Raw genomic sequence first — 70671 nt, forward strand, 5'->3', positions numbered from 1 at the left:
TTTCCTGTTGTTACACATCAATGTGCTGGGAGGGGGACGTGCCCGATTCCACAAGAGGGTGGGAAGCTCTGCATTTCCCCTCATGCGGTGACCTCGCCCTGCGCATCCCTTCCATCGGGCTGTGCCTGAGTTGTATCTCTGATAAAACCGTGATTGTAAGCAGAGCGCTCGCTGAGTTCTGTGACTCATCTTAGCAAATCATGAACCTGAGGGGTTGTGGGAACCCCCAAGTTTATAGCCGGTCTGGCGGAAGTGGGGTGGCCCCGAGTCTTGCGACTACCTTCCGAAGTGGGGGCGGTCTTGTGGGACTGAGCCCTTAACCTGTGGGGTCTGCATGAACTCTGGGGAGGGCGGGTCAGGCTTGAATTGGACTGCAGGATGCCCAGCGGGTGTCAGAGAGTTGGCGTGGGTACAGCTCCCTCTGGGAGCCCACAGCTTTGGGACCACAGGAAGCTGAGCCCCCAGCAGGGGCCTCCAAAAATGTCCTGATTGCCATTGGTATCGCTCACCCCGCTTCTGCTCCCCCATGTAACCCAACAATCTCGTAAACACACATTGCACTGTACCGGATGGTTTTATGCTTGAAAGCTAGAGAGTGGTTGATTATTTCACTGAATCTGAAAGGAGCTGTCTCTTCACAGAGCCTTCCAAGCCCGAGGTGAGGGATGACGAGGCCAAGGCTGGGCCTCCATCGATGCCCACTCTTGCTCCGCTGCCTCCTTCTGACAAAGCCTTAGTGTCTCTCATCCTTGCATCCACATAGGATGTTCCTAGCTCTGCTCATTTGGTCGTTAGCGACGCCCTCAGTGTTGGTGGTTGTTTCACATGACTAGTGGAGTGGAAGGAAATGACGATGTGCGTGAACCAGAGAGAGACTGTGGGGATGAGAGTGAGCTGCCACAGGAACTACTAGGCAAAACGTGCAAGATCTGAACCTGCGGGCTCGCGATGACTGAGGCATCTGATAGTCCATAGGGAAGGATGGACTAGGTCTGGTTCCTGTCCCCGATAACTTTTCACTGAGAACCAATACAACACAGCCTGGCACCCATGAACCGAAATGGTGATGAATAATATCGATTAACACTGAAAGTAACAATCAACATTACAGCACCTCATCTGGTTTAGGTGATCCTGTAAACAAATTACTTCTGTAAGTGTGATACGTCATGACTTAATGTAGAGGAGATAGATGGTCACAGAAGTCAAAGACGAAACTGATGCATTGGCAATCATAGCAGATTTTAATACACCGTGTTTAGAAACCAATAGATCAGACACACAAAAATAAATGAATTTGTAGAAGTATGGATGACACAACTGGAAACATTTATGTGTGGACAGAAAGATAGACAGGCCGTACTTTCTGGCCACTGTGAAATGACATTGGTAATCATCAATGAAAGTACAAACAACAAGTTATAGCTAGCCACTTGGGAGTTTCAGAAACCATCCTAAATAATTTCCACATTAAATGCGAAAACAGAAATGATAATGAATTGTAAAGAGGCAGCCTTGGAGGAGACGTGGAGGTCAGCAGCAAAGGACTTCCTTCACCCCAACTCTAGGAATTCTTAGGTGAATGCTGGGGAAAATCATTCATTCTTGTCGTATTCAGGTTCTCTTTGCTAAAACAGGGATGGGATTACTGCAGAACATAGAACATCAAAACAAATTTAAGTTTTCATTTTATCACACTATACAAACTGCTGTTACCACATGGTACCTTGGAAACAAATAGCATTCAGAATATAGACACTTGGGGTTTCTTTCAAGACCCTGTGTTCTGCAACAGAGGGTCAACGTGCCTTCAACACAAGTGTCCCTTGCACGTGGGGCTGCTGATCTCTTAGGCAGCTTGGCCAACAGATATGATAGCTAGCTAGATGATAGATATTTAGATAAGATAGATCCAATAGATATATAGATCCATGGATGTGATAGATATATGATAGAAGAGAGAATGATAAACAGAGAGAGTGAGAGAGAGATGAGATGGATAAACGGATGGCTGGATGGCTGGATGGGATATATAGATGATAGACAGATTAGATAGGTAGATATGATAGACAGATGATAGATGAAGAGATTATAGATAGAAAGATAGGTAGATGATAGATTAGATCAATCAATCAACAGACTAGATAGACAGATTAGGTTGATTGGTCCATAGATATTCTGAAAACTCCTTCTGAATCAGAACACTGAAACCCTGAAGCAAATTACAGCAGGCACACTCTATCACAGCAGAATTCCCAAGAAAGTCAGAGGATTCCCAGGGCAGAAGCAAAGACAGACCAGGGCTGGACACAGCAGCTGGACATCTGTGTTTCAACAGTGGTCACAGCTCAGGGCAGGGCAGGTGGGCGAGTAGACAGAGGTCCCCACTGACACGGGACACTCAGTTTTTCCCTGTCTGCACAGGGCTGGGCAGCCACGAACCGAGATCAGGCAAACAGGAGTGTGGAATCTGACACCACGGGGCCCAAAAGGAAGCCAGCCGCAGGGAGGAAGGACAGAAGCCAAAAAACCAGTGGACTCCTGATGTGGGGATTCTGAGTGTGCCAACAGATAAAGACTGGAACAAAAGATGAAGCCAAACTCACATGGAGAGAAAGACACCATAAAGCTGGCCAGACAGTTTGGGAAATAGCTAGAAAGAAGTTCTGAAATGGAAAACTGTGATAACCGAGATTAAAGCCAAAGTGTGGTGTGGATTAAACACTAAATTAGCCTCCGCTGTGAAAAAGCACCAGTGACCTGGGAAGTTGAGGTGCAGTCGACTGCAGAGAAGATGCCGGATCTGACAGCGTTTCCAGAAACAGAGAGGAGAGGTTTTAAAAAACAATCGTGAATAAAATAACGAACCGTAAATTTTCTAAAAGTGAAAATACTTCTCAGATTCAGAAAACACAAAAAGAGGTCGAACTAGCTATATACGTAAGCCGAGTGAAGTATCTTTAATGACTAAGGACAAAGTAAAAATATTTTCAGAAGCACAAAAACTGAGAACTTTTATGACCAGCAGGAACTTCTGGAAGATACATGGTTAGAGGGGTGAGAAGAACGATAATTCTAAGAGAATTGTCATGACTCCTGAAGGACTGGCAGCCGACCGGAACGGGAAGAACCGGCAAGCACGACGCGGACATCGGGAAAATGACCCACGGAGGCACCGAGTTAAGACGGGTGATGCTGTGCTGCATGAATAATTGATGTGAACCGGGGGATTCATTTAAAACAAATGTCATCACTAATTTGTTTGAAATGGATGGCTCTTCCTCAACATATTTTCCAAACCGTGGTTAGCTTTTTGTCAGCTCTGATTAGCACCAAAGCACTGACAGTGGTGTAGCCGTTGGCACAAGCCTCTGGACACCCAGGGCAACCATGTCGTTCGTCTGTAATGCGGTTGAGGAGAAAGAGATGATGAAGACCTCCCAGTCCACAACCTCAGAGAAGCTCGCCAGCAGCAGCACAGGCTGGGGTCCTTCTCTCCGGGAAGGTTCTTGGGCAGATGCTGGGGCTGTGAAGGTGCAGGGACCATCTCTTGTGTCTGAGCCAGAGACTGACCACAGATGCACTTGAGGGCAGCACGATTCCTGCAAAGGAGACGTCCCTGGACGGTGACAGCATCAAGAGCAGGCCCCTGATGACGTACCTCATGAGGGAGGATGAACGCTATTCACTGATAAATGTGTGGCTCAGCGAGGACAGGCTGGGTGAAGACACAGAGTAAATGACCAGGTTGCTACAGAAGGGCAGATTTGGGAACCACAAGAAGAGAAAGTGGAAGACGTAATTTGTGGAGGTGAATTTGACCAGCCTGGAGCTGCGGGGCTGAAGGTGATGGCCCGGAGCAAGGTCAGGAGACAGGCGGTGCAGACGCAGAGGCCCCCCAGGACCCAGTTCAGGGAGACCAAGGCCTTCGTGGGAATCACTTCGGAAATTCCGTATCCCAAACACGTCCGTCAGTATTAGGAGCGCGATGGTGACGAGCATCACTATGTGGGGGAGCGCCAAGTGGGCCAAGTGACAGATGGGCAGGTGGGGGGCTTAGGCCTGTGACCCAGGAGTCTGACAACGTGGAAGGAAGGAGGAGGGTGTTGGCTGAGACTCCAATGCCAGTTTGGGAAACGAGGCATTTTTTTACGGTAATGTAATTGGAAAGTTTGCTCATCTTAACGGAGAGGATAAAACGTCATGTGTGTATATGGAGAAAAAGAGAGCGAGAGCTCAGACCACCAGCGTTATGTCCATCATCGCAATCTCTCTCTCCACCATCACCACTCTCCATTGTCATCATTAGTTCACCAAAATGTCTTCGTTGATCCTGCTTTGCTCTTACGTATTAATAAAGATTCTTCGGAAACTTTGCTCTCCCCATCCAACGGTCCTTATGGGGCAACCCTTGTGCATAGTGAGATCTCCTGGGACTCCTCCATCCTGGTTCCTTCCCACCTAAACAGTAGTTTGGGGGAGACAATGAGCCCTGTTAAGATTTCCCAGGAATAGTATCTTGTCATGCAGAACGGAGAAACAACTCCTTGAATGTCAGTACCTTTTAGCAATATTGGAACTTGACAATGTCTGAGTGCTTTTCATCTGGACGCCCACAAGACGGCCCCACCAACACATGCTCTCACACCCATCACAGAGAACCCCAATATAAGCACCTGTCCACACTGGAGAGAGTCGCTGCGCCTGGTTCTCAACGATTAACGATGCCCCACATTTCTCTCCTTGGTGACATCCCTGGAGCTCACGTGATCACAGCCCGGCTGTTCACCGCAGTGCTTTCCAGAACACGCATGCAGCCTGAGAGTGTCTGGTCATGCCAGGAAGGTTCTTTGCTCCCTTAATTGTAAGGATGCTTTGCCTTTCAGTTGCCTTCTCTGATTCTGACACCAATTCTGATGCAATTTGTTCCACACCACCAAGAATTAGCTCAATTCGGACACCGTCTGCTTGGAGGCGGCGTCAGACCCCACAGGTACAGGGCACAGTCCCACAAGACCACCCCACTTCAGACGCCAATCACAAGTCCAAGTGTCCCCTGTCCTTGTGACCGACTGGCTCTAGATCAGGAGGTTCCCAGGGCCCCTCCTCAGGTGGATTAATTCGCTGGAGCGGCTCACAGAACTCAGGAAACATTTCACTTACTGGATCCCTGGTTTAGCAGGAAAGGATATAACTCAGGAACAGCCAGATGAAGAGACGCAGAGGGCAGGTCTGGGGAAAGGGCAGGAGCTTCCACGCCCTCTCCAGGGGAGCCACCCCTCCCAGCACCTCCACGCGTCCACCAGCCCAGAAGCTCTCAGAACCCCGTCCTTTTGGGTTTTCTGGAGGCCTCATTACACAGGGGTGATGGATGAAATCACTGGCCACTGGTGATTGATTGACCCTCCAGCCCTCTCCCCTCCCCGGAGGTCAGGGGTGGGACTGGACATTCTAGCCCTCTAATCACAGGGTCAGTTCCCCTGGTGACCAGCCCCATCCTTAGGGGCTTTCCAGAGTCACCTCATTAACATAAATCGGGTGTGGTTGACAAGGGCTTGTTGTGAATATCAAGACACCTTTATTGCTCTCATCACAGGAAATTCCAAGGGCTTTGGGAGCTCTGTGCCAGGAAGGGGACGAGACCGAATATGTATTTTTTATTATAAATCACCTTCAAATGTCACACCTTCAAAATATCTCCAGGATGTCATTAGACTCACGGACGTCTGTGAAAGCCACAGCGGAGAGCAGGCGACTGTTCCTCACTGGCCCTGGGTGCAGGAGAACTTGCTTAGGGCCTGAGGATAAATAAAGGAAAAGCAATGGGATATATTGGAGTATAGGAGGAAGCCATTTGGTATAAAACTAATTCAGCCTGACCTTCTTTTTCCAAAAGGGCCTGACGTGGCCTGTTGAGCACGCATTGCACATCTGCTTTAACATTTACTATGTCCCAAAGACCAGAGTGATGCCCTTAAAGATAGGGATGTAGCTTCCCCTTATGTCAGTATTTCTTTAAGGATAGCATCTCTGCCTGGGAACTAAGGGTTAATTACTGACCTGCTGTGCCCACCTTGTGACCACTGACCCGCTGACCACCAGCCTGCTGTGCCAGCTAAGCATCACGTGACAGCAGTAAAAGAGACATTCCTGCCGTCTGTGATGCAGGCTCTCTGTTCCCCATAACCGTTAACTCCACACCCTGCTTCTTTGCGTGTCCTTCCTTCCGGGGGGGAAGCAAGGCCCTAGGCTATAATCCTCAGACCGGGCTCATAATAAACTCACCCCAATTTTGACTTATAGATTGATCATGGATTACTCGTGTCCACACTGAGTGTCCAGACCTTACAACAGCCGGGCTGCCTCACCCTGAAACACTGGCCCACCAGGACGACTCCTCAGTAACAAATGAAGAGTCTCAGATCTCCCCATGTTCAGGGCGCCGCAGCGCTGTACACTGAGGCAAATGTGCATTTCTAAGGGAACCTCCTGTGAGGTTTACAAGCGTGGCTTAAGACCCAGGTATTTATGGCCTGGGGAAATCACTGGCCTAAAACCAATTGAAATGTTCTTAAGAAAAAAAGGACCGTTGATAGTTAATGGCTTCCTTCTCTTTATCCATGAGAAGGAAGACAGAAGAAATGACAACATGGAACTCACATATAGAGAGACGAAATAGGAATCAGAAGTGGGCTTTTTCCCGACACATGGACCCATAAGAAGGAGGCGTGTGTCAGTGCTCGCCGGGAGGGTGCTGACCAGGCCTCTGGCTGGCGGGCCCTGAGACATGCGGGTCCAGATCACCCTCCACGCAGCAAAGACACCTGCTCCCGCCACTTCCAGGCCCCAAAACACATACGTACTCCTGGGTACTCCCGTCAGAATGATCCCATCCTGACCAGGATTACCAATCTTGTGGGCTCAAACCGTGTATCCAGAAAAGAAAAGGAAAAGAAAGCAGATGAAGAACGCTGTACTGGAACCACTACAAGCTTTGAGAAGTTGAACATCTGTTTTATTACCAGTGGAGGAAAGAAGTTTGGTGACATTACCTCCTCACCGGTAAGGGCAGCACGACGATGAGTTGTTTTATATAACTAGCATGTATCTGATAAGGGTATAGGTCCTGATGATTTCATCATATTTCCTCTAAAAGTTTTATGTTTTACATTGAAGCCCATGATCCATTTTGAGTTGATTTTCACAGAAGGGGTGAGCCTTGGCTCGAGGTCCATTTTCCCTGGACGTCTCGCTGCTCCAGCACCGCTTGTTAAAGGTTCTCCTTCCTCCGCTGAGTCTTTGCTCCCGTCACAGATCAGTTGAGCAGGTTTGTGTGGGTCTGTTCCTGGGTCTCTGCTCTGTTCATCCATGAGTCTGTCCCTCTGCGATACCCACTGCCCTGATTGCTGATGCTGTAGAGCAAGTCTTGAGTGTGGGACACTGGTTCTGCCCACTCTATTCCTCCCTCTCAGAATTCTTCTAGATATTCTAGTTCCTTTGCTTTCCCATATAAATTTTAGAATAATCTTGTTTGTGCAAAAAAAAACCTTGCCGGGATTTTGATAGGAATTGCGTTAAATCTGTATATCAATCCATGGACCGTGTGTCTCCATATGTTTCGATCTTTGAATTCTTTCACTGTTTGTGTGTAGTTTGCAACATACTAGCTCTCATATATTAACTATGGCCATTGCTACGTCTTTTGTCATTTACAGTTATTGTTTCACTCTGATGTTTTGCAAAGTGCTTGTTTCCCGGAGCTTCATGGAAAGGACTCTGACAAGGGCAGGTTTCTGATAACTCTCAGATCATACCACTGACCTGGGTGAGAATTTGCAGAATCCAAATGGAGAAACTAATGGCTTCATAAATCTGCTAACAAAAGATCAAGATAATCAAGAATTAATTACATGGGACCAAATGAATGATGAGGATGATGATAATTTTTATTTAAAACATTGCTGGTTCTTTAATGTTTTATTTTCCCAGATTTAAGGAACTTTTTTCTCTTAAGCTATAACTTACAGCAATTTGGTAAATTATACCTTTGTAAACAGAATTGAAACATTTATCCTTTTCTCCCTCTCTGATCTCTCCGGAATTAAGGAACAAAGTATTCTTTTCATGGCAATATACTTATTCACAAAAGTTCAATAAGAATCTGTTCTCCTTGTAACAGGACACAATTGGAAACATTGGTTATATTACCAAGGCTTTGACTGGAATGTCATATTTGAGAATATGCATAAAATCAGATATGGCCAGACAGTTTCAAGGAACTAAGGCTGACTTTATGGAGCCAATAAATCTCCTTGGAAAAATCAGCCTGGTGCCTTGCTTACAGGGTTCCTGGCATCATTACCAGGTGAATAAGGAAGGTCATTTCCTGGCAGGCCCAGGAATCTCAGGATAGCTTAGGGATCTCAAGAAGAGAGGGGTTAACCCAAATCTACAGATATTGCAAGTGAAATATGATGTTGAGTCAGACTTGGCTTGTCTTCCTAGCCTCAAGAGGCTTTTAAAAGTCTAATCTGAGATTCCTTATGAAAAGTTCCAGCAAAGCAGATTTAAAAGAGCCTACACAGTCATTAGTATTCTTGCTGCACTTATGTAAATAATCAGGCTAAGTTTGCAACTAGACAAATTAGTCTTACTTTGGTTACGTATGGTGGAAGTGGGGTGATTATAGAGAGGAAAATGGTTTCCGTAGGAACTATAACACATTCTTGTGGATATCAGATCCTAGTCCTGTTCATCGCCTTTGAGATTTTGTTACCTACCTGTAAACCAGACTGGATACAGTTTCTTCCAACATCTGGCTACAACTCTCCAAACTAGTGTTTCCAATGTACTTGGGCCGTTTTGACTTGGAACTGCTAAGAACAAGCACTGCCCTTGCCCTGCAGGCTGCAGCTGGACGACTTGATATGCGCTCCAGAGGAATCACCACAGCAGCTCACGTACGGACAACGTCATGCCCGTCACTGGGGGCCGCTCAGAGAGTTCACTAGAACGTCCAATGATGTTCAAACTGCAAAACATCCGGAAATCTTCTGACTGGCTGTCCTCAGAACTCAGAAGCTGGGTTTATAATTTGCTCCAACCATTAACTTTTTTATATTGTTTCCATATAAATGCCTCTTATTAAATACCCGATTACTCATACCATACAGGCCTAACTTGGTGACCCCACATGCATCACCCCCTCCTGAAATGAGACACACTGTTGAACTGAACTGACCTGTTCTTAGGACTAAGAGACCCGTTCATTGAGATGGAGCAATCTACCACCTCAGCTTCTGGACTGGGATGCTTCTCGGGGAAGTTTCAAAGGCAGGAACAAAGGGGAGCTTGGGAGGTTTTGGATTAATGATTCAATCTCCTTACCAGCTGTAGGTCTGTTCAGATTTTCTGTTTCTTGGCCGGCCCTGTGGCTTAGCGTTAAGTGCGCACACTCCGCAACTGGCGGCCTGGGTTCGGATCCGGGCGCACACCTAGGCACTGCTTCTCCAGCCATGCTGAGGCCGCGTCCCACATACAGCAACTAGAAGGATGTGCAACTATGACATACAACTGTCTACTGGGGCTTTGGGGAAAAAAAAAGGAGGAGGATTGGCAATAGATGTTAGCTCAGAGCCGGTCTTCCTCAGCAAAAAAAAAAAGAGGAGGATTAGCGTGGATGTTAGCTCAGGGCTAATCTTCCTCAAAAAAAAAAAAAAGATTTTCTGTTTCTTCCTGATTTAGTCTTTGTAGGTTGTATGTTTCTAGAAATTTACCCATTTCTTCTAAGTTATCCAATTTGTTGGCGTACAATTGCCAATAGTATGCTCTCATAATCTTTCTTATTTCTGTAGAATCAATTGTAATGTCCCCTCTTTCGTTTCTGGTTTTAATTATCTGAGTTTTCTCTTTTTTCATAGTTAATTTAGCTAAATGTTAGTCAATTTTATTGCCCTTTTCAAAGAACAAACTCTTGGTTTGTTGTTTTTCTCTATTGCTTTTCTTTTCTTTATTTCATTTATCACTGTTCTTTATTTCTTTCCTTCTGCTAGATTTGGGTTTAGTTTGTCTTCTTTTTCTAGTTCCTTGAGGTGTAATGCTAGGTTGTTGATTTGAGGTTTCTCCTCTAGGTAAACATTTACAGCTACAATTTTCCTCTTAAAACTGCTTTCACTGCATCCTGTAAGTTTTGGTATTTTGTGTTTTCATTTATCTCCAGATACTTACTGATTTCTCTTGTCATTTCTTTTTTGACCCATTGGCTGCTGTCAATCATCTACCGGTAGTGTAGGAGACCACCACTGCTAGTGTAGGCGCTCACCCACTGCTAGTATAGGAGATCACTCACTGCTAGTGTAGGAGATCACCCACTACTAGTGTAGAAGATCACCCACTGCTAGTATAGGAGCTCACCCACTGCTAGTGTAGGAACTCATCCACTGCTAGTGTAGGAGATCACCCACTGCTAGTGTAGACCACCCACTTTTAGTGTAGGAGATCACCCACTGCTAGTGTAGAAGATCACCCACTGCTAGTGTAGGAGATCACCTACTGCTAGTGTAGATCACTGCTAGTGTAGATCACCCACTGCTAGTGTAGATCACCCACTGCTAGTGTAGGAGCTCACCCACTGCTATGGTAGATCATCCACTGCTAGTATAGGGGCTCACCCACTGCTAGTGTAGGAGATCACCACTGCTAGTATATATCACCCACTGCTAGTGTAGATCTTCTACTGCTAGTGTAGGAGCTCACCCACTGCTAGCATAGATCACCCATTGCTGGGGCCAGCCTGGTGGCGCAAGCGGTTAAGTGCACGCGCTCTGCTGCGGAGGCCCAGGGTTCGCCGGTTTGGATCCCGGCCGCGCACCGACGCACCACTTGTCAGGCCACGCTGTGGCAGCGTCCCATATAAAGTAGGGGAAGATGGGCATGCATGTTGGCCCGGGGCCAGTCTTCCTCAGCAAAAAGAGAGGAGGATTGGCACATGTTAGGTCAGGGCCAATCTTCCTCACACACACACACAAAAAAGATCACCCATCGCTAGTGTAGATCACCACTGTTAGTGTAGGTGATCACCCACTGCTAGTGTAGGAGACCACCCGCTGCTAGTGTAGATCACCCACTGCTAGTATAGGAGATCACCCACTGCTAGTGTAGGAGATCATCACTGCTAGTACAGATCACCCACTGCTAGTGTAGTACAGATCACCCACTGCTAGTGTAGATCTTCCACTGCTAGTGTAGGACCTCACCCACAGCTAGTATAGATCACCCGCTGCTATTGTAGATCACCACTGCTAGTGCAGATCACCCACTGCTAGTGTAAGGCTCACCCACTGCTAGTGGAGATCACCCACTGCTGGTGTAGGGCTCAGCCACTGCTGACATGAGTCACAGGTCGTTTCCTGTCTCTCTCCGGGCTGTCTGCCCACGTGCAGGAGCCTTGTGTTTCCTGTAGTCCCTTCACGCCTAGAATTGTGGGGGCTGGTTTCAGCAGTAGAACACCTAGAAAGGTGATTCAGGTGTGTGCTTGTCTGTGAGCACCACTGAAGCTCATCCCCTAATTGGTGGACAGCAGAATACTCTGCCCCAAAACATCCCATGTGGCATAAGGATTATTTTGAGCTGGAGGCAGTTGAGAAGAGCAGATACAAGACAAGCACCTGCCTGCACCACCTGCCTACAAGCCAGACAGACACTGACAGAGGTGTCCCTGTCCCTCTGCACAGGAAGGGCTACGGCAGTCACAGGAGACAACTCTAGACCTTCCAGCCTGGAGACAGCACCAGGGAATCCACCTAACACACCTACTAACTAGCCTTATCTACCACTCGTTTACCTGCCCACGGTTGGCCGGCCTTGCAAGTCTATACCTGCCTTCTCGTCCAGTCATTTATCCATTGATAAACATGGATAACAGAAGTTATCCATGAACTTCTGTTCTTTGTGGAAGATGCTGTATGAGCAGGAGTTCTAAGCTGCTACTCTGAGGGGCTCACCCACTGCTAGCGTTGATCGCTAGCACTAGATCACTCTGAGTAGCAGCTTAGAACTCATCCTCCCTGGGGGTCTCCCATGTGTACATGAGGTGTACATGTTCATAAACTTGTTTTTCTCTTCTTAATCTGTTGCAGGGTCTCTGCCAAGAGCTCAGAATGGTGGAGACAAATGGTTCTCCCTGACACTGGTGTCCAGCGTTCTGCCGTCCAATGCTGTGGCTGGAGGCATCTGTCCTGGTGTCCTGGGTGCGGCTGTGTGCTCGTCTGTGCTGTCACCTGCGAGGCTGTCCCACCGGCAGGGTTTCTGTGGCCATGGTGGAAGTCCCAAGCCTTCAAGTACAAATCTTGCTCCAGGCAGGAACCAGTGGGTATGTTCAGGTTGTCAACAGGAAGCAACAGAGTGGGCACAGTTGCTCGGGAAAAGGAGACGGGGACAAGTCCCCAGCCAGGAGAAGGCCCAGACCCCTCGCTTGAAAATCCTTCCTCTGTGCACATAATTAGAAGGAATTGGTGAAGATATTCAAAGGGGAACACACAATAACAAAAAAGTCCAAGAATGGGAAAATGAGTAAATAAATGACCCATAAATGGAAAACTACATGGCTACTGAACACAGTGGGAAATGGAGTGTTTATCAGGTTATCTGGAAAAAGAAAAAGAATCCCACAGCAGGCGCATGAAATGAACATGCACGTTCAGCAAAGACCAGGAAGACCACGTCTGGGAGTTGCTGTGTTTGTGAGGGCAGCAGCTGCATCTCTGACTTTGCCTGGGAGCATCCTGCCTCCACATCACCCTCCCGGGGCCAGCCCTCCTCCCAGTGGGTTTTCCCACGCCCCCACGTAAACAGTGGGATTGCAGACAATGGTGAATTTATTTACTGTGAGAACGGGCCCTTACAATAAATAAATCCTAGGGGTGCAGAGATGCTGCATCTTTGTGAGAAGGGCGAAGACACGCAGAACTTAGAAGCAAAACAAATCCCGGATTCTATAAGGAGAGGCCCTTTGCAGCCTTGCCCCCAGCCCCAGGCAGACTTGGGGATGGCCCCCCAGGGCAGAGGTGGTGTCAACACCAGCCTGCAGTTCTCAGCCCAGCTCAGATGGAACCTGGAGCTTGTCAGCCCTGTGCTCACGTCCAAGCCCATAGGTCCCCTGCATTCCGGCCTCTACACTGGCGGTCAGGGAAGGAGCATTTTCTAGAACCCCTGAATGGTCGGCCCTCTGTGGGTCCTGGTTACTCGGTCCCTTTATCAGCGCCTTTTCCTCCCAGCTCCCCTCCTCTGGCCTTTCCCCGACCACCTCTCCAGAGGACTCTGCTGCACCCTAACTAACCGGGGACAACCACGTCCAGCCCGTGTTATAGGACCAGACCCTGAGCCGGGCCGGCAGGCTTGGAGCTCCTCCCACCAGCAGCCACACAGAAACGGCAGCTTTCTCAGGGTGCAGCCTCAGGGTCGTCAGGCCCCGGAGCCCCACCCCAGACCATGGCCAGACTGGGTGGGCTCCTGGAACCAGAGCTGCCGGGGTCCCGGGCTTGGGGTTCTGCAAAGGGCTGTTGGCAACGCGCCAGCAAATGGGGTCTTGGCACCCAAGGCCCTTGGAGGGCACCCCAGGACAGGACGCAGCCGGCCCTGCACACGTTTGCACAGCTTCCCAGGAATGACAGTGACTGAGTCTGGTTTTACTACGCACGTCTGAGAGGCACTACGAGCTCCTCTCCCAGGTTTTCCAGGTGGCTCAAAGATCCCAAGTCAGGACAAGGGACCGTGAGAAGCCCACTCGCTCATAAGGGCCCCCTCACTGGGGAGCTAGCATGTCCCCAGGCCCGCCTTTTGGCCTGCAGATGGTCATAGGGGTTGGGCTGCTGGACAGAGGTGAGAAGAGGGCCCGGAGGGTCCCTGAGAAAGGCGTCTCAGGGAAGGCATATAAGAGCGAGCCGTCGGTGGCGCTGTAGAAGGACAGATGTCCAGCCTCGTAGTCCAGAAAGACGCCCACGCGCCGGGGTGGGTCCCGGAGAGGGGCGAAGGCCCGCTCGGAGGAGTTGTAGTAACTTCCCAGGAACACCAGGATCCAGAAGCCGTTGCCGGCGAACAGTTCGCCCTTCTCCTTGCGGTTGGCGTTGTCCCTGCAGACGCCCAGGGCCCAGCTGGCCCGCTCCCCCACCTCCACCTCCCAGTAGTGGCGGCCCGAGGTCAGGGGCTCCCGGCCGAGCACGCAGGGCCCAGGGTCGAACCGCTCGGGGCTGTCGGGCAGAGGCTGCCGCAGGTCCCCCCGCCGCACGCTCCTCCTGTCCTCCGACAGGACCAGCTCGGGGTTGGCGGTGTCGGGATCCAGAGTCACATCCCCTGCAGACAGAGCAGTGGTCACCCTGAGAGGCTGTCTGCCCCAGGCCCCTGCACCCTTGCAGCCAGCGGGAGGGACTGGCCACAAACTGACCATGCTCCCTCCCACTCTGACAAGATCACCTAACCACTTCTAGCTGCAACTTGGAATATTCTAGAAGGTGGCCAACATCATCTTGCGATTCATCCTCCTTTAGAGGAGAGGAACCCCTAGTGCTTTCTATGTCCACTCAGCGCCCAGAGCGGAGTGAGTGCCTTCTAGCCCAGCTCACACCAGGCTCCCGGGGCCTGGCCTCTCCTCGGCTGCCGCTTGCCATCCTGTCCGACGGCCCTGACCCCTCCTGGCCTCTCGCCCATGAACTAGGAGCCGTTCCCATCAGACCCTGACACCAGCAGCTCAGGACCCACACTTCTGGACTACAGCCAGCAGCAAGCCCCCCGCCTCCAAACGCTGCCCGGCACCCACCTCGGAACCGCCGCAGGGCTTCCACCAGCCCCGGCACCCTGCACACCGTCCTCATCTCCATGGGCACCACCTCGGGCGGCTGCAGCTTCACGTCCTGGACCCTGAGGGGCAGCACGGGCGTCACCCCTGCAGTGGGCTCACTCCGCCCCCCACCCCCGGGGACAGGCTGGGTTCCTACCTGCGCAGGGTGTCCCTCACGTCCTGTGGAGAGACACACAGTGTCAGCGCCCGTCCCTGTACTGGGGCCCCATGCCCTGCCCTGTCGCCCCTCCAATGTCTCTGCTCCCCTTTGGCCCCCGGAGCACACGGCAGCAGATACACAGACACACGCCCACAGAGTGTGGCTCAGACACAGGGACACTGGGGAGGCTTGGGGTGTGGCCAGCCCTGCAGACTCGGCCTCATTCCCTCTGCATGCTCAGAGGACACAGGAGGTTAGGCTGCGGGCTCCCCCACACAGAGCTCCCAGCGCCCTGGGTGCTGAGACAGGTGGGGTGGGGTCCCAGTGGGTGCTGTCTCCACCTGCTGGGAGCCACACCTGTGTTGGTCTAGCGCCTCCCACCCGCTGGGCTCCATGCACCTGGCTGTCTGGCTTCGCCTGCTCCCGCCCACTCCCCCGCTGCCCAGCCTGCGCCTGCGGCCCTCTCAGGTCCCAGCTCACACTCCACCTTCCCAACGATGATCTGTGAGAGCATTCTGCTCAGTGTCATGGGCTGCAGTGTGTCCCCAGATTCCTGTGTTGGAGCCCCAGCCCCTAAGACCTCAGAATGGGACTGTGTGTGGAGACAGGGCCTCTGAGGAGGTGATGAAGGTAAAATGAGGTCACTGGGGTGGGCCCTGATCCCACATGACTGTGTCTGTATAGGAGATGAAGACAGAAAGATGACCATGTGAGGACACAGGGAGAAGATGGGCGTCTACACACCGAGAGAGGCCTCAGGAGGAACCAGCCCCGCCCACATCTGGACCTCTGACTTCCAGCCTCCAGACTGGGAGACAATGAACGTCTGTGGTTTGAGCCCCAGACTGAGGTGGTTGTTATGCAGCCCGAGCTGACTGAGACGCTCAGCTGGTGGCAAGCAGCTTGGTCTTTTGTCTTTTTAGAACAGCACAGCAGGGACCTGGCCCACGTGGTCAGTCAGAGGAATCCCATATGTAGTCATTCTGACCCCACTGTGCACCAGCTACCAGGCTGGACCCTGGGACACAGAAGTAGGTAACACTGTGCTTGATGAAGGCTTCCCGGGAGGCGGGAGATTGTCACACACAAGTGGTTGATGCTGTGTGGGGGTAACGACACACACTAGACCTCAAAGGAAGACTGGTGGGCTTCTGCAGCCCAAGGAGAGTTCACTGGGAGACACGAGACTCGCTGCAGGCCTGGGAGAGGCACATACAAAGGGCCTGGAACACGAGGAGCCTGCCGTGGGCTGGGTGCAAAGCGGAAACAGCCTGAGTCATTCCACCTGGGTGTTGGGAGATGGGGGGTGGTCTTGGCTGTGACGAGGCCAGCCGCTCAGAACAGCATGTGTGTGTATGTGGGGACACACGGTGAAAGGGGTGGAGCAGCAGAAGAGAACTGGGGGGTGGGGGGCCAGGGCCCCCAGGGGAGGGGGTTGGCCTCTGTGGAGACCACCTGGCCACCCTGGGCGGTGGGGACTTGGACACGCAGCCCTTTAGGAAAACACTCTGTGCCCATGGAGGATGGCTAGGGGGGAAGGGCTGGGGGGCAGCTGGGAGCCAGGGGGTGCGCTCCTGGCAGTCACCTCAACCCTCGCCTTCCCCGTCCAGCACCGTCGGCCAAAGGTGCGAGCCCACTGACCTCCTCACTCACACCAGCAAACAGGGTGCTGCAGGGCTGCTCCCTCACGCCCCCCACAGCACAGGCAGGGGAGCTGGGGCTGAGGGAGCACCCCTGAAGTCGGCGAGCTAGGGCCGCAGAGGACGGCAGGACCAGGGGCCATGAGCAGCAGGGGGCAGGTGGCAGCACTGGGGGGACAAGGTGGGGGGCAGGCAGCCACTCAGTGGTATGAAACGCAGCTAGGCTGGCGGAGACCCCCGCCCCTGGGACACCTCAGCAGAGACCCCACGCCGCATTTCCGTGGCTCCACCTCACTCGCCAGGCTTTCTTCCTCCTTCAGGAAGTTCCGTGCCACGGCTTCTCCAGCACCACATGCTGCTGAGGCTGCCCACCCCCACTTCCTGGCTGGCTGCCCAGCCCCCACTTTACAACCCCGGCGGAGTCCGACTTCCCTCAAGTCCCCCAGACACTCGCCCGGGGTTCTTCCTGTTTCCCAGGCTTAAAACAGCTCGATGGCTCAGCAGAGGCCAAAGGGCCAGGTTCAAAGCCCAGGACAGTGGCCAGGAGCCTCTTCTGTTAGCTGAGGCTCCACAGGGGGTCACCTCCCACAGGAAGCCCCCTGGACCGTGCACGCAGCGACCTTGCTCCTGCCTGGGGACAGGAAGAGCTGGCCCAGGAGCCAGGCAGATCCTCGGGGCGACAGGGAGCCAATGCAGGAAGCCTCTGGGAGACCTGCTGGCCCTTCCTCTCAGCCCAGTGGGCCCAAGCCTTCAGAGGGCTGGGCGGTGACCCACAGGCTCTGGATCCTGGAACGCCGCCCAGCACGAGGCCTGGCCAGTCCCCAGTGGGGCTCCTAGACCGGTGCCAACAGTTCTCAACACGGCTCAGGACTGGTGTCCACCCCCCAGGCTGCCGCGTCCATGGGACCCACAATCACACCTGGGGCACCTGGCCCAGCGCGAGGACGGCCTGCTCTGCCCACGGCTCCCTCCACCGCCTTGCCCTCCACTCCCGCAACCCCACCCACCGAGAGCCCCAACGTGGCACGGCCAGGGCTGGGGGCCGGCTCACCTGCAGCAGCCCCAGCGCCGGCAGCTGGCAGCGCCCCTCCAGCTCCGCGACGAGCTCGGCCAGCTGGGCGCTCTGCTGCGCGAGCCGGGCGGCGCTCTCCCGCAGCGGCGGCAGCACCTCCAGCTCCTCCTCCTCCAGTCGCTGCAGCAGCCGCTGCTCCTCCTCCACCAGCAGGCGGCGCAGCCGCTCGAACTCCACCAGCACGTTCTGCCGCTGGCTCTCCACCATCTTCTGTGGGGGCCGCAGTGGACGGCTGACGACCAGGGGCCCCCACACCCAGTCCCTCCCTAATGCCCAAATCTACCACCGACCTGGGGCCCCCATGCCCGGTCCTCCTGAGCCCCACTCCACCCCTAAATCTACCACTCGGGACCCCTCCACACCCCTTCCACCCACCACCGCCATCCAAGGCCCCCATATCCATCCCTCCTCAACCCCCAACCCCCAAGCCCCCGAGGCGGGTTATATACGGAGTCTGGAGCAGGGGTGCCGCCTTATGCAGAAGCATGAAGCCGAGTGGGGACGGCAGCCTCCCGCAGTGGAGCCCCAGTGCCCCCCATCCTCCACCCTCTGGGACCCTGGGCGCCCAGCCACCTGCCTGCCACAGGGCGCAGGTCTCCTCCGCCTGGGCCTGGAACAGCAGCGCGTCCTCCATCTGCTTCCGCAGATGCTCCAGGGACTTCTCCAGCTTGCCCTGCGGGGAGGAAAGGCCAGATAGTGACCCCCGCCCCCAAGGCCTCCCGCCTGCCCAACTCCAGCTGAGCCTCAACTCCACAGGGACACAGTCCTAGGAAACAGCATCTGGGACCCGACAGGCGGGACAAACTCAAATTTGCCAGGAGATGCCCTCCCACCCACCGCCAAGGCCGACATCCTGGCCCCTTGCTCGCATTTCCTTTCCCTGGCTGTCCTCGTCTCTGGCCAACCTTCCCACACCCCACGTCCTACATCCCACCACATCACAGCCTTCTTTCCTCCGAAGCCCTTCACTTCCCTGGGCCTGCGGTGTTTCAGCATCACAGGAACGAGCCGTGGGATGGGCACATTTGTATCCGCCTCCCTGGGCCTGATCCCAGGCCCACGCCTGACTGTTGACTTCAACTCAACACAGCACACTGGAACCTGGGACAGCCACGAGCCCAGGGACACAGGGAGGTCTGAAGGACTGCCACAGAGCGAGAGAGGCAGTGTCCGCGGGGCCACACCCCTGGGTTGTACAGGCACATCACCCTGTACCAGGACACGGAGAGCACTCATGGGCAGTCATCGACACTGAGGTGAACCCGCCTGAACACACCTTACTACATAGCCCTGACTTTCCATCAGTTCCCCCATATATTTCCTAGTCCCTTTCCCACAACTTATCGGCCCTAGAAGTGCAAAACCCCTTCCTTTGTCTCTTGACTTCTCTAGTTTATCATCCTCTGTTAAAATGGAACACGAGCCCTCGAGTCTGACCACTTTTTCGGTTTTTCCATTTCTTTCCTGTTGAGCCCTTGTGCCATGTAAAATTTAAAAGGCTAATAAACCTTTATGTTTTTTCACCTGTTGATCTGTCTTTTGTCAGTTTAATTCACAGGCCTCAAGCACCAATCCTAACAGGGTAGAGGAAAAGGCTTCTCCTCCCCTATAATGGAAGGATTAAATGCTGCCTCATGGGACTTTATCAGGTCAGCTAGTAGTGGCCTCTGGAGAGCTGCTGGTCACTCTCTGCTCTCTGGTCACTCTCTGCACCCTGATCGGGGTGTGTGGTGACAGGAGTGCAAACCTGCTGGCATGATACAGAAGTGGACGTTCTTCAATGTGTTGTATCTCAAAGCGAGAGAAAAAGAGCCACAGGAATCTGTCAAGACAAGCCTGCTGACGTGGATCCGGGTACAGGTTTATTCTGGCGTCCCAGAAGCTTGTTCCACCGTAGTCACAGCTGGCAGAGTACTGATTCTAAAGCTGGCTAAACCGTGTTCTTGGTGCATCTGGGCAAACACACACTACTGCCCAGGAAGCAAAATGCAGCCAAAACGTTTGAAAGACGCTGCCCAGCATTCAGTACTTGGGGTTCCAGAAACAAACCCAGGGCAGACCAGCGAGGAATGGGGCAGGAGGCCAGCCAAGGTGAGTGTCTGCCCTGAGGCTCTCAGCAGAGGTTTTGGCTGGTGGTGGTTTGCCTTTTAAAGAAATGCATTTCCGGTACAGAAAACCAAAGCATCCCAGCCTGGGGTCAAATCGGGGCTGACGCCGCAAGTCCCACAGCAGAGGCGGCCCCTAGTGCCCCACTGAGAAAGCCGGAGAGCCGGGGGGTCTGCCTACTTCCCAGGGCAACGGCTCTGTCCTGCGTGGACGCCAGCCTGGGGCTGTGCAGCAGCTGCCCCCGCCCCCAGTCTTTTCTCACCAAGACTTCAGCCCTGGCCTTTGCCCCACGGCCCTGCCCTGCCCACAGCCCTCTGAGAGCTCAAAATTCTCATCCGTCCTCGTCCGTCTAAGACCAGCCATCTCTGAGGGTCTCCTCCCGCATTCTCCTGCTCCAGGCTCCATCCCCGCCAGCTGTCCGTCACACCTGCCCAGTCCCCGGCCATCGCGGGACCTCGGCCTCCGAGAGCGGCCCACCCCCGGCCCCATAGCCGGGCCGGGCCGCGCAGCTCACCGCCCCCCAGACCGGGGCCCCGCCCCCCGGGCGCACCTTGAGGTCGTCGGCCGCCTCCTGCAGCGGGCGCACGCGGTGCGCCCAGTGCTCCCCGGAGCGCTCGCAGGCCGCGCACAGCAGGCGCAGCTCGTCGGCGCAGAAGGCAGCCAGCGGCTCGCGGTGCGCGGCGCACACGCCCTGCGGGACGGGCGACGGCGGGTGCAGGCGCCGCGCCATCTCGGCCATCTTGGCGAGTGGGCGGTTGGGCCGCAGGTTCCTCTGCGGGGACAGCTCGCGGCACTCGGGGCACGCGTACGGGCCCTCGGGCTGGCCCCAGCAGCGCCGGATGCACTCGCGGCAGAAGTTGTGGCCGCAGTCGGTCATCACTGGGTCCGTGAAGTAGTCGAGGCAGATGGCGCAGGTGGCCTCCTCCTGGAGGTTGGTGGACAGGTCGGGGGCGGCCATGGTGCCTGCGGAGCGCAGGAAGGCGGCGCTCTCCGCCGGGTCGCGCAGTGGCCTGCCGCTGCCGGGACTTTGGGGAGCGTGCGGGGACGCGAGACGCAGGGCACCGGGGGTCGCGGGGGCGCGAGACGCAGGGCACCGGGGGTCGCGGGGGCTGCGGGGAGGCGAGGCGCCGGGCACCGGGGTACGCGGGGGACTTCGGGGCGCGGGGACTCCGGGGAGGCGAGACGCGCGGCTCCGGGGCTGCCGTGGCTCCAACACAGGGCGCAGGGCTCCCGGACGCCGGCAGGAAGAGGAGCCTCGGCGGAAGCAGGAAGCAGCTGAGTGGTTTTTTTTTTTTTTTTTTTTTTTGGAACAACCCGCTTTAGCCCCGGATTGGCCGCGGCCTGTCACGCGGCCCGCGGGCCGGACTGAATTGGAGGCTGTTCCCCCGGTGACCTTGCGTCGCCGCTGCCGCCGCCCTCGTCCGCGCACTGCAGGCTCCGGGTCGCTCAGGGGTCGCGCAGCCCGGCCTCTCCCTCGGGCTCCGGGAAGGATGGGGTGCAGGGGCCGGAGCCAGCGGGGCTGCCCGCTCAGTGACCGCGAGGACGAGGGGAGCCCCAGGCGTTCCCCGCGCGGCCCCAGGCCGGGCAGGATCAGAATGAACGGGGTGAGCAGCTGGGCCCGCAAGGACTCTGGTCTTGTTGGTGTAGGGGTACACTGCCTGGAATTCTGGGGAGCTAGTGATTGTTCCAGGGCTGTTAATGCGCCTGAAACTGCGGGGGTGGGGGGGCGTGGAGAGGGAGTGAAAAGAATGGAACAGGCCTGCCCCCTCCCGATAATCCTTATTACTTCCTTTGAATTTCGCCCCCTCAGGTACAACTTGGGAGAGGTGGGAAGGGATGGGGTGAGTGCTCTGAGGCTTTTAGGGGTTCAGTTTGAAAAGTCTCACTTCCCCCTTTTTTTCTGTGAAGGACCCGAACATGGAATTTCTGGAGGACAAAGAAAGTGGACACCTGAGGCCGTGGCTAGTACACACAATAACCAGACAACAGAGAAGCCAATGAGGGGGCACCATCCCTAAGAGCATGGGGGTGGGGGTGTGGACGTGGCTAAAGAAAACGGGGCTACACTGGCCTGGTTGGTCTGTGTGTATTTAGAAGTTGGTCCACTATGTAACTTGGGGCCTCCTGGAAGGCTCCTCTACGAAGCATCTATGAACACAGTCCAGATGTTTAGCTGCTTGAATCACAATTGTATTTTGGCCTGTGAAACCATCCTGCACAGCGGTGGCTCTCACAGCTCCACTGGGGAGAAGCCAGGCAGGTGGCCTCACTGAGCTGGACCACCTCACCTTCCCGAGAGACCGGGGCGCCGGCGCCCTGGGCCAGCACCCCTAACCCTTCACCCACAGGGTCACTGTAGAGATGACCATCTGGCCGGATTTGGGGGCCCCGAGGCAGAAGAAGGGCTGCAGGGGCCCAGGGAAGGCAGGCTGGGAGTAGGTGTGTAGGTGGGAGCCGTCCTTCACGTTGTAGAAGGACACCTCCCCAGCCTCGAAGTCCAGGAAGATGCCCACGTGGCTGGGGGGCTCGGCCAGCGTGGCGGGCGTGGGGCCGGCCGCTGCGGGCGTGTACTTCCTTCCTTTGCACAGCTGCACCACCCAGAACCCGTTCTCCGGGGACTTGGGGACCCTGTCCCTCCGGCTCACGTCGGCCCTGCACACGCCCAGGGCCCACAGCGCGTCTCCGGTGAGGTTCATGCCCACCTCCCAGTAGTGCCTCCCTGAGGAGAAGGCCTCCTGGCCCACCGCACAGGGGTAGGCCAGGAACCTGTCCTTGCCGCAGGGTGCGCCGTCGGGCGGGGTGCTTAGGTAGCGCCTCTGGCGGCTCTCGTACAAGATGAGGTAGGGGTATGCCGTGGTGGGGTCAGGCACCACATCCTCTGCAGACAAGCCCAGGTCCGTGGGGAGAGGGGGCCCAAATCATCCCTGATTCTCCCCAACCCCCCAGATCCCCCGTCAGCCAGGTCCAGCTGTGAACCTGAGGTTACTGTGTGATCCCATCCCCCAGCTGTCCACACTGGGGTGCCAAAGAGAGGGGGCTGGGGGCTGTTTGGGCATTGGTTAGTGCGGTCAAGACCCCCCATTGGTGGCTCTGGCCCTGAGTGGCTGGGAGCGGGGTGGGGTGTTGCTGAGAGAACTGGGCCCCTGATTACCTTGGAAGCCCTTGAGCACCTCTATCTGCCCAGGGACCCTGCAGACCGTCCTCAGCACAATGGGGGTGGCCTCCGGGTACTGCACACTCAGGCTGTTCTTCCTCCGATGGACACAGGTCTCACCGTCCCCTCCAGCCCCACGCTGAGCCCTCCCTGCACCCATTACTGCCTCCACCCAGGGTGGCCACGTACCTGCCCAGAGGGTCCTTCATGTCCTGCGAAGGACACGGGGGGGGGAGATCAGAGGCCTCATTAGGAACCTGGGGTGTCACCAAGTACCCTGTGTCCACACTTCCGGCTTGCAGAGCTAGAGGGGCCTTACAGTGCTGTCCAGGAGCCCTGAGTCCGCTTTCCAGAGTGTTACCCTACTTCTAGGCCATACCCGGGAACCGTGCGTCTGGGCCACCCAGGCCTCCTGCTCTCCCTGCACGACAAGCAAGGACACAGGGAAGGTGTCCAGCTCCCAAGGGGCGGGGAACACGCGGGGAGACCAAGCGGGGCCTTCACACTGCGGCCACAGGCCTCGGGTGGGTCAGAAGTCAGTGGATTCCTAACAGGTTGCTTTCTACTAGAAGACAAAGTATTCCCCAAAGTTGGGGCGACTTGTGGTCTAGAATCTATCAGGACACGTTTATGTATGTGTGTGCACGCAAGCGCGTGTGTGTGTGTGAGAGACCCGTATTCTTTCTGTGGATTCCATCACTCCACACACGATTCGTCAGTTACTCACTGTCGGCAACAGAACCCCCTCCAGGGCTGCGGCGTGCGGCCCGTCCCTGGCATGCCAGCTGCTTCTCCCCACTTCTGTCACCCTCGGAGGGGACGCTTGACTTGCTCCTGCCCCTGAAGTCATGGGTGTCTCTCTGGGCCAGTGTGTCCCTGCCCCAAATCACCACGTGGTGACAGCTGCCCCCGGCCACCTTGCCGGACAAGGAAGGGGATGCAGGACACAGGTCTGTAGGACTGGAGCTTGTCACAGGCTGCAGTGTGTCCCCAGATTCCTGTGTTGGAGCCCCCAGGACCTCAGAATGGGACTGTATGTGGAGACAGGGCCTTTAAAGAGGTGATGAAGGTGAAAAGAGGTCACTGGGGTGGGCCCTGATCCCACATGACTGTCCGTATGAGAAGAGGAGATGAGGACACAGACACTCAGGGATGACCACGTGAGGACACAGGGAGAAGACGGCCATCTACACACCAAGGAGAGAGGCCTCAGGAGGAACCAGCCCTGCCCATCTCCTCCAGACTGGGAGACGACGAACGTCTGTGGTTTGAACCCCCAGGCTGTGGTGTATGTGATGCAGCCTGAGCTGACTGAGACGGAGCCTTGTCTGTCTTGTTCCTGCAGGTCGACCACACCTGGGCTGGAACTCATGCTCCCACACCCAGCTGGGCCAAGTGGGCAGGTGCGCCCCTCACCTGCAGCATCTGCAGTGGCTCGCGCTCACGCCTGTCCTCCAGCTGCAACAGCAGCATCTCCAGGGAGCGTCTCTGCTGCTCCAGCGCGGCCGCGCTCTCCCGCAGCCTGGCCGCCGTCTCCTCCTCCTCCTCCTTCAGGGTCTGGAGGAGCCGCTGCTCCTCCTCCAGCAGGAAGAGGCCCGTCTTTTCAAACTCCACCACGATGCGCTCCCTCTGCTCCTTCACTTTCTCCTGGTGGAGAGGGGGCCCCAGAGATGAGGCGCCGCCCGTGTCCGCTTTCTGAGTGTGCCCGCCAGCCTCGAGGGATGCTCCGGGGCCGCCGGCACATCTCCCCGGGGCACCCGTATCCACAGAAAACCAGCAAACTGGGCAGGGGTGGGAGCAGGGGCTACGCAGAAGCCCCCCTCCCGGTGACACGGCCTGTTGAGCACCGTGTGCCCCCCTCCCTGCGTCTCCACAAGGGCCAGTCAGCTGAGCCCACGTTCCCAGTCCTCATTCTGCGGGCAATTCCACTACCTTGCTGGGGTCCTGCGCTCTCATCCACATGCGACAGTGACTTCCAGCTCAAGCGTCCAGCAGGAGGCCCTCTCTGGGGCCCGCCTGGCCTCCCTGCCCCGCTCAGGCCTCCCGCCCAGCTCAGTGCAGCCCCCAGCACCTGCCTGCCACTCCGCCAAGGTCTGTTCCTCCCTGGCCTGCAGCTTCCCGGTCCTCCTCATCTCCTCCTGCAGGCGCTCCATGTCATCCTCCAACCTCAGCTGTGGGGCACACAGCCCGCGGGAGATGGGGTCAGGCCCCCTCACACCCGGCAGAGGAAGGTGCTCTCTGAAGCTGCATCCACCATAGACCATCCCAAGGGGGTTGTATATGATGGAAATACCCCACCCCAAAACGTGCCCCTTGGGCAAGAGGATTGTTTGGAACTGGAGGCCAATGAGAACCAGCAGATGCAGAGCCGCCTTCCTGGGACTCCCCTTATCTGACCAAAAGCAGAAACTTCTGAGAAATGGGGGCTGCCACGAATCCTCTCTTTGGGGAAGTTTTGTGGCCGTGAAGGAGAGGGAGAGTTGGTGCCGACATGGACCTGCACTAGGAACTCTTATCTTCTGTTAGTTTCCCCCAAATATTCACCGTCTGCTGTGGTCTGAAGGTTTGTGCCTCCAAACTCATGCTGAAATGCTAACCCCCAGGGCTATGGTGTTAGGAGGTGGGGCCTCCAGGAGGTGACCAGTCATGAGGGGGTAGCCCTCAGGAGTGGGATCAGTGCCCTCGTCGCAGAGACCCCAGCAATCCTCCTTGCCCCTTCCACCACGCAGGCCACAGTGTGAAGGTGGCTGTGCGTGGACCAGAAGCGGCTCTCACTCGACCGTGCTGGGCCCTGATCTCGGACTTCCAGCCTCCAGGACTGTGAGCAGTAGGTTCCCGCTGTTTCTCAGCCACCCCGGCTCTGATATTCTGTTAGGGCAGTGGGAACAGACGGAGACACTTCCCCCAGTCGGCTGCTCTGGGAGCTTGAGACCTCTGCCGAGGTCTTGTTGCTTCTCTCCAGAGGTCTGTTCCTCCTTAAGATGCTACATCAGCCCTAGTTCTGACCGCCCCTCTGTTCTGTCACGGAGGTTTCTCCCACGTGAAGGTGCTGCCTCCACGTATTAACGATTGGTTCGCCCTTCCCATTGGTCTGTCTTTGCTCAGTCTGACCTTGGGGCCCCCAGCCAGAGAGCCTCAACAGGTCGAGGAGAAAGGCTTTCCCCCTGTAGACTGTCACCCAGCCTGCCCACACAGACGGCCGCGTGAGGCCAGCAGGGAATGTGGACCGGCGTCGGGCAGCGCCTTCCTCAGCCTGGACTCCTGAATCACCATAGAGGCGATGCACCACTGGCCTGGGCACACCTCGGCCATGTGGTCCTGTGCACGGAGCTGTTTGTTACACAGCCATGCCCTGGCCTGACTAATACACTCCTCAAGACACTCACACAGTCGGGCCTCCTGGGTCCCCGCCCCCCCGGGGCCCACCTTGTACTCCTGCACGGCCTCCTCGATGGGGACCACCCTGTGGTGCCGGTGCTCCCGGGACTCCCTGCAGACGACACAGATGGGGCTCTGGTCGTCCTGGCAGAAGAGCTTGAGCAGCTCCTGGTGCACCGCACACAGCTTCCTGCTCTGCAGGCCGGGGTGCTGCCGCGCCATCTCGGCCACCTTGGTCAGCAGGCGGTTGGGCCGCAGGTTCCTCTGGGGGGACGGCTCGCGGCACTCGGGGCAAGGGAAGGAGCCCCTGCGCTTCCTCCTGCCCTTCTTGCCTCTGGCCTTCTCCCAGCTCAGCCGGATGCACTCGCGGCAGAAGTTGTGGCCGCAGGTGGTCATCACAGGGTCCGTGAAGTAGTCGAGACAGATGGAGCAGGTGGCCTCCTCTTGCAGCTTTCTGGCCAGTTCCACAGCATCCATGGCTCCTGGGGAGGAACAGAGCATCCCACACACCCTCTGCCCGCAGTCAGGGCCTCCCCGCACTCCTGCAGCGTCCTTCTGCAGATGGGTCCTCTCAGGGCGCCCGAGCTGTCATGTTGACCCTCCTCAAGAAGAGGCACAAATGCCTCCCTGGAAGCTGACAGACCCTCTCCATGACCAAACCTGGTAGGCCCCCCGCCCGCCTGTCTGTCTGGCCAGTCCGCCCACTTTTGGAGAATCCCATTAGGTTGGTTTAGAGCCCCCCCCCCCATGGTGAGGGGGTGATGTCTGGTCTAGTTCCTCTTCCCCCACCTTTGGTGAATATGTCTGTGACCCTCCCGCTGGGCCAGTTCAGCAAGAAGCCCCCTCCCCAGGTCACCTCAGTGTCTTTCCATCCCTGACCCCCACTGTGTTCCTGGGTGTAGACGCCGTCGTCTGAGCTGCACTGGGAGATGAGCCACATCTCCCTCTGCTGTTGGGACGGTGTTTTGTTTTGTTTTGTTTTTGTGAGGAAGATCAGCCCTGAACTAACATCCATGCCAATCCTCCTCTTTTTTTACTGAGGAAGACTGGCCCTGGGCTAACATCTGTTCCTATCCTCCTCCACTTTACGTAGGACGCCGCCACAGCATGGCCTGACAAGCTGTGTGCTGGTGCGTGCCCGGAATCCCAACCCAGGCTTCGAGCAGTGGAGTGCGCGCACGCGCTTAACCGCTACGCGACGGGCCGGCCGCAACAGTCTTGAATGCACTTCCTTACCAGTTTACCAAGCGTCAGAATCAGTTTCTCTTTAACACCACGCCCATGCGACGGAGGAGACCGGACTGGAAGAGAAAAAGCTCTCTCCCATTAGGGGCGGGGTTGGCAAAGGTCCTCTGCTTGACCAAACTCTGCCCAGGCTCCTGGAACTTTCCGGCCAGGCCTTGGGCTTCGATTCAGTCCCTGCATCGTTCAAATTTAGCAAACATCCTGCCCGGGGCGGGGGGGGGGGGGGGGGGGCGGGGGGGGGGAGGCTAGCCAGAAACCCCGAGGTATTTCTTCACAGTAATTTCCCATCACTGACTCCCACCCTGCTCCTTGGCTATAGATCCCCACGGGCCCGTCTGTACCCCGAGTTGAACTTTATATGGGGTTATATGGGGTTCTACACAGAAGCCCAGGTCTATCCCAGCTTTCTTTTCCCTTATTGCAATAGTGTGAAATAAATCTGCCTTTACTGTTCTAACTACCGTCCAGCTCTGCCTTTCCTTGACGAGGTGCAGTGCAGAAAAGACACAGGAATGTGCATGCATGCACACACACACAAACACACACGAACACGCGTGCACACATGTACACACGCACGTACACATACACACATGCGTGCACACATGCAAACCTCAAACGCATGTGCACACACCACACAGAGACGTGCACACATTGCACGCATTACACACATGCATGCACACGCACGCACAGACACGCGCACGTGTGTACGCACACACTTGGGCGTCCGAATACCCACGACCCCACGCGGTGCAGATCCCCAGCGTCCCCCGTGCACGTCTCGGGTGGCGATTGGGGCCGACGGGGAGACCGGATTTGAACACGTTTCTGAACTAAAGCACCGTCCAGGTCCCCTTCTCTGCAGTCCGGAGGCGACGGCGTCTGCGTTCCGTGAATGCCCGAGCCCCGGCCTCGGTTCACTTGGACTGGGCGTCCCCGAGCAGAGCCTCTGGGCATCTCGCCCTCCGCTCCCCGCGGCCCCAGGTGCGCGCTGCCCCCTCAACAGACGCCGGGTGAGAGCGGGCGTCTGGCGGGCTGGGGTCTGGCTCAGGCCGGCGGGAAGCCGTCCGAGGGCTCTGGGTCAGTGCCGGTGCCGGGCCGCCCTGGGTCCCCCAATGTCCTCTGTAAATGCGGGCTAAACCCGTCGACCCGACTGGTCCAATTTACATCTTCAAAGCCGGGACGCGCCGTCTACAAGGGCCGGGGTGGGCGGGATCCCGACCTGAGCCCGAGCGCCGCCCGTCCAGGGGCCGGTACTCACCGGAGGGGGCGCACGCCGCACGGCCAGGCGCAGGGCAGAGCGCCCACCGCCCGGGAAGCCCGCGGAGGCCGGAGGGCGGGGCGCGGGGCTTTGTGGCGTCAGCGGGGCGGGCGCGTTCTCGGGGTGGGGGCGGGGGAGGATGCGGACCTGAGCCCTGTGGTCTGGAGGGGGGGGCAGGGCGGACCCCGCGGGGGGAGGCGAAGGGGGTGCGGACCCGCGCGGGGTGGGGGGAAGTGAAGGGGGGCGGACCCCGCGGAGGGTGGAGGCGAAGGGGGGTGCACCCCCCGGGGAGTGGAGGCGAAAGGGGCGCGGACCCCGCGTGGGGGGTGGACGGGGAGGCGAAGCGGTCGGGCCGCAGGAGGCCCAGCTCTCCCGCGGCGGCCTCCTTGTGGTCGATGCCGGGTCCAGGGGCGCGGGCGGCATCCGGGTCCCGGGTTCGGCGCGGCACCCGGCAGGTTCGCCCTCTGGGGCCTTGCCAGCGCCTGCGGTGGTTCCGGCGGGTCGCTGCCCCCAGTCCTGACCTAACGCTGGCCGGTGGCTGCGCGCACCCCGAGTCCTAGTCCGGAGGAAATGGACAGATGTGGGAACTGAGGCTCAGGCCACCGCAAAAGGGGGGAGAAACAGCCGGGCGCCAACTCCAGGGCCTGCGGTGTAGACGGCTGGCTCCCCCCACCCCGCGCCCGGCTGCGGTGTTTCTTGGATGGTGTCTCCTCACTAAAACACAAGCCTAGGCCCGAGTCCGGCCGCGCAGGGCAGGGGCTGGGCGCCGACGACGTGCTGAAGGAGTGGACACCGGATGCTCATTCTGTCCCCCCCAAGTCCCCGAGATCCTCTGTGCGTCCTTTACGTCACTGGGCCGGTTCTGGGCTGAGGATTTCTTCCAACTTAAAAACAGGATCATAGAATTTTTAAAACTTTAATATAAATTTTCAAAACAACACTCAAGAGAGCAATGGACCTGGTGTATAAATTGCCCAGATCAGCACTTCACTGTATTTGCTTCCTTTGTCCTGTTGTTTTGTCTTGGCTGAAGGATTTTTTTCTTCAAGCAAACCCCAGACATCACTAGGTTTACCTCTACATGCTTCTGTAGGGGAGGAAAAACTTCTCCTCTACCCTCTTAGGCTGAGTAGCTGGGGCCTGTGAATTAAACTGACACAAGACAGATTAACAGAGAAAACTGCGTTTATTTTGTATGCATTTGGGAGCCAACAAAGGAAGTAGCTGGCATGTTAAATGGTTAAAGTTAAAGGATTACATACCTAACTTAGAAGGGAAAAGGGAGGGGGAGAAATGGCCTCTCTGGGAAAAACAATTGAGTTTCTTTAGGAAAGACAAATGGGTTTTTAGTAGAACAGAGAGGAGATAAGGTTTGTGATAGTGTTTGTGTATAAAGCTGAGAGTGGTCTTTCCACCTTCCTCAGGGTCACAAAACTGCCCTGGAGAGGGGATTTCTGGTAGGTTTACTCTTGATGTCTCTCCTGGGAGTAGAATGCCCCACAGCGGGGATTTATGGCAGCCTCATTTCCCAGAACTTGATGCTTTTAGTCAGATAAGGGAAGCTACAAGGAGGCTTGCTTCTACATCTGTCAAATCTCAAATGTCTTCATGTAAAATCATGTTTATGGAACCTCTGGGGTTTGGAGTGGGCCCCATACTTCCCACAGTTCTCTGAAACTATGGGTGTTTCCTACATAAGCACAAGGCTTTCGGGTCTCACAGGACTGACAGCACTTCCCTGTCTGATCTGATCTCTGGTCCGTATTCAGATTTCACCTTTTATCTCAAAAGTGTTTGTTTAAAAAGTCGGTTTGTTTGAATCAGGATCCAAACAAGGTAATGAGGTCTTTTAAGACAGGTTAGTACGGTTCCTCTTCTTTTCCTCATGTTTGTCCTCCTCCTCCTCCATCATCTTCTCAATCCCAGTGACTGCAGACAGAGTGGTGACCCTGTAAGAGAAGCCCTGCTCTCGGGATTGGCCCAGTGCGTCCCTACAGCGTGACTGCTGGTGTCCCTCCATCAGGGACCTTCTTGGGAGGGAAGTTTGCTCTGGAGCTGAGCTTGGCAACCTGGCAACACGTTTGGATCCCTCCCGCTCCCTGGGGAGCTTTCAAGGACCCGGTGCTCAGAGTCTCTGTGGCACGAGACCACCCTGAGGAGAACCGTGAGGCTGTGTACTCACAGCTTGCCGCAGCCGTGCGGCAGCCACCCTCACCCTCGGGTGGGTGAGCTTCCCTACGGGAGAGGGGCGCCCCGGCGAGCCCTGACGGCCGTGGGCGGGGCTGGGGAGGCTGACGAGGGCTGCGGCGTCCTGGCCTGTGGTGGACACAGCCGCCTGCGGCCTGCCGCCTGCTGTGGGTCTGTCCTGGCACACGGACCAGCCACGGTGGCCTGTGTGTTAGGTCCGGCACCGGGGGGGGGGGGGGAGGCTGCTGTTCGGAGGAGCCCGTGTGACCCCGGCAGAGCTGGTCTCCCCACCCCAGCGGGTTCCCAGAGGAACGCTGTGAGGCCACACCGTCCGCCCTGAGGCTGTCCTGGGACAGGCCCTGTGAGCCGCCCCCGTCGTGGGGTTCCCTCGCCGGCTCTGTGCCGAGTGTGGGCACCCGCGGAGAGTCAGCTCAGCTGCCGTGCCTGGAGCCAGTGGAGGGAGGCTGCGGATCTGAGAGGAGGACGCACAGAAGATGCGCCGGTGAGACACAGGAGGACCCGGGCGACTGGCCCGTGGCCTTCAGCCTCACTCCCCCCAGCGCTGACGAAGCTGACCTTCAGCATTTCTAGCTCTTTCCTGCTTAGTTCTGTGAAGTTTGAATCATTTTTATGTTGATCTTTTGTTTCCACACGTCTGCCACTTTTAGTTGGAGGAACAGAAACACAAAATTAAAATCAAACCACCTTTATTTGAAATTTACAAAACTAAGTGTGAAAGGAAATATAAATAAGTTTTCGAATGATGATTTTTGTATGTTTGTAGCATTTATTCTTCTGAGGTGTAGGGGAGGAAAATCTTTTCCTCTACCCTCTTAGATTCCATACCCACAGCATGTGAATTAAACTGACAACAGACAGAATAACAGGAAAATCATATGAATGTTATTTGATGTTAATATTTTTCACGTGCACAGGGACTTCACAGAAAAGAATTGAAAAGCCCAAAGAAAGTTAGACTTGGGGGCTTATGTACAATTTTAACAAAGGGCAATAAGTTGTAGATATGTGACAAGAGAAAGAGGGTTTGGGTTGCTTGGGTGGTAAATTGTGGGAAGGTAAATATATGGGGAGACTAACGGTAGATGGGGTTACTTAGTAAGGTTTGCCTGTGCAGACTCATCTCGGCCCTCTCTCCGTCTCTGCTGAGGAGGGTTATTCTCCTTTTCCTCGTCCAGGGTGGGGGAGCTTCCCAGGGGGTTTGTGCCCTGCTTTTAGGAAGATGGGGGAGGGCAGAGAGTCATCCTCTGTCTGCTTTTCCTCACTTTTGCTTTCAGCTCAAAATAAACCTATGCCACAGTGGCATTTTTGGGGTGACATGTTCTGATCCCCCTCAGAGGTTGTCGTCAAAGATGAAGAAAGCCGGACACAGTTAAAGGCGGTAAAGAGATTTTATGCGGTGCCATTGCCAGAGGGGAAGGAGCCTGCAGTGTGGAACCGAGCTCACCTCCACACTGGTGGAGGCAAAGACAGGCGGTGTGGCCGGCGAGCAGAGAGGCGTCGGTGGACGGGGGTCGCTGAGCCGGAACGTCGGCGTGAGGGGGTTCTCCTTTGCTGGCTGTCGTGTCCAGCCGGCCGCTTTCACGAAACGCGGGGGCCCGGGGCTGGAGAAGGCGGGCGGTCCGCGGTCAGGGCGCGCACAGACGCGGCGGCGGGCGGGGCGCGGCCCGGGAGGGCGCGCGGCGGGCGGGCCGAGGGGCGGGTCCGGCCGGCGGGCCGGCGCCTCGCGGAGGGCGGGAGCCGCGTCCGCCGCCGTCGGAGCCCAGCCCGCCCCGCGCCCTCGGGGGTGCGGGAGCCGAGGGGCGCCGCGCTCGGCCGTGACCCCGATTCGCCCGCGGCGCCCCGTGAGCCGCACGGCCGCGTTTCCTGGGCTGGAACGCGGGACAGGCTGCTCGTCGGCACCGCCGGGAACGGCCTCAGCGCGGGCGTCCGCAGCCCCGCGCCTTCCAGGCCCGGCCCGGCCCGTGTGGCCTTTTGAAACAACAGAGGAACCGCGCCTCTGTCTCGCGGAGCAGGTCACAGGTCTGCCGGCCGCGCCTTTGTCCGCCCCGCGTGCCCGGCCTCCCCGCCGGGCTGTCCGCTCCTCGGCCCTCGTGCCGCGCCGCCGCGCCTTCCCGACGGGGCCTGGCTGCGCGGCAGGGACCGCAGAGCCTGGCGTGGCTGTCGGGCCCCGGGGCTGCGGGCACCGCGGGCCTCGTGGGCGGGGAAGCTCTTCCGCGGCGCTCTGAAGTGCGCTGACAGGTCTGTGGCTTAAACGGGCAGCTCAGATCAGCAGGAGAAAAGCTGTACAGAGTTTATCCCATGTTTTTAATTCCACGTGCATGGGGGCTTCACAGAAAAGCAGTGAAAACAGAAAAGAAGGTTAGACCTCGGGCTTATACGCCATTTTAACAAAGGGTGATAAAGTGTAGAGAAGCGAGTAGACAGAGGAAAGGGGGTTTGCGCTCCGAGGGCTAAGTTCTGGGAAGGCAGCCGAAGAATCTCTGGGGAAGACGGTGGTGGACGAGGGGGTTTCTGCAGACTCACTGGGTCACACGCAGTCCGGGTTCCCTGTGTTCTGCCCACCGCCTCCAGGGGCGAGGGTCGCTCCCCTGTTTCCGGTATGGGATCGGGGCGCCTTCACCATCGGGAGCTCCCGCCCTGCTTTCAGGGGGAGAGCCCCCCTTGTGCTGGCTGTTTCTCACTTGCCTTCAGCTCAAAATCACAATAGGCCGCAGTGTGTATTTTGGGGTGGGGCCTGTCCCGAGCCGCTTCGACCTCTTGGGGATGTTACTGCAGCATGTCCTCCTCCGGGAGCCCACTTCGCGGCCTCTATCCCCCGGAACATTGCCGGTTGCCGGGATGGGGTCACCAGCTCCCAAAGCCAGTTGTGCTGGTAAAGCAGGTGGGTCGCCCGTCCTGGACTGATCTGAGCCTCCGGCCCCCGGCCGCAGGGCTCTGCAGCGATGGCCGGCAGCATCTCCTTGGGCCTCAGCTACCTTAGGAGGTCTCGGCAGCCTCCATGGCAGTGTCTCTGACTCCTCCCCACGTCCCAGTCCAGGCAGCCCGAGACCACGGGGCGTGCGTGGACTTTACCGTCAGGCCTGTCGGCTCATTGCGATGACCAACGCCCAGCAGGGGCTTCATGGTGCCTCCCCTGGGGTGGGGAAAGACAGCGGAGCAACAGAAGAGCCCTGGGTCCACGTGCCCTTGGACACGGTGGGCTTTCCGTCTGTTTCAGGGGCCCCTCTTTGCAGGCGAGAGCCACTCGTGCCCCTGTGTCCAGTCTGCACTCTCTCCACCGGGAGGTGCTGGACGTGGCTCTGGGCTCCTTCCTCCGGTTTGTTCTGGTTTCCACCTGCCTTCCTTCTCAAGGACGGGGTGGGGGACAGTCAGAGTTCCCGGTGGGTCCACCAGGCAGGCAGCTGGGAGGCCCTCATAGGGAAGGATCAGGCGGGTGCTGTGACCCCCAGAAAAGCTCTGTCTGCCTGGAATTCCAGCTCCTGTGGGGAGGGCGGGGAGTTGTCTCCTAAGGTCCTGTGGGGTGCGGGGATGCTATTGAAGGTACAAACTTGCAGCCAGATGAGTAAGTCCTGCAGGTCGGATGCACAGCATGGTGAATATGGACACCAACACTGGATTAAAAACTTCAAAGGTGCTGAGAACGTAGATCTGAAATATTCCCACCACAAACGAGAAATGATTACGTTATCTGACGCGGGTGTGGCTAATGCTACAGCAATGACAGTGTTTTGACATATAAATGTATTGAATCAACACATGCACACTCACACGATGTTACATGTCAATTATATCCCAATAAAAAATAAATCTAAAGATGACGTACTCTAGGGTCTCTTTGCAGCAGAAAGGAAGTGACAAGTCATGATGAGTTGGACGGCACCAGGTGGGAAGTCGCTAGGGAAGAGGACCTCAGAGTTTGGCCCCAAACATGGCTTGAAGGAGGGCTTTGTGGTGTGAATTGTGCCTCTCATTCTGTGACCTCGAGGCGTGGGCAGTCGCCGTGGAGGAGAAGCCGTCAGTGAGAGCTCAGGAAGGCCAGCTTGCTGGGTAACCGCCGGCGACAGTAGGGGGAATATCGAGTTTTATTCTAAGTAAGTTTGTGGTGTTGGCTGTTAGACATGAAACAGGAAAGAAAGGAACAGCTAGAAAAGCAGGCGTGGGTTTTACTCGGGGATGGGAAGACACTAGACACAGCAGGGCCAGCACGAGGGAAGAGGTTTCAGTACTGACAGCTCTCTGGAGACAGGAGGACCGTGCACCACGCAGTGATGCACGGGATGGCACCAGGGTGCCAGGAGGTGAGGGCGGGTGGGGGGTGCAGGGAAAGCTGGGCAAGGCCTGGATGGTGGTTTCCTGGGAAGGATGGGCGGGGCAGGGGAGCAGGATAGGACGGGCCCGTCTGAATAACTGGGGCGCAGGGCTGTCCCGGGGTCAGTACCTGGCCTGGGGCGATTAGGGGGGTGGGCAGTGAGCTGGAGTGTGAGAGCCCAGAGAGGAGGCAATCGGGCGGCCTGAGCTCACCTTTTGTGTGAGCGTCCACATCTCTAGTCTCTCCTACAACCTCTGTGACTTAGTGGGGGCTGGAGAGTTAGGGCTGGGTTGATATCAGACTGCAAGGTGCCATGAGGAGTTCAGTGATTTCAGGGGCTACTTACCCTGTACTGGTAGGAACACGACATGTCTCAGAATTTACATTACTGATGTTGTCACAAATATTTTTTATTTTAAAAATGAAATCCACGGAAATGATATAAAATCTAAGAACTCAGAAAGGGCATATAGTGAAAATCGATTCTCTCTCAATCAAGGGGTTGTTGAGGCCCTCGTCTCCCTCTTGAGATAGAATTTATTGTATATTCTTCAAGAGGTGCATATACAACCACCTAATTGTTATTTTTACCTAAATGGTGGCATCTTATGCACGTGGTCCTACAACTTGTCTTTTGTTACAACTAACACTTTGCCAGGACGTGTGAGAACCACCCGACTCTTCTTAACGACTGCACGGTTTTCCCTTTTGAAGCCATTCAGATTGTTTCCAATTATTTTACCATGAAGGTGATATATTTCTAGCCCAATAACCAGGGGCCCCCAAATAGGGCATTAATAGTGAAGGTCTGAGGCTGATGCAGCGTTTTTACAAATATTTCTTGAATACCCCACATCATGCTGGTATGGGGGAGACAGGTGGAGGCCTGGTGTGTAAGGGCAAATGTAAATTCAAAATAAGAGGCTGAATTCTCCCTGTTGAAATTAAGGGAAGACACTTTCCTCCTTCTCCCTTTTCTTTCAGTATTTCTTCCTCTATCCCTTTCAAGTGTACGTAAATCTTTTAATGGCTAAACTTGCCAGTCTCACCTCTCAGGAATGTATCCTCAAGGACCTGGGAGCCATCTCTGAAATGTAATCATAGAGGAGGAAAAAACTTTCCTCTACCCTCTTGGATTCAGTATCTGGGGTCTGCAAATTAACATGTGTCTTGACATGAGTACAGCCATGTTTGGCTGCTCCATTGACCTACAGCCACCAGCACAAAAAGAAATATAAAAGCTGCTTTCTGTGTGGTGGGAACTGGCCTTTATCCCACGGAGAGAGTTGCAAGTTGTAACATTTCAAGGCTCTTGGAGCGTCGTAGCACGGGATGGACTGGCCATCTGTGCCGAGCTAGGACGATAACCAGAGAGAACAATGCACGTACACAATTACTGGGCTGGGACGTTAACCAGGGGGCTCAGTGCATGTAAGCCACTGATAACCATTTGTGCATGGGAACACTAAATGCTTGCTCTGCAAACTCTGTAATTGCTTACTCTGAAAATTACTAATGGTATAAAAACTGCTGGAAACTGAGACCTGGTGAGAGTTCCACCTGTGGAAGGGACGCCTTGCCCAGGATGTGGGATCCTTGCCCAGCCGTGTCGATTGACAGGACTCTCCCGGCAGTGGGGCGTGGATGTTGTGAGTAATTGATGTATTGTGAAGTAACTGATCTGATGTGTTCTCTTTTCAGTCAACCTGGTGTTTCTCTTTCCGGTTGATTTGTGTCATTTCCCTTCAGTCGATCTGGTGTTTCCCTTTCGGATCGATCTGATGTTTTTCCCTCTTATTATATGACCTATTCGAATCTGCCGCTATCTCAGCCGATGTGGATGTTTTCCCTTTCCAGTCGAGCTGGTGCTTTTCCCCTCTTAATATTTGACCTATTCAGATCTGTTTGTGGACTATCGCCTTTACTATCCTCTATATAATAAAATATAGCTTCAGTCCATTTGTTTGGAGTGGAAAGTTTTTTTTACATCTCCGATCGAATCCCCGAACCTCTCATAACATAATTGGCGCTGTGAGCAGGATTCAATTAAGGAGATGGCTTTCCTGTTCAAACAAAGGGTAACTGAAGCCAAGGTGGAAGAAATTCCAGGATGGGAGGACCCTCCCTTTTGCACTCTGGCTGGGGAGTGGACTTATAGGTCAGGATTATGTGAATCTTGGGATGTTCGTCTGTGAGATATGAATCATTGGATGTGACCAAAGTTTTGCAGATGGTAGGAAAAAAAAAAGAGAGAGATGATGTTTCTTTTCTGGCACAGCGAGGTTGGTGCTTATTGACTGCTTATAGTGGGCTATAGAAGATAGGGATAAAATACAAGGGAGAAGGTACTTCTGAAAAAAGAAGTTTCAGATTTACAGTCCCTGCTGATGTCACCCAAAATAGTAACTCTTTCCTTGCCACGAGCCTGGCATTCTAGTTTTATTTGGCCCCTCTTATGTGACAAATAGAGAGCCTGAATATGCATCAAATAATAATTTGGCAAGCCAGCCGGGAGGCTCTTTGTCCGTGGCTCGGTGGCCCTGGGCTGGGTGGGATGTCCTGGGAAACAGTCCAGCAGCTGCCTAGATGATTTGCCCTAGGGACTGCTCCCAGTGCTTTCCATCTGACCTGGCACCGCTGACCCTGGGCACATTTTTCTTATGACAGGGAAACAAGCTCTAGAATTATTTGTTTGTTTGTCTATTTCTTGTTGTTTACACCGAAAACTCCCTTCCCCTCCATCTGGAGTCCTGTCTCTTTAAGAGGCAGGGCTATCCCTACTGGAGTGGGAATAATTATAGGACTTTTACCCGGAATCTGTTAGATGCACCTATCTGTTCTGTTTGGGATCCCATTTGACTGTCTGTTCTGTATGTTTGTAATTTTGGAGGGGGGGAGTTCCATCTGTCCCCAAGAAAAGCCCTCTGGGCCACCTCTTGGCTAAATGGGCTATATTCAGCTAGGAGCCCATGTCCAAGAAGAAGATAGTTTTTTCTTGTAACACCACATGGCCACAACATCCCATAGACTCCAGAGAGAAAGTGACCAAAATGGGGCAATTTCAATTTACCAAAACTGATGTATTCGCTTATGCAATTGGAAAAAGCCAGCTAAAAAGTTAAACAACTAGTGGGAAGCCTATTTTAATCTTTTGAGGTTTCTAAATAAAATCAGAAATACTGTACTGCCTCTTTAAGAGAAAATAATTAAGTAATTAATCATGCCAGCAGCCGAAGCTGAATCTGCTGCCCCCTCCCCTCTCTTGCTGAGCTTCCCCGCTTCAACTCCCCCGGAATTCCTGATCTGAAATTAAGCAAGTGAAAATAAATAAACTTTTGAAGTAATTTAAAATTGTGATGGCCATTCTGGAAAACTTCTGTTTCAGATGAGTTCACCTTAAGGGTCACCCTTAAAAGAGAGGATTCGAAACCTCTCACGATGAAATGCAATCTTTAATTAATACACAGAGGCTTCTAAAAGACAAAGTTATTTCAAAAACAGCTCCCAAAATCTTTTTGGCAACTGGAAGCTTTAGAGTTTTGCTAAATTAAGTTGATAAAAATTTATTGAGTCTCTGGGTCGTTTCCACATGAGATAAAACATTAAAAATTGTTTTTAGATTTGTCTAAATCTATAGATTTGTCTGCCTTTGGTTTCTTATCTCAAAAAAAAACTGAAAGATGCTTGTGTTTATTGATAAACATGTTCTGTGCATGTTGAGGAATTTTCTGTGAGAAAGTACACATTTCTGGAAAGTCTGTATACAAAAAGCAAAATGTATGTTGTCCATAAAAAAGATATAGAGAATAGAGATATTGTTGTTTGTTTTATTAAAAAAGATAAATTTGTCCTAAAGTACTAAAAAAGAAAAAAAGGCATAGGAAAAATTCTAAATGTAAAAAGTAAGTGACAGAAGGTTTGTGAAAGCAAAGCCCTGAGGAGTTTTATACATGGTCAAGTTGGCTAAAGTCAGCTGGTGGAAAATTAGGATTTGGCTTTCTCTCTTATAAAGGTAATTTTCTTAAACTTTTGGTGTGCTCTTTATATAGAGATTAAAAGGTGTTCTTTTGAGTAAGTCTATGTAAAAGACAAAACATCTGTGTTTTGTTAAAGTAATTTCCTATGTTCAAAAGGACTGAAGTCTCTCTATTAAGGTTTTTCATTTTGTTTTTTGACTGTTTTAACTCTCTGTTTGCCTTTGACTGTTTCTGTTGTCGACTTAGTTAAATAAATAACTAGGCATTGTTTCCTATTTGACCAAGTGTTTTAAAATCTTTTGATATTTTTGATAAATTTCTGCCAAAATTAAAGTTTTTTTAACTTAAAAAGAAATTGTGAAAAGACATATGATTATGATGCTAAAATACAATTGTTACTGTATTTTATGTTGATGCTCACAGTTCTTTAATTTCTACAGAACAAAAGTATAACTCATGCTGATCAGCTGGTGCAAAGTCATGCAACGCACAACCCAGGCTTAGCACAATGGGTCCACGAAAAGAGTGGACACTTGGGAGAATAAACTTCATACAGGTGGGCACAACAAAGGGGAATACTTGTCACCCATGATGATATTGCCACTGCAGTACAACAATGTCAGTTAGGCCAACAGTTAAATAAACGGGGAGTTCCACACCCCTACCAAGGTCATATCCAAAAGAGATTATTTCCTGCCCATACCTGGCAAATAGATTTTATTGGACCCTTGCCAAATTCTTGTGGCTATACTTATGCCTGCACTGCTGTTGATCATATTCTGGTTATTTATTAGCTATGCCGGCTAAAGCAGCCATCCAACAGAGTGCCATAAAATTCTATGAAACACCAAGGCAGATTCAGAGTGACAACGGTTCCCACTTTACAGGTAAGTTGATTCAAACTTGTATAAAGGAGAATCATATAGAATGGATTTATCATATACCTTATTACCCCAAGGTGCAGGCCTCAGAGAACGAATGCGTGGATTGCTTAAACAACAATTGAGAGAACTCGGTCATGGCTCATTAAAGGGATGGCATAAACATCTAAGTACCGCTCCTCTGTCAAGGTTATTACCAGCAGAGATTACAGAAGTGGCAGCCGCCACCCATGAGTTTATGACCTTAACCTGTTGGCCCTTGACTCAATCTACTAACCTGCCTTTTCGTGCCATGGCCGAAGTGGCTGGATTGGACTTATCCACTGTATATTCTATTCAATTGCCCCCTAAGAAGCAATCTATAGCCCCTACTGGGATAGGGGTACAATTTCTCAAGAACAGTTTCGGTTTGTTAAAAGGACACTCAGGACTGGCAGCAGAAGGTATTAATGTACTAGGAGTTATTGATCCATATTACCGAGGAGAAATAAACTTTATATTATATAATGGTAGTGACAATGCTAACTATAGCGTCTGGGACACGAATGGGACAATTATTGGTGCTTCCCCTCCTAACTCCAAGTGTGTCACAAGGACAACCTCCAACTGAATTAACTAAAAGAGGAATGCAAGGATTTGGGTCTACAGATGGATGGAAACCTGGAGCAAAGGTGTGGGTGACACACCCACCCAATGCAGCTCCCCATGCTGCAGAAGTAGTGGCCCAAGCGCCCACCGCAACACTCATAGTCATGTATCTAGGAAATAAACACTTATATCATGTTCCTAAAAATTCTGTTTCTTTACATGAATAGATATTCCTGCCGTGCTCGCTATGCTATGGTGCACCTCCATGACTGCTGCAGACCTACACACCAACTAATGTCTCCATAGGACAACCTTTGACCCTGCACTGCTGGAGCAACTGCTCTACACCAGTGGGACCTGTAACCTGGACTATGATTGGCCGAGAAGTTTGATCTCAGAAACATCAAGCAACTTCTCAGTATAAGCCTATCTCTGATCAATTACACAAAACTAATTATAATTTCTCTATTACCCTGCCTTCTGCTACCCTCCGTGATGGGGGCTGGTCTGGACTTCTACAAGCTAATTTGTTAGGCCTAAGTGTTACCGTATCTAATGTTATCTTTGATGCTGTGCATGATTTACAAGATCAAGTTAATAATATTTCATATTCTAAGGGATTATTTGATTGGTTACCTTGGGGTTTAGGTCCTTTATTACAAGATAATTTTGTAATGGTTATAATCATTGGATGTTGGGTTCTTGGATGTGCATTGTGTACTTGTGTACGAAGTTCATTGTCTGTGCACATGGTGTCTTATGGTTAATGGAGACGGCCACGGCCGAAAATGTCTTGACATGAGTACAGCCATGTTTGGCCTCTCCACTGACCTACAGCCAACAGCACAAAGAAATATAAAAGCTGCTTTCTGCGTGGTAGAAACTGGCCCTTCTCCCATGGAGAGAGTTGCAAGTTCTAACATTTCAAGGCTCTTGGAGCGTTGTAGCACGGGATGGACTGGCCATCTGTGCTGAGCTAGGACGATAACCAGAGAGAACAATGCACGTACACAATTACTGGGCTGGGACGTTAGCCGGGGGCTCAATGCACGTACGCCACTGATAACCATTTGTGCATGGAAACACTAAATGCTTGCTCTGCAAACTCTGTAATTGCTTACTCTGAAAATTACTAATGGTATAAAAACTGCTGGAAACTGAGACCTGGTGAGAGTTCCACCTGTGGAAGGGACGCCTTGCCCAGGATGTGGGATCCTTGCCCAGCCGTGTCGATTGACAGGACTCTCCCGGCAGTGGGGCGTGGATGTTGTGAGTAATTGATGTATTGTGAAGTAATTGATCTGATGTGTTCTCTTTTCGGTCAACCTGGTGTTTCTCTTTCCGGTTGATTTGTGTCATTTCCCTTCAGTCGATCTGGTGTTTCCCTTTCCGATCGATCTGATGTTTTTGCCTCTTATTATATGACCTATTCGAATCTGCCGCTATCTCAGCCGATGTGGATGTTTTCCCTTTCCAGTCAAGCTGGTGTTTTTTCCCCTCTTAATATTTGACCTATTCAGATCTGTTTGTGGACTATCGCCTTTACTCTCCTCTATATAATAAAATATAGCTTCAGTCCATTTGTTTGGAGTGGAAAGTTTTTTTTACATCTCTGATTGAATCCCCGAGCCTCTCATAACAACATGAAAAAAGATTAACAGGAGGAAAGGCATACAATTTTATTGATGTTAATATTTTTACATACATGGAAGACTCACAGAAAAGTGAATATCCAAGAAGTGGTTAGACCAGAAGCTTATATAACATTTTAACAAAAGACATAAGTTGTGGGAAGGTGACTAGGAAATGTATGGTAGATGAGTGTTGTTTAGTAAGGTTTGTCTGTGTACTTATCTCGGTGCTAACTTTCCGTCTTCTTTTTTTTTTTTTTTTGTGAGGAAGATCAGCCCTGAGCTAACATCCATGCTAATCCTCCTCTTTTTTTTTGCTGAGGATGACCGGCTCTGAGCTAACATCTATTGCCAATCCTCCTCCTTCCACCCCCCGCAAAGCCCCAGTAGATAGTTGTACGTCATAGTTGCTCATCCTTCCTGTTGCTGTATGTGTGTCTTGACATGAGTACAGCCATGTTTGGCCACTCCATTGACCTACAGCCACCAGCGCAAAAAGAAATACAAAGCTGCTTTCTGCGTGGTGGGAACTGGCCCTTCTCCCACGGAGAGAGTTGCAAGTTGTAACATTTCAAGGCTCTTGGAGCGTCGTAGCCCAGAATGGACTGGCCATCTGTGCCGGGCTGAGACGATAACCAAAGAGAACAATGCACGTACACAACTACTGGGCTGGGACGTTATCCAGGGGGCTCAGTGCACGTACGCCACTGATAACCATTTGTGCACGGAAACACTAAATGCTTGCTCTGCAAACTCTGTAATTGCTTACTCTAAAAATTACTGATGGTATAAAAACTGCTGGAAACTGAGCCCTGGTGAGAGCGCCACCTGTGGAAGGGACACCTTGCCCAGGACGTGTGATCCTTGCCCAGCCGCGTCGATTGACAGGGCTCTCCCGGCAGTGGGGCGTAGATGTTGTGAGTAACTGATTTGATGTAAAGTAATTGATTTAATATAAAGTAATTGATTTGATGTGTTCTCTTTTCGGTCAACCTGGTGTTTCTCTTTCTGGTTGATTTGTGTCATGTCTCTTCAGCCGATGTGGGTGTTTTCCCTTTCCAGTCGGGCTGATGTTTTTTTCCCTCTTAATATTTGACCTATTCAGATCTGTTTGCAGACTGTCACCTTTACTATCCTCTATATAATAAAATATACCTTCAGTCCGTTTGTTTGGAGTGGAAAGTGTCTTTTACGTCTCCGATCGAATCCCCAAACCTCTCATAACAATGTGGGACGTGGCCTCAGCATGGCCAGAGAAGCGGTGCCTCCGTGCGGGCCCGGGATCCGAACCCGGGCTGCCAGTAGCGGAGCGCGCGCACTTAACCGCTAAGCCACCGGGCCGGCCCTCCGTCTTCTTCATGGCTATAAAACTCCCCCAGAGGAGAGATTTAGGGCAGCCCTCATTTCTCAGAAGTTTCTGCTTTTGGTCAGATAAAGGAAGCTCCAAGAAGGCTTCTTTATTCATCTGCTGATTCTCAATTGCCGTTAGCTCAAAATAACCCAAATGCCAAAATGGCATGTTCTGATCCCCTTTGTAATTATCAAGAAAGATAACGCTCCATCTCTCAGTTTCCTGGGAGGAGATAGTCCTAGCTTCAGCAATCACCTGGCTCCAAATGGCAGCACCCACCTGAAGTATTGAACGGGTCGTAGCCACTCAGCTGTGTGAAAGAGTGAGGTTGTTTTCTGTCTCTACAGTCTCTTAGTGGGTTGCCTGTGATGAACATCACATTCTGGTTTCATGGTTTCTTACTTACTGAATATAAAACTGTTTTTTTTCTCTTCTCACTTTAATTTTTTTTTTAATTTTATTTATTTACTTTTCCCCCAAAGCTCCAGTAGATAGCTGTATGTCATAGCTGCACATCCTTGCTATATGTGGGACACGGCCTCAGCATGGCCAGAGAAGTGGTGCGTTGGTGTATGCCTGGGATCCGAACCCGGGCCGCCAGCAGCAGAGTGCACGCACTTAACCACTAAGCCACCGGGCCGGCCCTGATTTTTTTTTTTTTTTAAATTACGTTTCCCCAACAGCTGCAGGCATGCTTGTGGTCAGAGTGGACCCCTTGCACTGCCACTGCCCCGCGGGTGTGGGACTACCCTGGGCACTGGGGATAGCTGTGCTAGAGTTAGAACAAATTTTAAGTCCTTATCTTCTGCAGGTGTGACTCATTAGAATAAACCAATCCTTGGGGCTCGCCCGGTGGCGTAGTGGTTAAGTTTGCATGCTTTGGCCGCCCGAGGTTCGCTGGTTCAGATCCCAGGCACAGACCCACTCACCACTCATCAAGCCATGCTGAGGTGGTGTCCCACACAGAACTAGAAAGACCTACACCTAGAATATGCAACTATGTACTGGGGCTTTGGGGAGAAAAAAAGAAAAAGAGGAAGATTGGCATCAGATGTTAGCTCAGGGCCAATCTTCCTCAAAAAAAAAAATAAAAATAAACCAATCCAGTTGCCATCTGTCACTTTATGGACTGTGTTACATTTCTTAGGACTCTGGTTGCAAGTGACAGAAACCCCAGTGAGAACTGGTTTCGTAAGTATGGTGCATTTAGTACAAGATGTCGGGGTCTCAGCGAACGGGGCCTCGGGAGCAATGAGACCATGGTGCCCAGCACCAGGTGCCTCCGTCTCTTCACCTCCCACCTCTGCTCTGTCAGCCCCCACTGTTTCCTTCTGGCTTTTTCCACATGACAACAGACGCATGACCAACAGCTCCAGAGTCTCAGGCTTTTCAGCTTTTATCTATCAGAGCGAGAGTAAAAGTCTCTCTTGTCCCCAAATCCAAAAATCCACCTCTTGTGGGAGAGAGAGAAAGAACTAATATTAAAGCTAATTTTAATTATAATGACGGTATGTTAGCCAGCTTGGGCTGTGTAACAAACACCACAGACCAGGGGCTCAAACAACAGACATTTGCTTCCGCAGGGCTGGTTCCTTCTGAGGCCTCTCTCCTGGGCGTGTAGACGGCTGCTGCTATGGAAAAACACACTTCTGTGATTTCCTTTGCACTCAATTCTCTATTTCACCTCTGGCACTTCTGATCAGCAACGTGTGGGTTTTTTTTCCACACCAAGCAATTCTTCGCCTCCTGCCGGGGGTCCCACAGTTCAACTCCATTCTAACACTGTCTGCCTGGAGGTGGCATCAGATCCCACAGGTACAAGGCGCAGTCCCAAAAGACCACCCCACTTCAGACACCAATCACAAGTCCAGGTGTCCCCTGTGCTTGTGACCGACTGGCTCTAGATCAGGAGGTTCCCAGGGCCCCTCCTCAGGTGGATTAATTCGCTGGAGCGGCTCACAGAACTCAGGAAACATTTCACTTACTGGATCCCTGGTTTAGCAGGAAAGGATATAACTCAGGAACAGCCAGATGAAGAGACGCAGAGGGCAGGTCTGGGGAAAGGGCAGGAGCTTCCACGCCCTCTCCAGGGGAGCCACCCCTCCCAGCACCTCCACGCGTCCACCAGCCCAGAAGCTCTCAGAACCCGTCGTTTTGGGTTTTCTGAAGACCTCATTACACAGGGGTGACGGATGAAATCACTGGCCACTGGTGATTGATTGACCCTCCAGCCCTCTCCCCTCCCCGGAGGTCAGGGGGTGGAACAGAACGTTCCAGCCCTCTAATCACAGGGTCAGTTCCCCTGGTGACCAGCCCCATCCTTAGGGGCTTTCCAGAGTCACCTCATTAACATAAATCGGGTGTGGTTGACAGTGGTTTATTGTGAACATCAAGACACCTTTATTGCTCTCATCACAGGAAATTCCAAGGGCTTTAGGAGCTCTGTGCCAGGAAGGGGACAAGAGTGAATTTGTATTTCTTACTATAAATCACGATTCAAAGCCGTCTTCTCCGTGTCCTCACTTGGTTGTCCCTCTGTGCATGTCTGTGTTCTAATCTCCTCTTATAAGGAACCAGTCCTATGGAATCAGGACTCACCCTAATGACCTCATTTTACCTTCATCACTTCTTTAAAGGCCCCATCTCCAAGTTCAGCCCCATTCTGAGGTCCTGGGGGTTTGGGCTCCATATGAATCTGGGGGGACACAATCAACCCACGACTGACAGTGGACACACTGAGCTCACCCTCATTTGGATTGTCTCGTGATTTTCTCACAGTCCTCTGGGCTGGGTACTGACATTGCTATGCCTGAGGGCTCATGGCCCAACTCAGGACAGGGGTGCTGTGGGAGATCAAGATCTGACCATCCTAAAATATATCCCTTTACCTTGGTTGTTTTCTCTAGGGACATTTGACCTCCCCCACTAACTGCCTAAAGAATTTGACATGGTGGCTCCTTCCTGGAACAGATCTATCATGATGGCTGTAAAGATAATGTAGGATAGAGGTTACAATAGAAAAGGCACCAACAAGCCCATCATATCAGAATTTCTGTCTCTCTGGCCACATTCTCTGTGTGGCCCTGAGAGGAGTTGCCAGACAATCATTTACATTTATGAGGGAAATCTCCATTTGTAAAGGTATCTCCCTCTCTATTTTGGGAAGAGGGGGAGATGGCCTCATTTCTAGAGGCTTATCAATGTGAAAGGTGAGGCCTTAAATCTACATAATAACCTTACTCTTGTTTACTGTGCTTTAGTGGTAATCTCCTGTAACTGACTCCCCCCACCCCCAAAATCCTCCTTTGTCATTGGCTGAACATGGTATTTAAGACGAGAATTTCTGCTATTGTGTTGAGAAACGCAGTGTCCCTGCTTTCTCCCATGTATACATGTTATTAAACTTTGTATTATTTTCTCCTGCTAACCTGTCTTGTTAATTATTTTGCCAGCCATAAGAACCTTAAGGAAAAGGGCAGAGGGAGATTCTCCCTCTTCCCCCGACAGTTTTGGCGTAGTCGGCAGGATCCACACTGGCTGGCAAGTTGCCTTCTCTGGCTGGAAGACCTGCCTTCTCCCTGGACTACTGCAGATGATGAGATACGGGAACGCCTGACAAAAGCCGGCAAAAAGGTAAGACTTCTTACCATGTCAGCCTCCCAGAATCTCTATCTGCGGAGTCCGGCGGGAGGAAATGGTGAGAATTTTTTCTCTTTCTAAATTTAGATTGGCAGGAGAAAAATATTTGGGAAACTAGTTTCTTGTGCTTTTAGTGATTCTTGGTTTAAATTTGGTAGAGTACTCTTGGTTTTGATCTTGATCCCTTTTCCTCCCAGAGTAATCTCTGTCTTGTTCTGTGTCCTGAGAAAACTTGGCTTTGTGACCAGTGAGAATATTCTCCTTGGTCTCCACCATACGGAAGATGCATTTACCGGAGTGCACCTTGGTGGCCAGTCGAGTAGACTGGGGTTCCGAACTGTCTCTTTGTCCGGTTTTGCCAAGCTCTCAGGGGAGTTTGTCATAAAAGGCCCAGTCCATAAGGGCTTTTGTCGTCTTAACCTTTGTTGCTTGTTAGTGCTAGAAAAATCCCATTCCAGTATCGCCTGCCCGGTGTCACAGATTAGCGGATCTGTGACTGGAGGCGTCCCACACTATTGTGGGAGACCGGAGACACCATCCTTACCGCCTGTGCAACGAAGGTCTTTACTTGCTCTGAATATCTTTGGGAGTGAATTCTGTGGATCATGGGGGCTACATCATCTGCACCCTCACCAGGGACGCCCCTTGCGTCCATGGTAGATTTATTCTAAGCGTGGAAAGTTACCGCCGGGTCTTTCCTTAAAAAGGCTTATTGGTTCGAGTCACTATTGGAATAAATATACAAATAAAGATCCTACTCGTCAATGGCCAGATGACGGATCCTTTGAATTGGGAAAACTTCTAAATTGGGGAAAAAAAATTGTTTTGAGAGCTCTCACATAATTATTACTTGGTACCTAAGAAAAGGCCAGAAAAAGGAAGGGAAAAATTTAAATAGCCTTAAGACCTTGACTCAGGTTACAATTGAATTGAGAACATGTAAAAGTGTAAGTGTTGATAAGATTATAAAGGTTAGAATGTTTGAACTAATTTTATATAAAGAGGTTACATCAACTTTGCCTGAGTATGTTTTAAAATGTCTGACTGGGAATGCTTCCCTTGTCCAAAATTATAAGACCAAGACCTATTGATAAAAGTCTTAATGATAACTATGTTTAAAGGTATAAGAGGTGATGAAATTTACATGAAATTTTGTAGAAAAAAACTGATGTTATTTCTATTACAGAACTGGTTAACAAAAATAGTAATTTAAATGATGGCTAATTTTATCTGAAGTCTTATCAAGTCTTGTAGGCAATCTAAATAATTATTGGGAATAAGTAACTAAATAGTTGTGAAAAAGATAAATGTTGGATTAACTTTAAACAATAATTATGTGTTATGGTGGTTACAGCTTCCAAACTCTTTTTGGTAACTTAAAACTTTAGAGTTTTGCTAAATTTATGATAAAAACTCAATTGAGTATCTAGATTGTTTCCAAATAACATAAGATATTAGACATTGATTGCTAAATGTACATTTGTCTACTTTTGGCTTTTCATTACAGGAAAACTAAAAGGTGTTTTGGGTCTATTGATAAACACGTGTTTTATTAAAAGATTGTACTATAAAGTAACATGTTTCTAGAAATTATGAAGTGTTTATAAATTTTACAAGCCACAACATACTAATGTAAAAGAAAGTTTATAACTGTTTACTTAGTTTTTACTTACAAATTAAGGTTTCTAAGGGTTAAAATTTCTAATTAGTATATGTGATTGAAGCTACTAAAATTAAGAAAAATATGTCTGTGTACAAGGAAAATAAGATGTATAAAGAAGGTACAAAGAATAAAAATATTTTGTTTGATTGATTAAGAAAGATAAATTTGTCCTCAAGTACTAGGAGGGAAAAGAAAGACATGGGACAAATTCTGAATGTAAAAAGAAAGTTATAGGTTTGTGGAAGAGGAATTCTGGAAAAGGAGTTTATACATGGTCAAGTTGACTAAGATTAAAATGAATTTAATTAAGTAAATGAGTTTTAATATCAGAAGTAAGCTGATACAAAATTATAATTTGGTCTTATTTCTCTTAAAAGGATAATTTTCTTGAACTTGATAAGGAGGTTATAAAAGATTTTCTTTACCTTTGAGTAAGTCTACCTAAAAAAAAAAAAACTTGTTAAAATAGTTTCCTGCGTTCAAAAGACTGAGGTTTCTCTATTAAGGCTTTTTAGGCTGTTAGTGCTCTGTTTGCATTGACTTGACTGTTTATATTTTTGACAAGCTCCCCCAAATTTCATATCTTAAATAAAGTCTTTTTTTTTACTTTTTTCTTTGACAATTTTCAAAGCGCCCTGGAACTTCTCAAAAAAATTGGCTCTCTTCCTACAAAGAGAAAGATACTAAACTTATTAGGCTGATTCAGTATGTTAAATTACATGGAAAGCATTGTCTGACAAGTGATGATAAGCCTGCTTAGGTGGTATTATGTGGGTAAATGTTATTGATATAGGTGTTTTAAAATTGTATAACGTTACTGAAATTCTGATCTGTCCTGGTTATCAGTCATAATTCTGGTTATTATTAAAGTGTTGTATGTCACAAAATTAACCAAATTTCTCTGTCAATTGCCGTTTTGAGGTCTTGTTGTTTACAGACATTTCTTTGCTCTAATGCTTTTACAAAATGTTTCAACTTCAGAAAAATTCATAGAAAGGACTCAGACATTTACACTGGAGTACAGGTTTCTGACAAACTTTCTGATCATAAAACTGAACTGGGTAAGAAATTACAGAAATCTGATGGAGAGACTGATAACTTCATGAAGCTGCTAACAAAAAGATTGGGATAAAGAATGGATTACACAGGACTGAATGAACTGATAAGGATGATTATAATTTTTATGATTTTTCATTTGAAGTATTGCTAAATTTTTAATGTTTTGTTTTTCAGATTTAAGGAAAACTTTTTCTCTTTTCTCCTGAGCTAGCTATGACTTATAGCAATTTGGTAAATGATACTTTTGTAAGTAAAATTGAAACATTTATCTTTTTCTCTCTATCTGATCCCTCGAATTTAGAAACTCTTAGTGAGTATTGTTGTTTTCATGGCAATATAGTTATTTGCATAAGTTCAATAAGAATCTGTTCTCCTTATAATAGGACACAATTAGAAACACTGGTTATATTACCAAGGCTGTGACTAGAACATCATATTTGCGATATAACCATACAGCTTTTGAGGAATAAAAATTGGACTTTATAGAATAAGGCCACGTGAAAATATTGGCCTGGTACCTTATGTTCCAAGCAGCACTTACCAGGATAAGTAAAAAATGTCACTTATCTGACAGGTACAAAGAACCTCGAAATATTTTGGGAGAACCTCGGAAGAGAGAAATTCACCCAAATCTGTAGGTATTACAGGCAAAGTCTGATGACAAAATCCTTGGCTTGGCTTTCCTGGCCTTGAGAGGCCTTTAAAGTTCAATGTGAGATTCCTTATAAAAAGTTCCAGCAAAGCAGATTTAAAAGAGCCTATGTGATCACCTGCTATTCTTGCTGTACTTATGTAAATAATTGGGCCAACTCTATTGGAACTAGACTTATTTTGCAAACTAGTTAGTTTTAATTTGGCTATCTTTGATAAAAATGAGGGTGATTTTAGAAAGAAAAATCATATTTCAGTAAAAACTCTAGTATACATTTACAGATATTAGATCCTAGTTTTGTTGTCTTTTGAGGTTTTTGTTTTATATCTGTTGACTGGACTGGATCCTGATTTCTTCCAGTCTCCTAAAATATCTGGCTACAGATGTCCAAATTAATGTTTTTGATTTTTTCCATCATTTTCATTTGAAATCACTGAGAACTAAACCTGCCCTTTTTCCTGAAGACTTACAAACTGAAGCTGATGGACTGGACTTGATATAAACTTAAGAGATGACCTGACGACACCATCAGAGGCATTTTAAACAGCAAAAGATATTTTGACGCTGACATCTAAAAATCAGCTTAACTGGCTGTCCTCTGAACTCAGAAACTGGTTTACAATTTGCTCCAACCATTAACCTTGTTTTTCTTTTGTTTACTTAAAAATACTTCTATTAAATACTTGATTGCTTGCTTCCACAATATAGGCGTAACCTTGAGAGCCCACCTACATTACCACCTCCTAAAATGAACTTAATTGAACTGATCTATTATCAGGACTAAGAAATGTGTTCAGTGAGATGAAACAATCTACCAATTCAGCTTCTGGACTATAAAACATCTTTAAGTTTCAAAAGGACTGTGAAACTTCTAGTTTCAAATGCGGGACTGTGGGAGATCAAGATTTGACCATCCTAAAATATATTTCTTTACCTTGGTCGTTTTCTGTAGGGAATTTGACCTCCCTCACTAACTGCCTAAAGAGTTTGACATGGTGGCTCCTTCCTGGAACAGATCTGTCATGATGGCTATAAAGATAATGTAGGATAGAGGTTACAATAGAAAAGGCACCAACAAGCCCATCGTATCAGAAGTTCTGTCTCTCTGGCCACATTCTCTGGGTGGCCCTGAGAGGAGTTGCCAGACAATCATTTACATTTATGAGGGAAACCTCCATTTGTAAAGGTATCTCCCTCTCTATTTTGGGAAGAGGGGGAGATGGCCTCATTTCTAGAGGCTTATCAATGTGAAAGGTGAGGCCTTAAATCTACATAATAACCTTACTCTTGTTTACTGTGCTTTAGTGGTAATCTCCTGTAACTGACTCCCCCCACCCCCAAAATCCTCCTTTGTCATTGGCTGAACATGGTATTTAAGACGAGAATTTCTGCTATTGTGTTGAGAAACGCAGTGTCCCTGCTTTCTCCCATGTATACATGTTATTAAATTTGGTATTATTTTCTCCTGCTAGCTTGTCTTGTTAATTATTTTGCCAGCCATAAAAACCTTAAGGAAAAGGACAGAGGGAGATTCTCCCTCTTCCCCCGACAGTGCACACCTGGGCCACAGACTCCAGTAAGGAGACAGCATCTCCCGCAAGGCCACAAGGCGGGCTGAGTGGGATGGCTGGGGATCGTGGATGGTGGGGCTGGCAGAAGATCAAGAAACAGTTGTCCCTTAAGAAGGGTCAGAGAGTGAGGACTAGGGGTGTCCCGTGATTCCTCCTGGCTCTCCAGTCGAGTTCTAGAAGCAGAGGCCATGCCTGCTCCCCGCTGGGCCCCAGTCCAGGTGCAGCCCCAGCTCCTTACATCCTGCATCCTCGAGGAGCGCCAGCCCCACAGCGCCCTCCACGAACACACTAGTGCACCTGCTACGCCAGCCCCTCCATGCTGGCCCGTCAGCGGGGCTCCCAAACCAGGAATCTTATTCCCTCACAGATTGCTAGATTCTCCGTGCCCCGTCCTTTCTTTCCATGAGGCACTTCTTTCTTTAGTATGCTGACAGTGTTCCAGGCACTGAGGATCCCTCCTGCCCCCTGCAAAAATTAGGCTGTATATTCACAACCCACGAGGAGCATAATGAGAAAGACAGACATGACTTATTTCTTTTATAAATAGTAAAGGCATGCACCGGAATATAACATGTATAAGGTATCAAGAAAATTAACACCCCCAGGACCTACTCCTGCCTGCCCCTCCCCCACCATTAACCACCTCTTATCACACCCCCTTTCCTTTCCAGTTCTACCACGTAAGTGCCTTTTCCTATCAAATGTGTTGCTTGGTCTGTGTGAGTGTCCCCAGTGACCATGCCCAGGCCCCCCGATTTTCTAATGGGACAGTTCGTCCCTCCCATAGACACCCCACCCTCAGGCCAGCTCCACGGTGCAGGTGCGGCTCCAAGACTTGGGCACAAGGTGAGCAAATGTGGGCACTTCAGTTTAATTTCCCACATGATTAGGACAGGCAGAAACAGACAAGCTTACATCTTAATTGTAATAGTCATACTTTTATAAAGCTATTCAAGTCTTCCAGGTGGTACTAAACTGGTTCTTGTTACAGACACCTGAAAGCTCTTCACTGGAGAAACACTCATGCAGTTGCGCTGTCCTTCTGACGATGCTATTCACGTGCTCTGTTTGATAGTTACTGAGCCAACCCAGCTGCACCACAAGCGACAGAGCTCCCAGCATTTCCCATCGTGGTGCTCTCTCCTTGTCCTGCTTTCACCACGTTGGGCAGGGGCTGAAATGTTCTATGCAGAGCAAGAACGTGGTCTCCCCAACAACGCGCTGCCCTGCCAGCTTTGGATCTGAGCGGTTCTGAGTAGAGAGTTCCTGTGCGGACCGGCATGGACAAAGCGAGTGTGTTTAAACACTTGTGTTGGAAAGGCTTCGGTGACTATCCATTTCCTGACCGAGGGACTTCCTTCCTTTATCTGCACTTCTTGGCTTCTCTTTCCTCCTACCCTTCGCTGCTCACCTCAGGTCCTCAACAATCCAGTTCTCAGACACCCATCACCCCAGGTCGCCCAGTTTTCCATATCTATCTCCCCCTCATCCATTCCTGCACCGGCCCACCCATTAAACAGCGGAACTTACCAAGGTCGGGGCAAACATGTGATGCCAGACCCTGTTTTGCACACAAAGAACAGAATGACACGGGTCCACCCCTCCAGCGGCTTAGTCTCCTACTGAAAGGTAAAGTTTTATCTTGATGGTCCAGCATATCCCGCCAAGAATACATCATCTGCATCCAGTTCCCTACCAAATGTAACCTATTGCTCCATTTCCTTCTTCCCCAACACCATACAGCAAGACACGAGGAAGGTCATGTAGGTTTAGCTCCAACGTTGGGCCAAGCTTCGCCAAGATAAGGACGTCATGAAGCACAGAACAGGCACAATACCCACACTTGAATCTTTTTACAAAGGAGTCTTGTATTGAAGGTTAGAGCTGACTTTTGAATCAGAACACGGCTGTCCCTGAACACTCCGTTTCTAGATGGCCCTTCAAGGAAGTCACTCATTATATACATCCTAAAATTCATTAATTTTTGTGAGGAAGATTAGCCCTGAGCTAACATCTGTTGCAAATCCTCTTTTTTTGCCGAGGAAGATTGGCCCTGGGCTAACACCTGTGCCCATCTTCCTCTACTTTCTATGGGACACCACCACAGCATGGCTTGACAAGCAGTGCATAAGTGTGCGCCCAGGGTCCGAACCCACGAACCCAGGGCTGCGGAAGCACAACACAGACACTTACCGGCTTGAGCCACCAGGCCAGCTTCTACATCCTAAAATTTAAGAGATTGTTTTCAACCTTCAAGTCACAGTTCTGTGTACTAGTTTGACTTATGCTTTTGAATCTACTGGATAACTGCTGCATACTGATCCCATTGAGCTGTCACTAAAGCACGTTTCACATTAACTGCTTCTACATAGAAGCCTCCTTCATTCAGCTATAAGCACCTTGAAAGCAGATCACTTAGGAACAGAAACAAACGGATTTTATTCACACTGTATGGCTAACACTGGGCAGCGCTTGGTTTAGTTTATTGGTTCTAGTAGATCAACAACTCACCTAGCTATCCTTGCACCCTTACCTTCACAGCCGTGCTCAAGTCACTTCAACACAGCTCCACTACTCGATCTAGTTAACGACCCAGTTAACGACCCTGGTTGGAGAGTTTCTCATTAACTCTACGGAGTCGCCAAGTCTGCTTACGAATGCGCACACATTAGCCAACCATATGTTTCCGAAGTTAACTTACTCCGCGAAGCTCTCTTCAGCGTTAAGAGTTGGGACTTCGCATAATCAGCTCTCGAAAGGAAAGCTTTGCACACTACCAGCCACGTTTCGGGTCAGCTGAAAATTAAACTATTTGAGAGAACCCCCGCGGTTGGCACAGCACTCTTTGTGAGCAAGTGGTGGCTCTGAAAAGAGCCTTTGTGGTGAGAGCGGCGACTTCGGCGGCGCTCAAGTGCGATCCCCCCTGATACGGCGCGCTAACTGGATGTCCTTGGGCATGATAGTCACACGCTTCGCATGTATAGCGCACAGATTGGTGTCCTCAAACAGCCCCACCAAGTACGCCTCACACGCCTCCTGCAATGCCGTAACGGCGGAACTCTGAAAGCGCAAGTCTGTTTTGAAATCCTGCGCGATCTCCCGCACCAGACGCTGGAACGGCAGCTTGCGGATCAGCAGCTCCGTAGACTTCTGGTAGCGACGGATCTCACGCAGCGCCACGGTGCCGGGTCGGTAGCGGTGCGGCTTCTTCACACCGCCCGTGGCCGGCGCGCTCTTGCGGGCCACCTTGGTGGCAAGTTGTTTCCGCGGCGCCTTGCCACCAGTGGACTTCCGCGCTGTCTGCTTGGTGCGAGCCATGGATCAACGACGCGAGCAACACCGCTAAGACACTCTCAGCCGCCACTCACCGACTGCGAAAGCCCGTCCCTGTTCCCGCTTTTATACAGACTGCTGCCTTCCCATTGGCTGGCTGCCGGGTGGCGTGATGGCAGGCTGCGCTCTGATTGGCTCATGAGGCACTCCGCTCGCCAACCTGCCCCTTATCTTTGCGTGGCTCAGGCGTGACCACGCTGACTGGCGGATATTCCTAGGCCTCGCAGATGCCTCGTAGACCCTCTCTCCCGCCTGCAGACCCCGTGAGCCCGGATCGGGGTTCTGGTCCGGGTCCCATCATAGTGGGCCTCATCTCTGCCTGCGCCGCTCCCTCGTTTTCGCTCAGCACTCCCCTTCTCCTCCCCCACGAGCCAGGGGGGAAGAACTTTCTAGAAGCTCACACTCTGCATTCGGTCTGTGTGTGGTGACAGTGTTGAGTTTTCACCAAGCGATACTTAAAGGAATCCCCCACCCCTTGAGTCTTGCAAAAAACCCTTTCTCTATATGGCTCAGATGAGTAGGGGACGCCCCCTTGTTGACCCACTACAAGGCCGGGCACAAGCCCTCCGAATCCTCATCTTTGCCTCCTCGATGGTTAGCTGAACTCTAGTCCCCACTGATCACTTGGAACAAGATGCTCGTTTGCCCAGCTTTGCTTCAGCTTCTCTCCCTCCCCCCGGGGCCCTGATCAGGCCCCTCCTGAGAACTGGTCGCCCTCAGGGTCAAGCTTTCCCTCACCGACTGTCCCGTCAGCCGCCCTGACATCCCACTTCCCCATCCGGTTCCTGCTAGCCTTGTTCACGCCTCCGTATGAAAGAGAATCCCTCATTGCCTCACCCTTAGACCTGCAGATCTAACCCCGCAGATGAAGGGTGGCAGAACACGGTACTTCAGTGCAAGGATTATTTTGAGCTAAAGGCACTTGAAAAACAGCAGATGCAAGAAGACCTTTTTCATCTCTCCTTTTTCTTCCTGAGAACAGGAGTTAAAATTTCCCTGTGAAGGGTGTCCACCTTGTACCCAAAGAAAGGAAACATTCTTATCATCAAGGAGGGAAAGTTAAGACCAAAGAGGATTCTGCACAGAAGACCTCGTTAAACTAATTTGTATCTTCCTGTAGCCTCCTGATTTTTTTTGTTAGTTTTCCACAATTGCCCCTCTTTGTTCAACCTGGCATAAAAGCGTTTAGGTCTCGCCACTTCTGTGAGTCTCCATTTCCTTATGAGGACTCCTGTGTCGCGTGTCACGTAAGACTTACATGCTTCTCTCTTGTTAATCTGCCTTTTGTTACAGAGACCTAAGACAGGCTTCCTAAGAAGCTTCTGAAGTGGAGGCAGTCTTGTAGGCCTGAACCCTTAACCTGTGGGGTCTGACGCAGTCTCCAGGCAGACGGTGTCAGAATTCATTTAATCGCTTGGTGGTGGGGAAAAACTCACACCTCGGAATTGGAATTGGAATCGTAGTGTGGGGCTCCCTAAGCCTGAGGCCCCCAGCAGATTCTTCCTCTCAAGCAGGTCTGCATTCGGCCTCCAGCATTTATCAAAATTGAAACCGAGCAAGAAGAGGTTAAAAAACCTTCCCTGGGCTAGAAGACAGCAAAAACTTTGAGATAAGCTTTGCTAACTGCGGCTGTGCATATTCAGCACAATCAACTGTTGTTTAAAACTAACCAGGTCTTTCTGTCCCTCCTTAGTATATGAGTGAGCTGTCTTTCCCAGGAGGTCAAGGTCCAGACGTCAAGATTCAGCCTCACAAGGCCAAACGCAGGCTGAAGATGAAAACTTTCCCAGAAAAGTCCAGAGAGTCAAGGGAAAGAAATTCAGTCTTTAGGGGCAAATGCAAGCTGGTGGGAAGGTGCCAGCCAGCACGTCCACATGCTCCCCCTACCCCACCTAAAACCCCAGCACATGCTCTCCCTCACAACCTTTAAAACCCCTGGCCTCCCATCTTTCGGGCAGACGGGACAAATTTGAGAGCTCTCGTCTCCTGGCTGATGTCACCCGAAATAAAAACTCTTTCCTTGCCGTAAGCCTGGCGTTCTGGTTTTATTTGGCCCCTCTTGTGTGGCGGATAAAGAACCTGGGTATGTATCCGGTAACAGAATGACCATCAAAGTGCTTCTACCTATTAATGGCTCTGACTGCTTCTGCTCCCAGTAAGCAGATCTCACCGGTGACTATCTGCATATACCTGTCTCTCCTGTTTTGGGGGAGCCTCTGCAACCTCAGTTCTCCGATGGGTCTAAAAAAGTCATTAATTTTCAATGTGTTCAGATTTTCTTGCAAGGACGACTTTCAAGCTCTTTACATGTCAAGCTGAAACCTGAAGTCTCTGTAATGAGACACAGAAATACCTGCAATTTGTCTTGGGGACAAAGTCACAGATATCACCAACACCAACCACCGTGCAGCTTTGCCTTGCTCTACAAGGGAGGGAAATGCTACCCGTGGTCAGACATTAAAGAGCATAAGGACACAGCTTTCCCTAATGGTTGAAGTTCATGGGTCCCATTCCAGGCGATGTCCCTGGAACAGAGAACGCTTTCTCCCTTTTGTCAACTTCCACTTTAAGGAAGGTGATTGAGGCCTGATATCTGCACGAGGCTCAGACGGACAGGACATGCCATGAAGCAGGGGCCAATCAGGGGGTCACAGCTCCTAACTCTGCTCATCCTAGGACTCCGATCCCTGGAAAACTCAGAGAGCACAGAGACACCTAGGAAAATAAGGAAAAGCAGAACGCACCTAGTGATGATGAATTTTGCTCATCAGCTTGATGCACTACAGGGCACCCAGATTAATAATAAACGTGATTCTGGGCGTGTCTGTGAGGTGTTTCTGGATAAGATTAGCATTTGAACAGTTGGACCGCATAAAGCAGATCACCCTCGCCAATGGGGGCAGGCGTCATCCAATCTGTCAAGGGCCTGAACAGAACAAAAAGGCCGAGGAAGGAGGAAGGAGGAATTCGCCCCTTCGGCCAGACTGTTTGAGCTGGGACATCCTTGGCCCTCCTGGTTCTCAGGCCTTGGGACTCAGAGTGAATTGCATCACCAGCTCTCCTGGGTCTCTAGCTTGCAGATGGCAGATCCTGGAGTTCTCAGTAATCACACGAGCCAATTCTTTATAATAAATGTCTTCCTCTCTCTGTATCCTATTGTGTCTGTTTCTCTGGAAAACTCTAATACAAACCTTTTCAGAGAAAAATGAAAAATGTAGCAAAAGGCCTCCTAAACACAGGGGCTGTGGTGTTTGAGAACATCTAGATGAAATGAACACAGCTTTCTTACTGGGGGTGGGGGCGGGGGTGAACTGGAGGGAGATTTGAGGGCCCAGTGGCAAAGGGGCCTTTTTGACAAGTCAGGGAAATTGGGTTGGATCCTGTAGGTTATAGACAGTCAAGTTTTTGAAAAAAGATATGCTATTAAACCTTTTATTTAAGAGGGATGAATTCTTTTATGAAGGGCGTCTCCTCTCAAGCGCCCTCCCACTTGGTGCATTAACTGCAACAGAGGATCAACCATCACATCCCGGGAGGCACTGATGGCGTGCGCCTGCTGCTGCACGGCAAGCTGGCCGAGCACGCCGTGTCTGAGGGCACCAGGGCCGTCACCAAGTACACCAGCTCCAAGTGAGGCACTGGGAGCAGCTGAGCGAGCGGCGGAACCAACGGCTCTCTTCAGAGCCCCCTCTGCTATCAAGGGAAGAGCTGTGGTACTCACCAACTTTCATTTCATTTTCCAGCAGGAAACAACAACATAGCATGTTGATTCAGAAAACAAATTCATTTTGCTTATAAATTTTGCTCCTCCCCTGTTATGGGTTGAATTATGTCCCCCCCAAATTCATATGTTGGAGACATAACCCCCAGTACCTCAGAATGTGACTGTATTTGCAGACAGAGTATTAAAGTGAAATGAGCTCATTAGGGTGGGTCCTGATCTAATATGACCGGTGTCCTGTAACAAGGGAAAACATGGACACCAAGATGCACACAGAGGGAAGACGATGTGAAGAGACACAGGGAGAGGACAGCCATCTACAAGGAGAGAGGCCTGGAACAGATACTTCCCTCACAGCCCTGAAAGGAACCGACACTGCCGACACTTTGATTTTGGACTTTTGGCCTCCAGAACTGTGGGATAATAAATTTCTGTTGTTAAGCTACCCACTCTGTGGTACCTTGTTTCGACAGCCCTAGCTGACTAATACATGCCCTTAAGGATTTCTATTTTAACGTGTCTCCCTTCTTATATATCACCTATGGCCAACCTGGCAGATTCACCCTTTATCCCCAAAGGGAAGACAAGTGGCCCCATCCAATGTCCTGGCCAATACCGTTTGCACAGGTTCCCTGGGAGAGGGGCTGATGATCACGTCCTCTGTGGGTTTTCAAGGGCCGGCTCTCGTCTCCCATCATGGACTGAGTCCTTTGGTCAATATTTTCTCATATGATAGCATAGTGCTCTGCATCTTTCCAGATTTTGCTATTTTACTTTCAGGTAATCTTTCCAATAATCTAATCATTTCAAAATTTAAATATTATTCTATTGCCTTAAATTGACACAGGAATATCAGGGCACACTTTCTACGTGTTTGAGTCTGGCTGAGTGAGGAGGCAAAACCTTCTGCTTCTTGAAAGCATTTTTAACCACGTACAGATCTTTATGCATTTCTTCACCCCATTGTGCACACACTTGCATCAAGATTAACCAGTTGTAGGTATTTTTTGCTGTACCGAATGGGATTTCCTCATTACACCTTCTGTTCACTGTCTGTAGTGAATATTGAGTTTGCACAGCCGTTTTTTGTTTGGGTGACTGCAGTCTGTGATTTCTGTGTTTCAGGTACCTTCCGGAAGGTTTGCTCTTTGCCGCATACTGGCTGACAATGAATATTCCAGAATAATGGTAAAGAGGGATGGTGATGGTGGTCTTTTCTGATTTGTTCCCAACTCTCATGGTAACCATGCTCAAGTAGTTTAGTAACACGATGCTGGGATTTCTTTGATCCTAATTTATAAAGATTAATAATTTAAAAAAAGATAAAGGATTGAAGATGCCTTTTCTCTTTAGACCTAAATAAGGCAACTCTCATATTTTCCCCAATACTAAACCATTCTCTCATTGTTTCAAGAAATTCCGATTCATCATTGTCATTGTCATTCTTTTGATGCACTCCTGGAATGAATTTGCTAATATTTGAGGTAGAATTCCTATCTATTTATTTATAAGTGATGCTGGTCTGTACTTTTTTTTTTTTTGGTGGGTCATCTTCATTTCTGGTTTTTTTGTGTGTGTGTGTGAGGAAGATCAGCCCTGTGCTACCATCTGCCAATCCTTCTCTCTCTCTCTTTTTTTTTTTTTTTGCTGAGGAAGACTGGCCCTGGGCTAACATCCATGCCCATTTTCCTCCACTTTATATGGGACACCGCCACAGCATGGCTTGCCAAGCAGTGCGTTGGTGCACTCCTGGGATCTGAACCGGCGAACCCTAGGCCACTGCAGCAGAGCGTGTGCACTTAACCACTTGCGCCACCGGGCCAGCCACCTCTTTTTTTTTTTTTTTGAGGAAGATTTGCTCTGAGCTAATATCTGCTGCCAGTCTTCCTCTTTTTTTTCCTTGAGGAAGACTAGCCCTGAGCTAACATCTGTGCCAGTCTTCCTCTACTTTGTATCTGGGTCACCACTACAGCATGGCTTGACAAGTGGTGTAGGTCCACGCCAGGGATCCGAACCTGCAAACTGGGGCTGCTGAAGCAGAGCACATTGGACTTAACCACTACACCACAGGGCTGGCCCCTCATCTTCATTCATTTAAATAGTATCATTATATTTTCTTCAGAAGGAAAAAAATGAGATTTTCTTCCATTCTTCATTTTGGAAGAATTTATTTATCAGTAGAATTTTATATTTCTTAGCAGTTTAACAGTAATTTGCCTGAAGACCTGGCATTTCTTCAATACTTCAGGCCTTTAAGGGTCTCTAACTCATTTAAAATACTCAACAGCAATTTTCTTATGAGCACATATAAAAGTTGTATTACAATCTTCCTGCAAGGGATAAGCTATGTCACAGGCCAATTAAAGAATTTTCCTTTTAGGAGAGATACTTACAAGAAAAAATAATAGTTATGAAACTATCGTTAACCTAGATTAGAAACAAACAGTTGGTGGGGCCAGCCCTGTGGCTTAGCGGTTAAGTGCTAGCGCTCTGTTACTGGCAGCCCGGGTTCGGATCCCGGGTGCGCACCGACACACCGCTTCTCCGGCCATGCTGAGGCCGTGTCCCACACACAGCAACTAGAAGGATGTGCAACTATGACATACAACTATCTACTGGGGCTTTGGGGGAAAAAAAAAAATAAATAAAATTAAAAAAAAAAAAGAAACAGTTTGTGACAGTCCTAGGATTTTAAGTATAAGAGAATCTCCAGATGGGAAAGGAAGAAATAAAACTTTCTCTGTTTGCAGATGACATGAGCTCGTGTGTAGAGAATTCTATACCTTTAAAGAATTTTTCTACCTCTTCTTTATTTCCTTCTAGAGGAGCTTTACAACTTTTTTTTTTTGTCAAATAACAAAGAAAATCCTAATGGGATTATATTGAATTTATAGATCAATTTAAGGGAAAACAGATTTTTTTTTTTCAAACTTGTTTTAATAGCCAAGAAGCAGGCCCCTCTGTTCTATTTAAAACTTCTTATCAACCTCTCAATGAGCTTTATATTTTTCATCAAAATAAATTCTACTTTTTTCGAGATTATCCTTGTTAATTTTATTTACTGTAATGAGTGAAATTTCCCTGTTAGAGTTTCTGCTGACTCTCATTTGGAGGCAGGAATGATAATTGTATTTGGTTGAATTTCTGAGTGAGCCCTTCATCTGTGTTTGGTTGTTTCTCCAGGGCAGTGGCTTGCAGTAGTCGGCATCGGTCCAAACTCCTGGAGAGCCGAAGGTGAAGCAGTGGCCGGCCTCACCCCTCCTGACGCAATGGGTCTGGGGGAGACGGGAGTCTGCGTTCCTGACAAGTTCCCAAGTGACGTTGGTGCTGGCCCAGGACCACGCTTTGTAAACACTGCTCCAAGATTTCCAGATATTAAATACTCTCGAATAATTTGAAATATGTACCATTTGCCTTTAAAAAAAAAAAAAAGGACATCTCTTTTACTGCATTCTCTCATATTCCAGAATAAAGGTAATACCGGCCTTCCTCATCAGCTGGGGAATGATGTATTTCACCATCATAGTCATGCGGGGGCTTTGTTTGAGAGGTACTTGTTTTATCAGGAAAAGACAACATTAATTTATTATTATTTTACTAAAAGTTCGCTTTTATTAAAGAAAGATGATTATCCAATATTAGTAAAAATAACTTTAGCAGCGATCAGGAATTTTCTTCTTTTCATGTGTATCAACGTCATGAGTCGCGTACATTCCTTCTCATGCTCCCCAGGTGGTCCTCTCCAGAAGGGCGGATCTCGTTCCTTGCTAGCTTCCAATCTCTGACTTCTGTGTGGCATCTTTCTTACTCCAGCCCGAGAAAGTTCTCCGATTTTAAGGGCTGTCGATGCAAATAATCTGTAATCAATCTATAAGTCAAAATTGGGGTGAGTTTATTATGAGCCAGATCTGAGGACTAGGCAGGGCCTTCCTTCCCCAAGGAGGGAAGGGCACCAAAGAAGTGGGGTGTACAGAATGGTTATATGGAACAAAGAGCATGCATCACATATGATAGGAATGTCCCTTTTACGATGGTCATGAGATTGCTTTGCCGGCACAGCTGTTCGGTGAACACAGCAGGTCAGTGGTCACAAGGTGAGCACAGCAGGTCAGCAATTAATCCCCAGTTTAGGGAGAGATGCTTATCCTTAAAGAAATACTGATACGGGGAAAGTTACATCCCTATCTTTAAGGGTATCATTCTTGTCTTTAGGACATTGTAAATATTTAAAGCAGGTATACAATATGTGCTCAGTGTCAGGCCCTTTTGGAAAAACAAGATCAGGCCAAATTAGTGTTAATCCAAATGACTTCCTCATGTACTCCAATATATCCTATTGCTTGTCATGTATTTATCGTTTTCCCCCTTTTGATCTATAATCTTTTGATAGAAAGCATTGATGATCAAAATATTGTCCCTAGGCACCAGGGTGGTTTCTGCCTGCCCTGGGTCCATCGTGTCCCTTGGTGCCAGGCTTTTATCTCATTTATTTGCCCAGTTGTCCACGCTGAGGGGACAGAGTCAGACAAGCAAAGGGTTGTATATTAACAGAGGAAGCGTTTCATAGGTTATATAATTTTTCAATTAATTTAGGTTGTTGCACAAACATTGTACATGTGCTTTTACATACTCCTTATGCTCACGTTGTTTACAACTATAAAAGATTCATTTAAGACATTCACCTGCTTTTTCATGTGCTTTAGCAGAGATGACACATCGGAAGATTTATCATGTATAAAAGCACAGCATTCAGTTTGAATGATTGTATATGTACCTCCTTGGGATGCAGTTAGAATATCTAAGGCCATTCTATTTCAAAGAACAATCTTTCTCATTAAAGACATTTTAGTATTTAATAAGGCTATTCCTGCTTGACTATCATTAAGAGCTTGTTGAGTAAATTTAGTCAGGGCTTCTATGTGTGATATGACATCCTCTAGCCCCACAGGAGGAATATATATAGCTAGCTGCTTGGTGGCCATACCAATGGAACACTGAATGAGCCTGTCTGGCCTCAAAGGGAGGAAGATTGGCAACAGGTGTTAGCTCAGTGTGAAACCTTCCTTGCACCCAAGTATGATAGTATTCTGAAAACCTTAAATGGAACAATGGTAAAATAGGTATACAGTTTAAGCATAACAAAGGTTTAAATGAGGAGATATAAGGTTGGGAATACAGGCCTGGTCTGGAGTCTTGGGACAGCTGTCTACAACAGACGCCGTCTTCTTCTCATTCTGGTTTGGAGATATTTGCATTGGTCAATTGAAGTTGGGTATCAGAAGCAGGAACTGAAACCCACCCAGGTGGAGAAGACTTTTTTAAATGAGAAATGTGAATCCATGAGTTTATGTCCTTTAATTCTGCAGCACATGGATTGGTTAAAAGTATCTGTTATGGTTCTTTCCAGTGGGGCTGCAGAGAGTCTTTTATTTGATGCATCTTCCCATAAATAAATTCTCCAGGTGATAGTCCAGGATCCGTAAGGTCTTTGTCTCCTGGGAGCTCTCTGTGAAAGGAATCAGCTACCAACCTTTCATTTCTTTTAAGCATCTCAATGAGACCCTGACAATGTAATATATCTCCCTTAAGCAAAGTTGGTTCACACATTCCTTCATCTAATTGCATAGGCCATCCAGTTATTATCTTAAAAAGGGACACCCAATTTTTACCAAAGTGTATAGATCTAAGATTGAGGAGCACTAGTCGAAGAGATTTTAGCCATGAGAGATTAAAATGCTTTTGAAAGCTTGCCAATTGAGTTTTGATTGTGCCATTAGTTAAAATCTTGCATTATTGGCCAAATGTCGTGTTAATTATTTGTCTGGTGAAATGAGTCACTGTGTAACTTGGTAGGAATTCCTCAAACAGGAATTATTCTTTCCAATAGTAATTTACCTACTGCTAGAGCTGTTGCTCTTCTTCAAGGAAAGGCCTCAACCCAATGTGAGTACATACAGATCATTACAAAATATATTTATCCTTAAGATGGTGGCATTTGAACAAAGTCCAATTGCCATACCTCAAAGGGTCCCTTAGGAAGGGGAAAGTGGCCTTGTGATCCATGAAATAGTTTCCCTAGATTATATGTTGGGCATATAGCACAAGGAGTGTAGGCTTTATAAGCCACTGTGGGAGAAAGTTTCACAAGTATTGTTTCCCCCCTCTTGTTGCCGCCTTTATTTCTTTTCCTCCATGGCAATTTCTTGAGCCTGTAGAAGGAAATCTTTTACTGGGTTAGCAGAGTTAATATCAAGTAACAGGCATTCTTGAGGCTGGACAGCATATCCAGCTTGATAACGTCCTTGCTTATCATTTAAGTAAGACCCATCTGTAAACCAAATTAAATAATAGAATGCAGTTATGGTCTTTTCCTCTTATGATGTTGGAAGCAAGGTAGCAGGGTTAAGATAATGAATAATATTTACCCATGCAATATAACCTAAGAAGGTTTATCATCATTTACTTGACAATGCTTCCCAGGCAATTTAGCATACCAGACAAGCCTAATTAGTATCTCCCCCTTTATAGGAAGAAAGAACAAATTTCTTTGAGAAGTCCCAGGGACCCTCTGAAAATTCTCAAAGAAAAAAGTCAAAATGATGTAAATTTTGGAAAGCTTGTCAAAAATATCAAAAGGTTTTAAAACACTTGGTCAAATAAGAAACAATGCTCACTGTGAAACAATGCTCAGTTATCCATTCAGTCAAAGTGACAAGAGAAACAGTCAAAAGAAACCTTAATAGAGAAAACTCAGTCTTTTTGAACACAGGTTTTTCTGTCTTTTAGGTAGACTTACTCAAAGGCAAAGAAAAACCTTTTATAATCTCATTATCAAGCACAGACTAAAAGTCCAGAAAAATTATCCTTTTAAGAAAGAGAAAACCAAAAAAAAATTTTTTTTTTTTGGTGAAGATTAGCCCTTAGCTAACATCCATTGCCAATCCTCCTCTTTTTGCTGAGGAAGATTGGCACTGGGCTAACATCTGTGCTCATCTTCCTCCACTTTATATGGGATGCCTGCCACAGCATGGCTTGATAAGTGGTGCATAGGTCCATGCCCGGAATCCAAACCCAGGCACCCTGGGCACCAAAGCAGGGTTCACTAACTTAACCGCTATGCCACTGGGCCGGCCAAAGAAAACCAAATTTTGGGGCCAGCCTGGTGGCGCAAGTGGTTAAGTGCTCGCACTTCGCTGCGGTGGCCCGGGGTTCGCTGGTTTGGATCCCGGGCGCACACCGATGCGCCGCTTGGCAAGCCATGCTGTGGCGGCATCCCATATAAAGTGGAGGAAGGTGGCCGTGGATGTTAGTCCGGGGCCAGTCTTCCTCAGCAAAAAAAGAGGAGGATTGGCAGATGTTAGCACAGGGCTAATCTTCCTCACAAAAAAAAAAAGAAAACCAAATTTTAATTTTGCACCAGATCACTTTTGATATTAAAACTTAGTCACTTAATTAAATTCATTTTAATCTTAGCCAACTTGACCATGCATCAAACTTTCCTCAGGGTTCCTCTTCAGCAAACCTTCTATAACTTTCTTTCTACATTCAGAATTTGTCCCATGCTTTTCTTTTTTCCTTCCTAGTACTTTGGGACAAATTTATCTTTCTTAACAAAACAAACAAATTACTTCCATTCTTTATCCCTTCTTTACTGAAAACATACATCTTTCCTTGAGTGCAAAGGAATTCCTTATTTTTCCTTATTAATTTTTAGTATCTTTAATCACATATATTAATTAGAATTTTTAACCCTTATAGACCTTAACTTTTAGTGAAAACTAAGAAGTAATTATAAACTGTCTTTTACATTATCAATCTGTGGCTTGGCAAATTTATAAATACTTTTTATAATTTCTAGAAACATGCTACTTCATAGTACAATTTTAATACAAGAATTTTTTTTAATAGACCCAAACACCTTTTAATTTCTCTGTAATAAGAAGCCAAAAGTAGATAAACTTATACATGTTTAGCGATTATGTTTCAGTTTATTTCATTTATTTGAAAATGACCTAGATAATCAGTGAATTTTTATCATTTAACTCAATGAGCAAAACTCTAAGATTTCATGTTACCAAAAGGTTTTGAAAGTTATCTTAAATATACATGCCATAGCACATAATTATTTTAAAAAATTCACCCAACACTTCTATCTTTTTTACACCTATTTAGTTTATTCATTCCCAATAATTATTTAGATTGCCTACAAAACTTCATGGGATATTAGGCAAAATAAGCCATAATTTTAAGTTATTATTTTTGTTAACCAGCTTTGTAACAGAGATAACATCAGCTTATTTGACTAATAAATGCAGAATAAATGAAACCAACAAACAGTTAGCCATTGATAATTAAGCAGCTAGTAACTATGGGGGATCAGAATTGGCCACCTCAAAATATGTCTCTGCCTGAAAGATATTTTGGCCCCCACCCCCACTAACTAACCAAAGGAGTTTGGGGTGGGACTCCTGCCCCCAGAACAGGCCATCACCATAGACATCTCCGGGTATCTGGGAGGGTCCTTGCTAAGCCCATTCTTAGTTCTGGTTACCCTTTATAAGTGATATTTACATTCGTAAAGGAACTCTCTATTTGTAAAGGTATCTTCTTCCCTGTACCAGGAAGAAGAGTGGGGATGGCCTTTCCTAGAAACTTATCAGAATGGAAGGTGAGGCCTTAAATCTGCATGATAAACTTACCCCTTGTTAACTGTGCTGTTTAGGCAATATGCTATCTGACTCCCACTAGGTTCCTATAGGTAACATACCCCTGGAGCTAGGGTCACCATGGTAATTGGTGTTTGAGCTATTGTTTCCAGGAATTGGAACTCCTTGTCCACTTCAAGTCAGTTGAGACCACCAACTCATCAACTGGGCCCACGCAGACATGTGATCCATAAGTGACCTTTTTTTTTTTTGTGTGAGGAAGATTAGCCCTGAGCTAACATCTGTGCTAATCCTCCTCTTTTTGCTGAGGAAGAAGGGCTCTGAGCTAACATCTATTGCCAATCCTCCTCGTTTTTTTTCCCCAAAGCCCCAGTACGTAGTTGTATGTCACAGTCGCACATCCTTCTAGTTGCTATATGTGGGACACGGCCTCAGCGTGGCCAGAGAAGCGGTACGTCGGTGCGCGCCCGGGATCCGAACCCCGGGCCGCCAGTAGTGGAGTGCCCACACTTAACCGCTAAGCCACGGGCCGGCCCCATAAGTGACCTTTTGACATCAAGAGGTTAGAACTCCCCCCTCAGGGCATGCTAACGCTGCCATTCTGTGAACATGCATCCTACGAAGAGGCATCAAGCCTGATTACACTTGAGCAGGTCATCAATTACCTCATCTCTCCTCACCTCCAATCATTTCGGACCACCTTGCCCCCTACCCCATAAATATCCCTGAGTCCCTATTTTTGGGAAAGTGGATTTGAGATTCATTCTCCTGTTTCCACACTTTGCTGCCTTGTGATTAATAAACCCTCTCTCTCTCTGCTGCAATCTCGTCGTCTTGGTGATTGGCTTTCTGGGCAGCGGGCAAAAACGGACCTGGTGTGGGAACATAAAGGCTGCATGTCTGTATCATATCCAATGCTGATAACTCTGAAAACGTGTTTATTTTAATCAAACCAACAAACTTAAATAAGATTTTATTTACCAAAGATTATTTCATATCACATTAACTTGAAAGACATTTGGGTTAGTTTCTATTATATTTAGAAATAATTTATGTAAGGGTTTACTTTAAGCCAGTTGATAGAACTCTTTAGAAACTATACCATCTGAAGGTAAAATATCACACATATGTAACATACATATAGACACATACACAGAAACTTCACAGCTATTGTTTTAAAACTACTTCCATGAATCAGGTACAGTGATACAAAGTTCCCTAGTTATGAATCCAAATTTTGTTTTAAGCTTCTTCTGCTAATATTTATGTAGGAGACACTCAAGATGCTAGAATTTTGGCGAGGGTGCTCTTACAGCCTTTTTTCTTGCCTTTTTTTCCTTCGGTCTTAGGAAGTGGTGATGGGCTAGATGACAGCTCCCAGAGAGGAGAGGCAATAGTTCCTTTTGAGACGAAGGCAGTGGGTGGAGCCTGCGCTGCCTCTAGAGCTGCTCTTGAGTTTTGCAAGGGTCTCTAAGTTGAGGACAGTTTTCTGCCCGTCCAACTACATCATCCCTGATTCGCTGTTTTCCCTCTGGGTGCTTAGTTTTATTTTAACTTAGGGAAGAAGGCCTGGAAAGAAAATTCCTATCAGGCTCTCAATATCAGCTTCCAGTTTGGCTGAATTTCTGATCGTAAGTTGCTAAATCCTTTCAAACATCTTGTCAGGTTTCAGCCGGGACAAACAGTACCTACCTGGCTGTACTGAACTGTTCCAGTAATCTTTAACGTAGCAGTTTCCCAGAAAATCTCTCAGAGTCTCATTAACTCTGGGAGTAGATTATGGGGGTGTTAAAGTCATGGCCTAATATATTTTCCTTTAGGTACCTTTTATAACTTAATTTTTATTAGCTTTTTGCAACAAAATTTCAATAAGGTTATTTTGGAATTTTGAAGTTTTTGATTTTAAGTGCACTTCTTAAATGATCTCATCTAATCAGAACACTCCTTCTAATGGCCAGTGTAATTCCCCTGAGGCTGGTTGCAGCTCGGTAGGACCCTTCGCCGAGAATGGAGTGCAACCCACGTTTCTGCCTGACCATCCCTGACACAAAGTGGGGTGCAACTGCATTTTGTCTGACCTGTTTTGGAACCTCAACCTGATGATTATTAAGCCAAGCCCTCAGGACATGAAACAAGCTTGATAGGTTTTTTTATTTTTTTTCTGTTCTTTGTAAATATTTACAGCTTACAGAAACTTTAGTTTGAGCAATTATGCTGGAAGTTGGCAAGTTTGACTCTTTAAAAATGTCTCTGCTATCTGGTTCTTAAGAAGGAGTCCCACAGTGGCCACTGTAATTTTAAATTATCCTGGGTTATCTTGCCAGCCGTTTACAGCTACCCTCATTTCATTAAGAACTTGCAAGTTTCAGCACGAAGCCAGCCAGAGTTCCGAGGGGAGGCTGCCCATGTGGGAACTGGTCGGCTTTTAGAAGCTTGATTTCCCATTTTTCCTTTAGTTTCATTTTGATTCAGAACCTCTCAATCTCAAGTTTGTGTGCCCGATGCACAGCAAGCCAAACGCTGAGCATCAGTGCTTGGAGATGAGAAAGATTCATTCGAATTGGCCAAAACGAGTA

At 49.7% G+C, this 70671-nt stretch overlaps 3 protein-coding genes across 3 annotated transcripts; all 3 read right to left on the minus strand.

Moving 5' to 3' along the window:
* Nucleotides 1-12613: 12613 nt before the first annotated feature.
* On the minus strand, nucleotides 12614-20862 carry TRIM11 (tripartite motif containing 11). The gene is made up of 6 exons (XM_058554746.1): nucleotides 20362-20862; nucleotides 18283-18378; nucleotides 17685-17915; nucleotides 14991-15013; nucleotides 14813-14913; nucleotides 12614-14349 (listed from the first exon to the last, which is right to left on the minus strand). Exons 1-6 carry the CDS (start codon nucleotides 20767-20769, stop codon nucleotides 13802-13804), a joined length of 1407 nt encoding a protein of 468 aa, XP_058410729.1. The 5' UTR covers nucleotides 20770-20862; the 3' UTR covers nucleotides 12614-13801.
* A 1279-nt stretch (nucleotides 20863-22141) lies between these two features.
* Nucleotides 22142-26858, minus strand: TRIM17 (tripartite motif containing 17). The gene is made up of 6 exons (XM_058554871.1): nucleotides 26392-26858; nucleotides 25041-25136; nucleotides 24382-24612; nucleotides 23155-23177; nucleotides 22963-23063; nucleotides 22142-22689 (listed from the first exon to the last, which is right to left on the minus strand). Exons 1-6 carry the CDS (start codon nucleotides 26842-26844, stop codon nucleotides 22142-22144), a joined length of 1452 nt encoding a protein of 483 aa, XP_058410854.1. The 5' UTR covers nucleotides 26845-26858.
* Nucleotides 26859-55165: 28307 nt separating this feature from the next.
* On the minus strand, nucleotides 55166-55693 carry H3-4 (H3.4 histone, cluster member). Its single transcript, XM_058554977.1, has one exon. It carries the CDS (start codon nucleotides 55691-55693, stop codon nucleotides 55283-55285), a length of 411 nt encoding a protein of 136 aa, XP_058410960.1. The 3' UTR covers nucleotides 55166-55282.
* Nucleotides 55694-70671: the final 14978 nt, after the last annotated feature.

The sequence above is a fragment of the Diceros bicornis genome, chromosome 1 (assembly GCF_020826845.1).
Source record: "Diceros bicornis minor isolate mBicDic1 chromosome 1, mDicBic1.mat.cur, whole genome shotgun sequence".
NCBI classification, from domain to species: domain Eukaryota; kingdom Metazoa; phylum Chordata; class Mammalia; order Perissodactyla; family Rhinocerotidae; genus Diceros; species Diceros bicornis.

Coding starts and splice junctions, on each gene's coding strand:
- TRIM11 (XM_058554746.1), bottom strand. CDS start 20,769: ATGGCCGCCCCCGACCTGTCCACCAACCTCCAGGAGGAGGCCACCTGC. Junction 15,014..17,684: donor CGGCGCTGGGGCTGCTGCAG/GTGAGCCGGCCC, acceptor GTCTCTCCACAG/GACGTGAGGGACACCCTGCG. Junction 14,914..14,990: donor GTGAGGGACACCCTGCGCAG/GTAGGAACCCAG, acceptor GCTGCCCCTCAG/GGTCCAGGACGTGAAGCTGC.
- TRIM17 (XM_058554871.1), bottom strand. CDS start 26,844: ATGCTCTGTTCCTCCCCAGGAGCCATGGATGCTGTGGAACTGGCCAGA. Junction 25,137..26,391: donor AGGCCGTGCAGGAGTACAAG/GTGGGCCCCGGG, acceptor TGTGCCCCACAG/CTGAGGTTGGAGGATGACAT. Junction 22,690..22,962: donor GGTGCTCAAGGGCTTCCAAG/GTAATCAGGGGC, acceptor GCTTGTCTGCAG/AGGATGTGGTGCCTGACCCC.
- H3-4 (XM_058554977.1), bottom strand. CDS start 55,693: ATGGCTCGCACCAAGCAGACAGCGCGGAAGTCCACTGGTGGCAAGGCG.